This window comes from Trachemys scripta, chromosome 9, assembly GCF_013100865.1.
Source record: "Trachemys scripta elegans isolate TJP31775 chromosome 9, CAS_Tse_1.0, whole genome shotgun sequence".
In the NCBI taxonomy this organism is placed as follows: domain Eukaryota; kingdom Metazoa; phylum Chordata; order Testudines; family Emydidae; genus Trachemys; species Trachemys scripta.
The window spans coordinates 42451622-42521176 of record NC_048306.1 but is presented as its reverse complement, the minus strand read 5'-3'; the positions used below and the strand labels follow the sequence as shown (position 1 = coordinate 42521176).

General features: G+C 50.3%; 3 protein-coding genes across 6 annotated transcripts; all 3 read left to right on the top strand.

Moving 5' to 3' along the window:
• The first annotated feature begins 8877 nt into the window (after positions 1–8877).
• On the top strand, positions 8878–14271 carry RAB33A (RAB33A, member RAS oncogene family). The gene is made up of 2 exons (XM_034782378.1): positions 8878–9218; positions 13698–14271. Exons 1-2 carry the CDS (start codon positions 8913–8915, stop codon positions 14151–14153), a joined length of 762 nt encoding a protein of 253 aa, XP_034638269.1. The 5' UTR covers positions 8878–8912; the 3' UTR covers positions 14154–14271.
• A 9212-nt stretch (positions 14272–23483) lies between these two features.
• On the top strand, positions 23484–35191 carry RBMX2 (RNA binding motif protein X-linked 2). Its single transcript, XM_034781818.1, has 6 exons — positions 23484–23618; positions 24087–24202; positions 26953–27004; positions 28283–28412; positions 30671–30851; positions 33634–35191. The coding sequence occupies exons 1-6, from the start codon at positions 23614–23616 to the stop codon at positions 34095–34097; spliced, it is 948 nt and encodes a 315-aa protein (XP_034637709.1). The 5' UTR covers positions 23484–23613; the 3' UTR covers positions 34098–35191.
• A 4375-nt stretch (positions 35192–39566) lies between these two features.
• On the top strand, positions 39567–53688 carry SLC25A14 (solute carrier family 25 member 14). Of its 4 annotated transcripts, none has more exons than XM_034781450.1 (9): positions 39608–39828; positions 40683–40830; positions 41898–41992; positions 44774–44859; positions 45613–45708; positions 48213–48337; positions 49442–49577; positions 50158–50238; positions 53210–53688. In XM_034781450.1, the coding sequence occupies exons 1-9, from the start codon at positions 39765–39767 to the stop codon at positions 53249–53251; spliced, it is 873 nt and encodes a 290-aa protein (XP_034637341.1). In that variant the 5' UTR covers positions 39608–39764; the 3' UTR covers positions 53252–53688. The 4 variants fall into 4 exon arrangements, with proteins under 4 accessions (XP_034637342.1, XP_034637340.1, XP_034637341.1 ...); XM_034781452.1 differs by lacking the exons at positions 39608–39828; positions 50158–50238; positions 53210–53688 and adding exons at positions 43778–43956; positions 44175–44218; positions 49678–50151 and having other exon boundaries at positions 40812–40830; XM_034781451.1 differs by lacking the exons at positions 50158–50238; positions 53210–53688 and adding an exon at positions 49678–50151 and having other exon boundaries at positions 39567–39793.
• The last annotated feature ends 15867 nt before the right edge of the window (positions 53689–69555 follow it).

The window sequence follows — 69555 nt, the reverse complement described above, 5'->3', positions numbered from 1 at the left end:
TTATGTAGTCGGTGGCTTGGTGCTCCGGTGACAAGATAGGGATATGGGTTCCGTCTATGGCCCCGCCACAGTTTGGGAATCCCATTTCAGCAAAACCATCCACTATTGACTGCACGTTGCCCAGAGTCACTACCCTTGCTATCACCAGGTCTTTCATTGCCCTGGCAAATTGGATCACAGCAGCCCCCACAGTAGATTTGCCCACTCCAAATTGATTCCCGACTGACTGGTAGCTGTCTGGCGTTGCAAGCTTCCACAGGGCTATTGCCACTCGCTTCTCAACTGTGAGGGCTGCTCTCATCTTGGTATCCTGGCGTTTCAGGGCAGGGGAAAGCAAGTCACAAAGTTCCATGAAAGTGCCCTTACGCATGCGAAAGTTTCGCAGCCACTGGGAATCGTCCCATACCTGCAGCACGATGCGGTCCCACCAGTCTGTGCTTGTTTCCCGGGCCCAGAATCGGCGTTCCACGGTATCAACCTGCCCCAGTAACACCATGATTTCCACATTGCTGGGGCCTGTGCCTTGTGAGAGGTCTATGGCCATGTCAATTTCCTCATCACTCTCGTCGCCGCGCTGCAATCGCCTCCTCGCCTGGTCCGGGTTTCGCCTTGGCATGTTCTGGCTCTGCATGTACTCCAGGACAATGCGCGTGGTGTTCATAGTGCTCATAATTGCCGCGGTGATCTGAGCGGGCTCCATGATCCCAGTGCTAGCTATGGCGCCTGGTCAGAAAAAAGGCGCGAAAGTAGTATCTGATGGACCAGGAGAAGGAGGGCGGGAGGGAGGGAGGGCCGAGTGACGACATGGCGTACAGGTACAGGAACAGGGAGAAACACAAACAACTGTCACACAGAATGGTCCCCCCAAATATTAAACTGGAAACCCTGGGCTTAGCAGGCCGTTGATTTCACGGAGGAAGGGGAAGCAAATGAACACAGAACAAATCTATTTTTTACATCTTAAGGTGGCAGCCGACGCTGCAGCATGAGTGACAGCCATACCAGTATGACGATGACGGGTACCAATCATAATATGCCATCATCTGCCAAAAGGCAAGGGGCTGCTGCTGTGTAGCAATGCAGCCCCACGTCTGCCAGCCCCACGTCCGCCAGCACCCAGCATCGCCCTCGGCCTCTTCTGGGTGCTTAGCAGACAATATTGGGCAATTGGCAGAAAATAGTATATTATGACTGGTAACCGTCATCATCGAAACAGTAGCATGTCTGCCCAGGTGGCCATGATTGACAGCCATACCAGTACGACGACGACGGGTACCAGTCATAATATACCATCGCCTGCAAGGGGCTGGTGCAATGCAGCACTACGGCTGCCAGCCCCACGGCTATCACTCATGCTACACCGTCTACCGCCAAAAGGCAGTTAGCAGCTGCTGCTGTGTAGCAATGCAGTCCCACGTCTGCCGGCACCCAGAGGACATATGGTGACGGTGAGCTCAGCTGAGCTGAGCGGGCTCCATGCTTGCCGTGGTATGTTGTCTGCACAGGTAACCCAGGTAAAAAGGCGCGAATCTATTGTCTGCCGTTGCTGTGACGAGGGGGGAGGGGCCTGACGACATGTACCCAGAACCGCCCGCGACACTGTTTTGCATCATCCGGGCATTGGGATCTCAACCCAGAATTCAAAGAAAAGGCGCGAACCGCTTCTCGGCTCGAGCTGTGGCGCAAACGTAGTATCTGACGGCCTAGGGGAAGGAGGGAGGGGGGCCGAGTGACGACATGGCGTACAGGCACAGGGAATTAAAATAAAGAACGGTGGCTGTGCATCAGGGAGAGACACAAACAACTGTCACAGACTGGTCCCCCCCAAAGATTAAACTGAAAACCCTGTTGACGGAGGGAGGGGGAAGCAAATGAATACAGAGAAAATCTATTTTTTACATCTTAAGACGACGGTGCAGCGTGACTGATAGCCCTCGGCATCTTTCTGGGTGCTTGGCAGCAAATACTGGGCGGTGTATGACGATGGTCTTCAGGCCTATTGTACGAGCTGCTGCTCAGGGAAGACTCTGCTAACGTGCGATGACCCGACTTGTAATAGGCCGGCTAACAGTCATAATACACCATTTACTGCCAAAAGGCAAGCCCCACGGCTGCCAGCACCCAGATCGCCGATGAAGGCTACCAGTCTACTGCACCGTCTACCGCCAAAAGGCAGTTAGCAGCTGCTGCTGTGTAGCAATGCAGTCCCACGTCTGCCGGCACCCAGAGGACATATGGTGATGGTGAGCTCAGCTGTGCTGAGCGGGCTCCATGTTGTCTGCACAGGTAACCCAGGTAACCCAGATAAAAAGGCGCGAATCTATTGTCTGCCGTTGCTGTGACGGGGGAGGGAGGGGCCTGACGACATGTACCCAGAACCGCCCGCGACACTGTTTTGCATCATCCGGGCATTGGGATCTCAACCCAGAATTCCAAGGGGCGGCAGAGACTGCGGGAACTGTGGGATAGCTGTGGGATAGCTACCCATAGTGCAATGCTCCGGAAGTCGACGCTAGCCTCGTACTGTGGACGCGGTCTGCCGACTAGAGCACCTAGAGCATTTTATTGTGTGGACATACACAATCGGCTGTATACAACCGATTTCAATAAAACCGGCTTCTATAAATTCGAACTAATTTCGTAGTGTAGACATACCCTTAGAGCCATTCACAAAGCCACAGGGTTGAGGGGGAAGGGCTGCAGCACTATCTGGCTAGCACAGTTTGCAGTGCAGCCTGCGTGCACTGCTCCAGGAAGTCATGCTAGGCCCCTACGGGCAGCAGTCACTACTTAGCTTCACCAGTGCTAATAGAGAGCAGCTGCTGTGTCCCCCAGAGACGCTGTGGAGGGAAAGGCAGGCAAAGAGAAAGGAACAGGAGATTGAGGAGTGAAGGAGCACTGCAGAGACTCCTGGGCACTAAGGAAGACCCCAGTATAAAAGAGTGGGCAATGGAGGATGAAATCAAAAGTCTTATCTGCGCTCAGCTTTGTCTCGGTGCCAGCCAGTGGTGCAGGCAGCAAGGCCCCTAGGAATCAGCTTCACCGTGTCTGCAATGGCAGTTTGCACTGGTGAAGATACGCTGGCACTGGCTGTAAGTGAAGTAGATCCCCAGCGTAGGCAAAGCCAAGGAAGGAAGAGAGGGAAGAAAGAATAAATTAATCATGTGAAACAGTGAGGGGGAGAGCAGCCAATAGGCTGTGCAGCTGGGGGGAAAGCAGCTGTCCTGCCAAGGGAGGGGGCACAGGTGACGTGAAATGTTCCAATACAAAGAGAGCTGGGGCCAAGGTGTCCAATGTGAGATGCCTCTCCAGGTATCAATCATGCTAGACTGAGCATCCAGCTGAAGGCAGAAGAGTGACCCTACCCAGGGCACAAACCCAGAGGAGCTGGGCAGAGGTGGAGGGACTCTTCCTCACATACCAAGGAGCAGGAGACAGGTTCCCCCAAACTATCTGAAAGGATCCAAGAACAATGATGGAAATTTGAGCCTACAGTGGGAAAGGAGAGAGGGCAGAGACAGCATTGTCCAGGGGAGCCACCTGCCAGAGGCAGGATCAGACTTGGGGCTTGTCTACACTCGAAGTACTGTGCCACTGTATCGTGTCTGGTGATGACACTACGCTGATGGGAGAGAGCTCTCCTGTCAGCCTATAACTCTACCTCAGTGAGAGATGGTAGCTATATCAGCGGGAGAAGCTCTCCCATGGACAGTGATGTCCACACCGGCGCTTAGGTCGGTATAACTTATGTCGCTCAGGGGTGTGTATAAGCCACCTCCAGGAGCGACATAAATTACACCAACATATGTGGTAGTGGGTACAAGCCCTCAGATGCCCTATGTGATGAAATGGGAATTTTCTGTAATATTTTTTTAATTCCTACGTGACTCAGTTTCCCTATGTACTTGCATTGCTACCCAGTAGGTGCAAAAGGGGAAAAAGCTGCTCTTGGGACAGAACGGGATACATGAGATGTAGTGTCATGTAACTGGGATGGAATTAATGGGTCATTAAAGGACTGGCTGAAATTTACCCGTATCAATGAAGGGTCCACAAAAAGGGACTTATCCATGGGACTCTCTGGCAGGCGATCTCGGTATGGTTCTGCAGGAGCTGGACGATGGACTGAAAGGTATCGGGTGGCTGGTATAAGATAGTGTTAGGGAGAGAGGTGGGAGCTCTCACCTGGGACTGAGGAGAAAGGGAGAGTGACAGAGAGCCAAGATGGCTTCAACGGCAGCATGGCTCAAGGGAGCCCTGGCCTGACTGTGGCCAGGCTGAACTCTATCTTAACCTTTTCCTCTCTCTGCTAACTGCAGGATTGTCAGATTCTGTAGCCAAGTGACTAATAACTCATTGCCTTTGTTTGAAAAGGCTGCCTGGTGTGGCTGCCAATACTCACAGAGAGCATTGAACCCTGAAGTGGCACAGTACAAGCCTTCCGCAAGAGTCTGGCTTGGCTGGAGTCATGGAGAGAGACAGGGATTGCTGGTGCTTGAAGGCCTAGTTTCTAAGTCTTGGAGGCCATAGGCTTGCCCCTGTGGAAATGTGGGTCCTTGAGGCCCAGCAAATTGAAGGGGTCACTCTCAAAGGACTGGTTACAGGCTGGGGCATAGACTAGACCAGGGGTGGGCAAACTTTTTGGCCCGAGGGCCACATCGGGATTGCGCAACTGTATGGAGGGCCGGGTAGGGAAGGCTGTGCCTCCCCAAACAGCCTGGCCCCTGCTTCCTACCTGCCCCCTCCCACTTCCCACCTCCTGACTGCCCCCCTCAGAATCCCCAACCCATCCAACTCCCCCCTGCTCCTTGGCCCCTGACTGCCTCCTCCCAGAACCCCTGCCCCTAACCACCCTCCTGGAACCCCACTCCCATCCAAGCCCCCAGCCCCCTGTTCCCTGACTGCCCTGACCCCTATCCACACCCCCGCCCCCTGACAGCCCCCTTGGGACTCCCACCTCCTATCCAACCACCCTCTGCTCCTCGTCCCCTGACCACCCCCTCCCAGGGCCCCCCCCGCCCCTAACTGCCCCCTGGGATCCCACCCCCTTATCCAACGCCCCCTGCTCCCTGTCCCCTGACTGCCTTCCCGACCCCTATCCACATCCCCAACCCCTAACAGGCCCCTGGGACTCCCACTCCCAACCCTCCCTGTTCCCCATCCCCTGACCGCCCCCCCAGAACCTCCACCCCATCCAACCGCCCCCTCCTCCCTGACTGCCCCCCAGGACCTCCTGCTCCCTTACCCAACCCCCCCGCCCCCTTACCAGCAGCAGCAGCAGCTTGCAGCCGGGACACCTGGACAGAGCCAGCTGTGCTCCCCATGCTGCCCAGCAGGAGCAGCGGACCAGAGTGCGGCCCTTGTGGCTGCGGGGGAGGGGGGACAGTGGGGGAGGGGCTAGGGACTAGGTCCTCAGCTGGGAGCTCAGGGGCTGGGCAGGACGCTCCTGTGGGCCATAGTTTGCCCATGTCTGGACTAGACCCTGTGGCTCCATGACACCTATCCCAGGCATGTGCTGATGGTCCCTCTAGCAGAGACCCAGCATGTGTGTCTGTCACAGGTGTTGGCAGTGCCCAGAATGAATTCCTGTATTGGATGCACACAGTCATGTCTGTACTTTGGTCTGCTGTAAATGTCACTTCGCTCTCTGTCCTGCATATAACCCAGGGAGTTGGGGCCCCCTAAGCTTCGTGATCCAGGTCAGCCTTCCTCCAGCCCCAGACCACCTCTTATCTTGCCTACCCTGCTTCTGCTTCACTTGAGCAGGAGAGACTGGGCCTAGAAGAGCAGGTAGGGGTGCCAACTGGTACGTGCTGATGGTGCCAGCCCAGTGCTGGCTAGATGCCATGCTGCTGTGGTCAAGAAGGCTGTGCAAATGTGGCTCTGTTCACCTCGCTCCAGCCTGACTGGTCCCACAGCAGCCTGCAGAGGAGGTGGAGGGGAATACTCAGGGCGCCAAGATTTGGGGGTGCCAAAAAGCGGTGCCCACATTTTTTTTTCCCACTATTGCTTAGGGGCAGGTACCTGTCAGTCTCCAGCGCTCGGCCCATGCCAGCAGCCTCTTCACCTCGGAGTCTCCCTTGCTTGCCCGGGGGTTGTTACTTCTCTCGGTCTCCCAGGCTGCGGCCACCCGGGGGGATGCGGGTGGGGGGCACCACCACGGAGGAAACGCAAGGGGCCGGGCTCGGCTGGGGCCCCGCCCCTGCCGGCCGAGAGCAGCAGGAATTGGGCGCCGCTCAGGGGAAGCCGAGCGGCCCGAGCCCAGGGCAACAGCAGCCTCCACGGCAGCAGGGCCAGGCAGGGAGCATAGCTCACCATGGGGCAGGAGAAGCCGTACTGCTGCTGCTGCTTCCCGACTACAGCCATCCTTTGTGCGGCACTGCAGGGCAGTGAGAATCTTTGTGAGATGTGTGCATGGGTAATTTTGAAAGAATAATGTATTTACCTTAAAAGTCTGCTTTATAGACTTGGAGTAGAAATTAGTCACCAGGGGATAATGGCCCTTTGGGGCAAGGGGGATTTGTCACTCTGCCTAACCTGGCTGGTTGCATCCGAAGAAGTGAGGTTTTTACCCACGAAAGCTTATGCCCAAATAAATCTGTTAGTTTTTAAGGTGCCACCAGACTCCTTGTTGTTTTTGTAGATACAGACTGTCATAACTATAAAGGAAAGGGTGTAACAGCTGTCCTGTGTACAGTACTATAAAATCCCTCCTGGCCAGAGACTCCAAAATCCTTTTCCCTGTAAAGGGTTAAGAAGCTCAGGTAACCTGGCTGGCATCTGACCCAAAGGACCAATAAGGGGACAAGATACTTTCAAATCTTGGGGAGGGGGGAAAGGCTTTTGTTTGTGCTCTTTGTTTGGGAGTTCGTTCGCTCTTGGGACTGAGAGGGACCAGACATCAATCCATGTTCTCCACATCTTTCTAAACAAGTCTCTCCTATTTCAAACTTGTAAGTAAAAAGCCAGGCAAGGCGTCTTAGTTTTACTTTGTTTTCTCAACTTGTAAATATACCTTTTACTAGAGTGTTTATCTTTGTTTGCTGTACTTTGAACCTAAGACTAGAGGGGAGTCCTCTGAGCTCTTTAAGTTTGATTACCCTGTAAAGTTATTTTCCATACTGATTTTACAGAGATGATTTTTACCTTTTTCTTTAATTAAAAGCCTTCTTTTTAAGAACCTGATTGATTTTTCCTTGTTTATAGATCCAAGGGGTTTGGATCTGTATTCCCCAGGGAATTGGTGAAAGGTTTCTCAAGGCTTCCCAGGGAAGGGAATTAGCTTTGAGATGGTGGCAGCGGACCAGAGCTAAGCTGGTAGTTAAGCTTAGAAGTCTTCATGCAGGCCCCCACATTGTACCCTAAAGTTCAAAGTGGGGATACAGCCTTGACACAGACTAACACGGCTACCCCCTGATACCTGGCTGGTGATGCAATGCAAGGCTGACTTGTTTAGCCTTGCACAATAGTAAGACTTTGAATGGGACACCATCAGAGGCAGTGGCAAACAACTGAAACGTCTTAAAGGTAAAAAAGAAACATTACAACAGCCGTTACCCATTCTGACAGGCTGTTTATAATGCAAAGTTTACTAGTTTTCGGAGGTTGGGGGGGCGGGTGGAGCAAGGTGAACGTTTCACCTAGGGTGCAAAATATCCTTGACCAGCTCTGGAATGCTGCCCTTTCCTGCTTCCTGCAGGGCTTTGGAGAGATCTGGAAGGGAAGGTTCTTTGTGTGCCCCATTTGGGCTGCTTGTTTCCCCGCCAGTATAATCAGGCCTGCCTGGGCTTTGCTGGGAGAGTCAGAGCGGGGCCCTGGGTGGGAGCTCTTCTAGCTGGTCAGCAAAAGAGTTTTTCTCCCACCTGGGCCTTTGATTGCAATATGTGTGCACAGGGCCCGGCCCACAGCATCCAAGCGCCCGCGGCGGCCCTTTGCTGGGCTGGGCTCCTGCAGACAGAGGCAGGGCCGGCTCTAGGCACCAGCAAACCAAGCACGTGCTTGGGGCAGCACATTTTCAGGGGCAGCATTTTTTTTTTTTTTTTTGCTTAGGGTGGCCTAGAGCCAACCCTGCCAGCAGCAGCGTGGGGGGGGGGGCACCCTGGGACCGCTGTGGTTCATGTCGGGGAGCAACGCCAGCACCTTGTGGCTGGGTTGAGCGGGCTCCAAGCGTGGGACACTCGGGCTGGGGGCCACCGGGTGGGGGGAGCTGCCTGCAGATGCCGCAAGGCGGCTGCCCCCCAGCGCCGCAGCCGGGGCTGGGCAAAGCGGTCCAAGCTGCCTAGGGACTGCGGCAGGGCGGCCAGGAGCAGCAGCAGCAGCGGGGCCATAGTGGGGACCGGTGCCCGGGGCGCTGCCATGTGGGGCCTGCGTCCCACTCTCCGGGGCTTCGCTCCCTCTGGGGCTACCCTGCCCCAGCTCCTCAGTCCCCTGCCAGGGCGGTCCGCCGGCTCTGCCCTCCTGGATCCCGGCCGCTCCTGGAGGTAGGAGCCCTGGCTGGAAGGACCCCGGGCTGACGCGCGGCCCGGGAGCTCTGCTGCTTACTCCAACCCTGCCAGCGCTGGACTGGCTAGAAGCGAGGGGGGAGCGGGTGGAGTCAGCACTGGTGGGGGGAGCCCAGAGCTGGGGAGGCAGGAGTGTGTGGGGGGGAAGCCAAAATTTTTTTTGCTTGGGGCGGCAAAAAACCTAGAGTCGGCCCTGGATAGAGGCCCCGGCAAGGCACAGGCTGGGGCGTGGCAGTCCTTGCCCGGGGCTGCCGCAGTCCACGCCCGGGGCTGCCCCTTGCTCCGCTGGCGAGTAGCCAGGGCCTGGTGCCCTGGGTGCCAGGCTGCTGGCCCGCAGGCAGGCGCTGCAGGAACACGTGGGTCGGGCGAGCCCAGCGGCCGGCCAGGGGGAGGGTCTCCGCCGCGCTGAATATGCATCAGCCACCTAATCAGCCACGCTCGGTAGCTGCCTCCTGCCTTTGTGTGCGGGCCGCCGCCCGGCTCCGCGCAGCGCCCGGCATGCAGCCCTCCGGGCCGGCCGCCGCCGAGCTGGACGCCTCGCTGGAGCAGTACCTGCGGGTCCGCATCTTCAAAATCATCGTCATCGGCGACTCCAACGTGGGCAAAACCTGCCTGACCTTCCGCTTCTGCGGGGGCGCCTTCCCCGCCAGCACCGAGGCCACCATCGGCGTGGACTTCAGGGAGAAGACGGTGGAGATCGAGGGAGAGAAAATCAAGGTCGCGGGAGAAGCGGGGAGGAATGGGGAGGGGGAAGCAGGGGCAGTAAAGGAGGAGGGAATTGGGGGAACAGAGCAGTGGGGGAGGCGGGGAATGGGGAGCAGGGGCAGTGAGGAAGGAGGGAATGAGGGAACGGGGGATGGCGGCGGATGGGAGTTGGGGAATGGGGGAGCAGGGCGTAGTCGTAGATGGGGAGTGGGGAAATGGGAGAAGCAGGGGGCAGTGAGGGAGGATGGAACTGTGGTGGTGGTGTGGTGGTAAGAGATGGAGTCAGATGGGATGGGGGAGCAGAGGGCATTGGGGGGAATGGAGGAGGAGGGGATGGGGGCAGTGAGGGATGGAGAGTGGGGAAATGAGGGAGCAGGGGGTGGTGGCAAATGGGGAGTGGGGGAATGGAGAAGCAGGGGCAGCGAAGGAGGAGGGAATTGGGGGTTAGGGTAGTGGGGGATGGGGAGTAGAGCATAGTGGCAATGGGAGCAGGGGGAAATGGGGAAGCGGGGGGTAGTGGCAGATGGGGATTGGGGGGAATGGAGGAGCAGGGGCAGCGAAGGAGGAGGGGATGGGGGTCGGTGAGGGATGGGGAGTGAGGGGATTGGTAAGGATGTGGGGGAACAGGTAGAGAACAAGCAGGAGGTTGGTGACACAGGAAGGCATGGGGCAGAGAGAGGGGGATGCTGGAGAACAGGTGGGGTTGGTGAGGTACAAGGAAATGGGGGCACAGCACTGGCAGCAGAGGGAGAGAAGGGGAACAAAGAGAGTGATAGGGGGGCACTACAGGTGTGAGACATCCAGTGTGTGCATAGGCCAAAGAGCAGGTGTGGGTATAGGAAGGGGCAGAAGGGTGGAGGTGTGTGGCAAGAGGGCTGGAGGTTGGCTGGGGTGTGTGTGAGAGAAATGGAGCGGGGAGCTAGGTCGTCAGAGAGGTATGGGGGTAGTGGAGGTTGATGAGGTATGTGGGGGTGTCAAGCTATGAAAGTGTCACAGGGATGAGGGCATCTGCTAGGGGGGCAGTGAGATAGGAGGTCATGAGTGGAGAGGGGGACAGAGGTGGAGAGTTAGAGCAGGGGCAGTAAGGTGCAAAGGCATTGGGGTGGCAAGGGCATGTGGGAGAGCAGCAAGTGGAGCAGCAAGTTATAGGGGTGGGGGCTACAAGGGCACTGGAGGGCAGGAGGGGTCGGGGGCACTGGTGGGCAGGGGAGTGGAGATTGGTACGAGGGCACTGAAGGGCAGGAGGGGGCCGGGAGGTATGAGAGCACTGGGGGGAGGTATGAGGGCACTGGAGGGCAGGAGGGGGGTATGAGGGCACTGGAGGGGGGATCTGAGGGCAGGAGGGGCACGGGGAGGTACGAGGGCACTGGTGGATGGGGGGGGGGGGTGGGGGGGGGAAAGGGGGGGGTATAAGGGGATGGGAGCATGAGGGAAGGGGCAGGGAGGTACAAGTGGATGAGAGCGGCTGAGGGAGAGGGAACTATGAAGACATGGGGGGGCTGGGGAGGGGAGAGGTACAGGAGGGCAGGAGATGTATGAGGGTTTGGTAGGGAGGGAGCATGCTGGTAGGTGGGGAGGGGCAGAGAGTACTGGAGGTGCTGAGGTATGAGGGCATTGGGAAAGTGGGGGCCATGTACCAGCCCCCTGGGAGGTTCCAAGGTCTGTGGAGAAGGAGGAGGTGAGAATGCTGTGGAAAGGTCCAGTATGCCCAGATTTGGATCAAGGGAGCTGCGTGGGGGAGTGATAGTGAGTACTTGTAGGAAGGAGCTGGTAGATGCTCCAGACCCTGCCACTGAGGAAGGTGGGGCTTTGTGGAGCTGGGGTGTAGGCCCAGGAAAGGGCAGTTTGCAGAGCAGAGCTGTGGACCCAGCCACTTGCTGTGACTGTGGCTCGAGGCCTACGGCAGGGTTAGTTGCTGTAGCTTGTGCATGGGACTGGCAGCCCAGTAGGATGCTCCTTGCTGTGTCTGTCTTTAATGGCTACGCTGGGAACAGGCCTCGAGCAGCTGGCTCTGTGTGGGTGCCAATCCCCTTTTCTTGCAGCTTGCACCAAACCTTCTCCACAGGAGATGACCATTTCACTATCACAACCCCAAATATTCCAAAATCACATGCCAGGCCCCCAAATCATGAGAATTTAAAATCTTGAATGCTTTTTTTTGTTTGTTTTTGTTTTTTTGACTCCTGGTTTCTGAGCCTTTAGGCTGCACTCAGGTGTTTTCAGAATTTCCTTTGCAAATGTGTGGGCTAGAAACTACCTTTTTAAATGAAAGCTGAGATTCTGCAAAATGTTAACTCGTCTCGAGTCCACATCCATACGGTATGTGGACTGGATCTGGCTGCCTGCCCAGGGGGTTGACACTGGTAATCCAAGCTCTATGGTTAAGGCTGGTAAACTTTGATTTGATGGGTAAGGTAACAGAGAGCAAGGGAAGATTGGTAGGCTTGGCATGCTGCAGCGGGAGTGACCCCTGGAGGCTGAACAGTCTGAGGGCTTCTGAAGGGGGAACAGCAGTGCAGCCAACTCTGAAAGGCTCAGAAACCAGGCGAGAGTCATAACCACTGAGCTGTTGTGTCCCTCTCTCTGGCCTGAGTATTTAATTAGTTATACAAAGTGAAACACTCCAACAGGAGACACTCTATAGCCCAGTGGTCAGGATGCCCACCTGAGATGTGGGAGACCCAGGTCTCTGCTTCTAATTGGGCAGAGCAGACATTTGAACCTGGGCCTCCCATCTCCCTGGGGGAGTGCTCTGCCCACCGGACTGTGGGCTGTTCCTGGCTGCTCTGCATCTCAGTTTGACTGGTCCATCCTGACCCAGGGAACCATTTCAGTGGTGATAAAACGGCATCTTTCGACAGGAAAAAGCTTGGTCAAAATGTTTGCAGTCAGCTTTGTTCCTGAGCCCTGTGTTCTTGCTAGTGCAACTTACACCCCATGTTGGCCTGAAGCCAGTGTTGCTGCTCCAGGCCTGGGAAGTGTCCAGCCTGCTGTTCTCCCCTAGCTGCTTACACTTGAGCAGTGAGGGGAGATGGGTTAGTAGCCCAGGCTAACCTCCTGTCAGAGGGGAAAAGAGGGGGTGTGAGAGGGTGGGGACAGAAGGGTCTGAAGGACAATGAGCCCAGAGCAGCCCCTCCTTTTCATGCTGTCCCCGTGATTCGAGTGCAAGGGGGAACTGAATGGCAGAGAAATGAGGAACAAATATGCTTGCTTTCTGCCAGCGTGTGCCCAGCTTGAGACTCCCCTGCTGCAGATATTGGCACTGGGCTGACAAGGCAGCCAGATGGTTTCAGCATCAGTCTGGAGCTATTGCAGCTTTAAAAAATAATCAAATCCCAGGCTTCAGGGTGCACCTGCAGGGGTTGGGAAGGAATTCTACTATTTCTTCCCCCTCCAGATTCATCACTGTACAATTGTCTGGGTGCATTACAGGGTTCTTCACTTCTGCAATAGGATGCTGGCGGCAGGGCTGTCCCTAGGGGGGTGTGGGGCCTGGGACAAATCAGCCTCCCTGCTAGTCTCCTCGCTGTGGGCCCGCCCCCTCAAACACACATCCCGCCTGTCGCTCTTGTCCTTGCTGTCTCCTCGCCATCTGTCCAGGGTGCACCCCCATCCATCGCTCTCCTCCTCCCCCCCCACCTCCTCGCCCACCACTTGCATCCCCGCTAGTCTCCTCGCAGTCCATCTGCTGCATGGCTCCCCCCCCATCCGCCGCTCTCCTCCTTATCCGCCCTTTGCCTCCCCGTTCACGTTCTTACCCCACTCGCTTCACCTGAATATCGGGACAAATGGCATAAATCTGTCGGGACGTGGGACAAAGGGCTAAATATTGGGACAGTCCCGATTTTATTGAAGCATGGGGCCCCTCAAAGCATGGGGCTTGGGGTGGTTGCCCCAATTCGCCCTACCCAAGGGATGGCTCTGGCTGGTGGAGGTGGAGTAATGCCTGGTCTGGTGTTGAAATGCCTCTGAAGTGCCAGGTGTTTTATGCACATTATTGCTGTGGTGAAGATGGCAATGAAATATGGTTAGAAGAGGAAACTCTCTCTTAAAAAGCAGCTCACAGGACCTACCAGATAGGTGCTAAGCAAGAGTGATTGAATCCCAGACAACCACTTTGCCTGGAGCAAACCATGCTCAGTACAAGGACAAAGGAATCCAAGGCTTCTGGGCCAGAGTACAGGGACCATTTGCAGGTAAAGCAAAGGGCTGCCCAGGGAGGGACTTCTCTCAAAATGTGCTGGACTCAGCAGTGTCAGTTGAGGTGAAGGGGAATTAGCTATGTGGAGCTCTGCAGTTGTCTAGCCTCACTAATCAAGCTGAACAAGGGTTATGTACATATTGAGAATGATATAGACTAGGAGGAAATGCCCTAAGTCTCTGTGCCCCCAGCTTCTCCAAACAAGAAACTGCCTGTTCTCGGGACCCAAGGCCTGCGTGGGGGTGGGCTACATCTTGGCTGCCTCAGGCACACTGTGCTTTGTTTTCTAGGTGCAGGTCTGGGACACAGCTGGCCAGGAGCGGTTCCGGAAGAGCATGGTAGAACACTATTACCGCAATGTGCATGCCGTCATCTTTGTCTATGATGTCACTAAGATGGCTTCCTTCACCAATCTTAAGATGTGGATTGAGGAATGCAATGGGCATGCTGTGCCCCCTTTCGTCCCCAAGGTGCTTGTTGGGAACAAGTGTGACTTACGAGAACAAATTCAGGTGCCATCCAGCGTGGCCCTGAAATTCGCTGATGCTCACAACATGCTTTTGTTTGAAACGTCAGCCAAGGACCCCAAAGAGAGTCAGAATGTGGAGTCGATTTTCATGTGCCTGGCTTGCAGGTTGAAGGCCCAGAAGTCCCTGCTCTATCGGGATATGGAGAGGCAGCAGGGAAAAGTGCAGAAACTGGAGTTCACACAAGACGCTAACAATAAAAATTCCTGCCCCTGCTGAACGGAGGCTGTGCATTCTAGGTTAATATTGTGGGGGGAGGGTTTTGTGCCTGTATAAGACTGACACCTGCTTGTTTCACTATAAATTAATGTTAACAAAATAAAATTTGTATCACTGATGTCTGCTTTGAGTCTTTCTTTGCTTATCAACAGGGGATTCAGAGTAATTATATGCTTGTAGAAATGGGGTCTTGGCTCTCAGCAAAGCCTCAGGCTGGCTGGCTGATCATCTCACTGTGTAAAAGATTAACCGTAGGTAAAGTTTAAAGGGCATGTTGCTGTCATGCCCTGAGACTTGATTCCTTGATGCTGTGGTGAGAGGGATCCTTGTCAGCTGTTGTAGAACAGCCAAATGCCCTCTCTGTGCAGGACAGGCTGACTTGCACGTATTGCTCTCCCTAGGATTCCTGTCAGGATAAAATCTTCAGCTTCTTTCTGGTTCTGCATGACATTTTGATTAAAAAAAAACCAAAACCTAGAATGATAGTGACATTAAGAACAGCCCTAGGGCAGAGGGAAAGTGGCATTCTGCTCTTTAGCAGTCAGTTTCAGTTGGCCTGACCAGCCCAGTGTACCCCAACTCACTATTGTTACTACAGGACACCTTTTAGATACAGATTGTCATGGGATAGCTCATAACTCACTGGTTAATACTGTGTAATGTAGGTGCAAGCAACTAATGCAAAATTATGGACATAAACTGAAATTATAGTTCTTCAAATGTGTTGGCTAATCAAAGAGGAGTTACCCTAAACAAAAGAATGTGGTTTCTCCATTGGATATTTATTTCCAAAACACTTTGAAGATAATGAGAACATAGTTACATATCACATAAACAGTCATCAAGCTAACAAGGGGTAGAGGCAAACCTCACACATAACAAGCAGGGGAGAAGAGAACCTGGCATCTACACCCATCAGAGGAGAGAAGCTTGGTCTGGGTTTTACTTTTCAAAGACTACATTGCAAAGGCTTACTGGTCTATGAAGACAGGAGGGCTGAACCTCAAGTGATAAGCAACTGATTGTATACAATATTACTATATTATAAATGTGTATAGAGTGAAGTATTTTCTGAAAGCTGACACACCAGTGATTAATATTGTAAACTGTACATATTAACACTATAAGGAATTATGGATACTCATTTATATTAGGCTGTACAGTTTGCCCAAACAGAGGGAATGTCACAACTATTTACCAGTATTCTATGTAAATCAAGCATAGCGGAAGCCCTATTTACATAAAGGGGCATAGGAAGCCTACAGAAAGGAAAGAACAGCATGAGGTCATCCTGCCTCCTCAAACATCACTGAAAAATATAAGCAACTCAGAAGCCACCTTTGGCAATCATCACTAGACAGACATATGGAAACAGAACTCTTGTGAGATGAGAAAGATGGGTCCTTTAACTAAGTGGAGAGGGTGAAATCTCTGGGAATTGAATAAAGGTGAGAAACCGACTTAGGCAAAGATTGTACCTTGCTAGATTGTTTTGGACTTTCAGAATTAGATTTTGTTTTACCTGTAACTATCTTAATTCCTTGTATATGAACTCACTTAATCCCATGTATTTCATTCTTACCATAAACCAACTCAGCCCTGTGTTTAAAGGGAAGGGTGTATTTACTCCCAGTTAAGATAGTAAGCTGTGATGTGGTTCTCTCTCTTTACAGGAGCAATGAACCTCATTATTTCTCTGAGCTGTCCAGGAGAGGGCTGGACACTTCAGTGCACACAGTTTTTGAGAAATTCAGGACTGGGAGTGTGTTGGGGTCATCTTGCTAGTTGTAAACAAAGCTGGTAGAACTCAGAGTGTGATTGATTGATGTGTTGCTGCTGGACCAAGGCTATAGCTACACACAGACACTCAGGGTGTGATCTGCATGGTTGTAGGCTGGGTGGGGGCATCCCAGGTTGGGAGCTGCAGCAGCAAAGCAATGAGGAACCCAGTGTTACAAGACAGGTGGTGACACAGCTCCTCACTGGTATGGATTATTCCCCTCACTGACCAGACCATCACAGATATAAAAATAACGTGGCAGGTTTCAAAATGGAAACTGGAAATAGGAAATCATCCAGTGGGTATGTTTCTAAAGGGGTCCTGCAGGAATCTGTTCTTGGCCCTATCCTATTTGATATAATCAGTGACCTAGAACAAAACATAAAATCATCACTGATAAAGTTTGAAGATGACATAAAAATTAGGGAAGTGGTAAATAATGAAGAGGACAGGTTACTGATCTAGATTGCTGGGTAAATGGGCACAAGCAAACAATTTTCATTTTAATACAGCTAAATGTAAACTTATACATGTAGGAACAAAAAATGTAGGCTATATTTACAGAATGGGGGACTCTATCCTGGAAAGCAGTGTCTCTGAAAAAGGATTTTTGGGGGAGTAGATAATCATCTGAACATGAGCTCCCAGTGTGATGCTGTGATCAAAAGGGCTAATGCAATTCTTGGATGCATAAACAGGATAATCTTGAGTAGGGGTAGAGAAGTTATTTTACCTCTGTCTTCGGGACTGGTGTTACAGCTGCTGGAATACTGTGTCCATTTCTGGCATCCACAATTCAAGAAGGATGTTGATAAATTGCAGAGGGTTCAGAGAAGAGCTACAAGAATGATTAAAGGATTAGAAAACATGCCTTATAGTGATAAATTAAATAGATTGAGCTCTTTGAAACTAACAAAGAGACAGTTAAAGGGTGACTGGATTACTGTCTATTAATACCTACATGGGGAACAAATCTTTAATAATGGGCTCTTCAGTCTAGCAGAAAAAGGTATAACATGATCCAATGGCTGGAAGTTAAAACTATACATTCAGACTGGAAATAAGGCATAACTTTTTAACAGTGGTGTTAAGGCTGATTCCTCACTCTGGCACTTCAAGTGCAGAAGGTGGGAGCCCACAAGGATTCTAAAAATTAATACTGGCCACTCCAGGCTTGTATTAAACTCCCAAGATTACAGCTTTTCTCTGACCTTGGATGGGTAGATGCTGCCGCCACGCAAGTGCAAAAACCTTTTGAGGACCCAGGAAGGCGCACTTGGAAATTCCTTCCTGTGGAGTACCCTCAAGCCCTTTCACACACCTCCACCCCCCAGGGAAGAGCTGAGAAAGAAAAAACAAAGAAAATCAGCTGTTGCCACCAGATGATAAAAAAAAACCCACATGCACAAACCTTTTAAGATACAGAACTCCAATCCTGTTCCTGAAAAAGGTACGTTTTATTAAAAAGAAAGAAAATACATCTGAAAACTCAGGCTATTGGTAGATTTAAAAAGAGCAAATACAAGACTTAAGCATTAAAAATAGCTCTCGAGGTCCAGCTTAAAAGTTACAAGCAAAACAAAAGCACCTAGGGTTAGCACAGAGGAATACACAAGCCATAAAAAATAAAAGGGATAAACCTAATCGATCTTTTTAGACATTTCCTAATCTATTTACATATCTGGGGTTTTAGATGCATAGTTTCTAGGTATGATACTGATGATTTTTCCTACCTGGCCCAAAGCTTCTTACAGAATTGCTGCTCCCTGTCTGCTTCTCCCCAAGAACAACAACAGACAGACAAAAGGGGAGTCTTGTTTTAATTTTAAAAAGTTCCAGCCTTCCCACTGGCTCTTTTGGCCAGGTGCCCACTCACTTCCTTTTACCTATGCATCACAGTGATGCTTTTAACCCTTTACAGGTAAAGCAAGTAGAGAACAGTTACTAAGAGGGATTTTATAGCTAACTGGCTGACTGGGTCCATAAAAGGAAGCTACCCCTCCCCCTTCATTTATCACAAGTGGTAATTAACCATTGGAACAATTTAACAATGGCCATGGCGGATTTTCCATCACCGACAATTTAAAGTCCAGATTGGACTTTTCTAAAAGATCTGCTCTAGGAATTATTGTGGGGGAAGTTCTCTGGCCTGCATTGGTGGTCAGACTAGATAATCACAATGATCCCTTCTGGCCTTGGAATCTATGAATTTAACTAATGTTCCCTTTCAGTTTTAGATAAATACAAGGTTCTTCTTTACTTCCTATCCTGTACTGTTGCTGCTACACAGCTGCCCATGTTCCAGGTGTCCCATTTGTTGCTGTGGAGGGTGATTTATTCTTTTCTCTAAAGCATATGGGGGACATCCTTTCCAATTGAACATTGCTATAATAATCTGAATTAAGATATTTCCCGCTTCTCTAGAAAAGTGTTGTAGCCATGTCAGTCCCAGGATATTAGAGAGACAAGGGGGGTTAGGTAATCTCTTTTATTGTAACAACTTCTGTTGGAGAGAGAGACAAACTTTTGAATTACACAGAGCTCTTCCTCTGGACCTGAGGAAGAGCTCTGTGTAGTTCAAAAGCTTATCTCTCTCATCAATAGAAGTTGGTCCAATAAAAGATATTACCTTACCCACCTTGTCCCCCTGGAAAAGGGCAGTCTAGTGACCAAAAATGCCTAAGCCCCTAGCCCTGCACACTCTAGAAAGGAAGTTGCTGCTTTCAGGTTGAGCCTGGAGCTAGCCCCTGCTGCTAAATCAGCTGTGCTGTGGAGGAGCGTTCTGGGGAGGTCAAGCAAACAAGCAGACTGAGCAATCCCAGTAGCATCAGAACCTCAGTGTCTAGGGCTAGGAGACAAGCACAGGGGCCCTGCTGCAGCTCCCTGGTCTGGTGTCAGTCACATTACTCACAGCTTGGTGACTCAAACACAGCAATGGTGAGATCATCACCTGCTAAAAATAATGAATCTGAGGAATAAATCTCTAGCCTCAAAATCTGTTGGGCTTTTTTCAGTCTGATTTTCAGTGCAGCTGCTGTCATCTACATCCATTATCTAAACGCATCACCATCACCCCATCTTACAACCTCTCCTGGCATGTCAGCAATGAAAAATCCAGTGCTCAATATTAATTGGGGGACCTTAGATATTCAAGGTGATTTTCAAAGCTGCCCGAATCCCATTACATCTAATGAGAACTGGGTGTCCAAATCCTGATATGCTACACCAACCAGACAAATGCACCAATAGGGCCTACATGGGTTCACAGGGAGGGCTTCACTAAACAGCCACTGCCATGTTTTTGTAGTGCTGCTAATCAACAAGCCAAGGAAACTAGAGCAAAGTAGCTGTGTGGTGAGAGGTTATCTGGGGTGATGGGGCCTGGAATGTTGATGCTCTGGTTGGCTATTCGGAGAGAGAGGATGCCTGTGGAGCAAGGGGGCCAAGGAGCCCCCTGTGTGGGTACACAGAAAGAGATCAGTACCTGTTGCTATGTCCATTCATCACAGGAAGGTCTCTCCAGCAAGCAAACACAGTATTATGCACAGAAACCAGGTCTTTGCCTGGCCTGGGGCAGCGTTCCCAATTTAGCGAATTTGTGACTAAATCTAGCAACTTTTTAGTTCTCATGAAGATTTTTCAATCTTTACTATGACAAATTGCTAAACTGCAACTTTTCAATAAATCTGTCAATATTCTGGAGACTTTTGCTTTTGTCACAGCTTCAGTTCCTGACAGCCAGCCTTGCTTGGAGTTAGGGGGCACTGGGTTTAAAGGGAGGGAGAGGATGGTTGGTGCGGTCACTCATACAGCTGTAGGCAGCAGCGTCAGACACAGCCACAGCCTAGCCTATTACTTTTGATGCTCGGGAAGCAGCAGAGCAGATGTTGGAGCCTTCAGCTGCAATGGTCACACTGGGCTCGGCAAGTATGGGATAGGGCAACTTGGCAGAAGAACCCGGGGTCCCAGCCTTCCCTGGCCCTCTGACAGAGAGGGGAGGGCAGGGCCTGGTTGGTCCCAGTTTCTTTGGTGGGATGAGGAGGGGAAGGAGAAGCTGGTTTGGGTCTCACCAGTGGGAGGTGTGATAACTGGGCCTACAAATTTACGCTAATTGTGAGTCCAAATGTAAGAAGTAAGTTCATAAAATGTCACAATATATCAACAACTGTTGATAGGAAAACATGCAAAGGACAGACAGCAAGACTGAACTAATCCAAACAAAAAAGCCTGTTGTTATAACTCAGACTGTGTTAAGATCATGCCTAGTAAACAAGAACAGCAACTTGCAAGAGACCAAAAATCAATGCACTAAAACTGTTGCACAAGAGATTAGACCTACTTGATGGACAAAACAATGAAAGGACGGGCTATTCCATCAATCACTCCCTTCTGGAGTCCTTAAAGAGACTTTGGGGGAGAAAAATTGGCTACTGGAGTGAACTTCACCAGCCCAGCTGAGATGCTAGAACTTTATACCAATCCTGAAAGCTGTCCTGATCAGACCAGGCCAGCAGGACCCAGATAACATCACCACATCCACTGGCTCTGGCTGGGTTGTAAGACTTCGTTTTTCTGCCCCACAACGTGTCCTTTTCCTTCACTACCTTATTTCTTTTCTTTCCTATCCCTCTTTTTTTCCTTCTGTCTAATGAGAGTCTGGCCAAGCCAAGACTGTATAAGTTACAACACTACTGTGAGCCAGTGACCAGAAAGAGGAAGCTAAAAGCAGTGCCCTAAACAGTCCAATGCTGTTACAAGTTTGCCAGGTCTTGGAGTAGCTGATCAAACCATGTGCTGGGCCTCTGATTTTCAAGCAATGAGGTTATAAGTGAGAGTCAACACCAGAGGCAGAAGCTGCATTGTCTATCTTTGCTGTTCTTTTCTCTCCTCCTTTGTATGTTTGTCATGTTTTTTCTTCTAGGAAATGGGATCAAACTTTAACAACATCAACAACCCCAGCCCATCTCTACCTAACTTCTTTTTTTCCCCAAAAAAGGAGAGTAATTGTCATCTTCAAAACCCCTAAGAGACTGTCAAACAAGGGGGGCAGGGGATTCCAGCTAAAAACTCTCTCCAGCTATAGGGGAAAGGGTTGGGGCCAAGGTATGCTGTTAAAATGAAAGGCTTACTTGATACTTTACATTTCAAATGCTTTAACTGTTTTTCCTTTTCTGGATATTTAATAAAAGTTTACAAGGCTGTTTAATGGCATGTTTGCCCAGACACTAAGCAGGCTGATGTCTCTGTATATCACATGCCAAACCATGTTTAACACTGCTTAATGTTGGACAATGACAGATCATGTCAACACCTCTGACTCTCCGGGCCTATATATTCCATCTAAGGGGTTCTCAACCTTTCCTGCTTACTGTACCCCTTTCAGGAGTCTGAAACCCAAGCCTTGCTGCCCAGGGCTTGAAGCATGTAATTGAGCTTTGCGTGGAGCCTGGGACAACTGCCCTACTTGCCACCCCCTAACGCCAGTCCTCCACTTGCATCATCCCTAAACCCATCCTGCGACCCGCCTGGGAGTCACAACCCCCAGGCTGAGAACCACTGATCTAGATGAGTTGATGTACCCCCTAGAAAACCCTGTATATCCCCAGGGGAATGCATATCCCTGGTTGAGAACCACTGATCTAAGTTAATACAAGGGGGACGGGGAGAGAGTTCCTGGCTGGTCCAGGTCTTTATGATTGGAGGGGAGAGATCTCAGCTAGTTTGGGTCTCTGGTGGGAGGAAAGGGGATGGGGGAAGAGGTCTCACTATGCTGGTTTCTCTGGTGGGAGGGAAGGAGAGGAGAGGGAAGGGGGAAGGTTGGTCATGGCAATGCAAAGGGGGGAACCCATGCCTCTCAAGCCCCCCCCTTTAGGAAAATTCTAGTTGTGCCCCTGTGGCTGGGCACCCAGTACTCACAGGGGTGTGTAGGAGTGATAGTGAACCAGGGGTACTACTGCCTCCCCACTTCCCACAGGCACCCAGCACCCACCTCCAGCACAATCTCCTCTGCCTCCCCCAGGAACCCCCCCCATCCTGAGCCGCCTGCCTCTCAGCCAGACACCCACCATCCCCCCACATCCTCTCGATACCCAGCCCCCGCAATCCGTTCGCACCCCTCCAGGGGGTTTGCGGATGATACGAAGGTGGGAGGCGTTGTAAATTCAGAGGAGGATAGGGATATTCTGCAGGGAGACTTGAATGAGCTTGTGAATTGGAGTATCAGAAATAGGATGAAATTTAATAGTGAAAAGTGTAAGGTGATGCATTTGGGGATGACTAATAACAATTTTAGTTACAAGATGGGGACGCATTGGTTAGAAGTAACGGAAGAGGAGAAGGACCTAGGGGTCCTTGTAGACCGCAGGATGACTATGAGTCGACAATGTGACGTGGCGGTGAAAAAAGCCAATGCTGTCTTGGGATGCATTAGGCGAGGTATATCTAGTAAGGATAAGGAGGTCCTGCTTCCGTTGTACAAGGCACTGGTGAGACCTCATTTGGAGTACTGTGTGCAGTTCTGGTCTCCAATGTTTAAAAAAGATGAACTCAAACTGGAACGGGTGCAGAGAAGGGCGACTAAGATGATCAGAGGAATGGAAAACCTGTCGTATGAAAAGAGATTAGAGGAGCTTGGGTTGTTTAGTCTGACAAAGCGAAGGCTGAGGGGGGATATGATTGCTATCTTCAAATATATCAGAGGGGTTAATACAAGGGAGGGAGAGGAATTATTCCAGCTTAGTACTAATGTGGACACGAGAACGAATGGATATAAACTGGCCGGGGGGAAGTTCAGGCTTGAAATTAGACGAAGGTTTCTGACCGTCAGAGGGGTGAAATATTGGAACGGCCTTCCGAGGGAAACGGTGGGGGCGACGGACCTGTCTGGTTTTAAGATTAAGTTGGATAAGTTTATGGAGGGAATGGTTTAATGGTAAAACATAGTAGCCGAGGAAAACCAAGCAATGGTACATGAATAGCATAATGGCCAACAAGGGTCAGGCTAGAGACTCTTGCCTATATGCTCGGGGTCTTACTGATCGCCATATTTGGGGTCGGGAAGGAATTTTCCTCCAGGGTAGATTGGCTGAGCCTCTGGAGGTTTTTCGCCTTCCTCCGCAGCATGGGGCAGGGATCACTAGCAGGAGGGTCTCTGCCGACTGAAGTCACTAAAAACAGGATTGGGGACTTCAACAGCAGAGTCCAGGGAAGGGGTAGGAACGGTTTTATGGCCTGCAGCATGCAGGGGGTCAGACCAGATGATCATAATGGTCCCTTCTGACCTTAAAGTCTATGAGTCTATGAGTTTCGGACAGCCATGGGACATGGCCCAGCGGGACGCGCTGCCCACAGGCGCTGCGGCGCTCAGCCCTTGTCGGCGCCATGATCTCTGGTCGGCGATGACTGGCCCTGGGCGACCCCTGGGAACGCAGCGCTCCAACGCGCTGAGGAGCCTGGCCGGGCCCTCGGCCCAGGGAGAAGCCGGTGGAAAGCCGCTCGGGGTCAACCGCCCCCTTTTCGCTCCCCTCCTCCACCCAGCAAGCGGCGACAAACAAGGGAGCGCGCAGCTCGGCCCAGGGGCGGAGCTTACTGCGGGGACTTGGGTGCGCGCTGTCTCACTTCCCGAGCGGGCTCCCCGAGAAGTGCGCGTGCGCAAGAGTTCGGGGCCTTGTAGTTGACACGATGAAGTAGGTTTGGGGGGCCCGTTCTCCCCGTGGGGCGCTTGTGGGGGCTACATGGGGGTAGGGAGCTGCGTAGGGGGTACACGGGAGCTGTTTGTGGGCGCTGCATGGGGGTGGGAGGCTGCGTAGGGGTACAGGGGCTGTTTGTGGGGGCTGCATGGGGATATGTGGGTGCAGGGAGCTGCATAGGGAATACGGGGGCTGTTTGTGGGGGACGGGAGGCTGCATAGGGCGTATGGGGCCTGTTTGGGGATGGCTGCATGGGGATATGAGGGGGCAGGGAGCTGCACAGGGGATTACGGGGCTGTTCGGGGGGGGGGGCTGCATGGGGAGATGGGGGCAGGGAGTTGCATAGGGGATACAGGGAGTGTTTGTGGGTGGGCTGTATGAGGGGGTGGAGGGGCTGTGTTTGGAGGGAGGCATTGGACAGGGAGATGTCCATACCTTGGTAACTGTTTGGCCTTTGCCCTGCAGCCCCCTGACGAAGGTGAAACTGATCAATGAGCTGAATCAACGGGAGGCTGAGCTGGGCATACAGGAGAAGGTGTCATGGCATGCAGAGTACAGTGATAGCGCCTGGATCTTCGTGGGTACGTGCTTGGTACAGCAATCTTGGTACTAGTTCCCCCAGGTCCTGTATCATGACCCCTGTGAGTCAGCTCTGGAGGCTGAGCGCGGAGTGAAGTCTATTTCACTGTTGCTGTGTGTTGTAACAATGTCAGTCTCTGTTGAGAGGCACTGAGAGAACATGTTGTGGGTGCAAGGACTCCCAGGGTCTTCCTCTCTGGTAAGTTGCTCAGGGGATGGATCATGCAGTCTTGATATGCTTTAGGCCCAAAGAGGCTCAGGAATAAGGAGCTCTAGGATTTCTTTCTTTCCTAAGACTTCAAGACTCTTTCCTAGCTCTCCCAGGTTCAGATTATGGACTTCAAATTTGCTGTTGTGATGGACTTGTTCCCCTGCTGCTGTAAAAGTGTAATCTCTTCTGTCCTGTGTCTGTAAGAGTACCGGTCACAGTGGGGTCCTGGTCTATGACTGGGATCCTTACACACTGCTATAATACAAATATTATTATTATTAATAATGAAAATAACACTTTAAATGGAAAATATTTGTTTGTACTGTGACCAGTGTGGGAATGTTGGTAATATTTTTATGATTCTAATATGCATCTTAGTTTACCTCTTCTCTCAGGCCTTGTCTACACTGCCACTTTACAGTGCTGAAACTTTCTCCCCCTGAGCGATGCAAGTTTCAGTGCTGTAAAGTGGCAGCATAGACAGTGCACCAGCACTGCTGGGAGCCACGCTCTCCTCGTGGTGGTGGTTTTTTTACAGCACTGGGAGAGCTCTCTCCCAGCGCTGGTGCCACAACTGCACATCCACATTAAAGCGCTGCCGCAGCAGCGCTTTAACATTGGTAGTGAAGACGTACCTTCAGTGATGCATGCCCTGAATGGAAAGAGCAGGAGACTTGAGGTGTTTTGTCATGTAACTGTCTGGGGTATCATGAATGGGTTGTTCAGGACTGGCTGGGACCAACTCATATCAATTAACTGAGACAATGGAAACCCCAGTGACTGAACAGTTGACAGCTATCAATGGGAGGCTCCCAGCTTAACTAGGAAGACAATGTGGGGAAGTGACAGTAGGTGGTAAGAAGTACTGGGCTCAGAAAGAGACAGCGGGCTTTCCTGGACCTAAGACAAAGGGACAGACAGAGAAAGGAAACCAAGATGACTTCTAGCAGCGTGGCTTAAGGGAAACATGGCATTGGCCAGTATGGACTATGTCATAACCTTTGCTTCTCTTTGCTAACCTACAGACTTCCTGATGCTGTGTTCCAATTGACTAATAAACCCTACTCTGTTTTGAAAGGTAGCCTAGTGTCACTGCAAATACTTGCTGAGATGCATTGATCCCTGAAGAGGGGAAAAGTCTCTTGAACGGGAGTCTAGTTCAGTTGGATTTGCTGGGCAACACTCATGAGGGGAGCGGGGGTGGAGAGGGGGGAGGGAAACAGGACTGCTGGAGCCCAGAGGTTTGAGTCTGGGAGGTGTTGAGACCATGTGGCCTATCCTTGAGGAAGAGTGGGACCCCTTGGGAGTCTAGCACACTGAAGGGATACCTCCCAAAACATGTTTAAAAGTGAAGGCGTAGCACAGATCCACTATTATGTTTTGTTCTCTACTCTTTCCCTTTGTATCCTTGTCTTCTCAGGGCGCTTAAATACACAGTGCAGTGTCTTTTTCCTACACTAGAACAATGGCATTGCTCATATGCATGCTCTGCCCCACACACTGCTATAACAGCAGCAATAAAGCTACAGGCAGGGGTGTGCAGAGAGAGGAACGGTTGCAGGAAGGCAGAAGGAAAGGTCCATAAAATCCTCCTAAACATGATGAGGAAAGCAGAAACACGTAGCCACTTCTAAAGTCCTCGGTGTACTATTAAAGGGGGCTCACTCAGAAAATTGAAGTATTTTAAATTAGTTTCAAAGCAATTCAGGCTGTCAGTGTCCCTTTTCAAAAGGAACATTAGGCTCTCTTGGCCTTCAGGTAACTCAAATGTCTGAAGTTCACACACTGTGTGGATAAATTCCCAGTGAGGAATAGTTTTACTGGGGGCTTGTGAGGATGAAATGTCACATTACTCTCTAAATAATTTGCCTAACTGCTTAGGGTGCTATTGAAGAAACAAAAGCTTGTGAGGATAGTGCTGTAACTATGTATCTAGAGTGGTGAAGATTAATGTCTAAAGAAATCTGCAGAATACAATTCTTCTATTCCTTAGTGTTACAATAAGGGGATTTCCTTTTTACTAACTGTTTTCTAAAAAAACAAACTAAATGCAAAACTTGCATCATCAGAAACATTGAGGATACAAAATCAAACACACCCATCAGGAAATGCAAAGTTAAATCTGTCAAATCAATCTTAACTTGTCCATGTTGCATATACTGGACCAGATTCTCAAGTGCTCAGATTTTCAAAAGAATTAAAAGTGTTGGGTGTTGAGTACTTCTAAAAACCTGATTCTCTGTATAATGAGGTTAATCCAAATTTCTCCATGTGTCTAGTGTTAATTTCTAGACTGGTGTCTAAATTAAAATTGTTTTATGCATTTAAGAAAGTTCTGTAGAACTTTTTCAGCATTATGAAATTGTTCTGACTAAATCAAATGACTTAAATATTTGAAGAATTGTTGCCTAGAGTATGGGAACCAGAGGAGAGGCATATTGGGTTGAGGGGATCGGCATGGTAATCCGCAAGGCCAGGAGGAAAGGCTGTACTGCAGTCCTATTCAGTTGAGCAGCATAACCTCTGCTTCCATCTCCTCAGGAGGTCTCCCCTATGAGTTGACAGAAGGTGATATCATCTGCGTGTTTTCACAGTAAGTGGAATTTCATTTTTCATTCTCAGTAGTTTAGGAGGGTTGCAGCATGAGGCCAAATGGTTGGTGTTATGCCTTGGTACAGTAACTCCTCCCTTAAAGTCGTCCCAGTTAACGTTGTTTCGTTGTTACATTGCTGATCAATTAGGGAACATGCTCGTTTAAAGTTGCGCAATGCTCCCTTATATCGTTGTTTGGCAGCTGCCTGCTTTGTCCATTGCTTGCAGGAAGAGCAGCCTGTTGCAGCTAGCTGGTGGGAGCTTGGAATCAGCCCCCCATCAGCTCCCCCAAGTTCCCTGTGCAGCAGCCGCCCAGCAGGGTACCAATTGCCGGCAGTTCAGCTGTCCCTCCCCCCCACTGCCATGTGCTGCTCCTGTCCTTTGCCTTGGAGCTGCTCCTGGGAGCCTCCTGGTTGCTGTGCAGGGGAGGGAGTAAGAGGGGGGCTAATGTCAGGGTGTCCCTCTCTCCCCTACTCCTGCCCCCCACTTACCCCTTCTCCATATAGAGCAGGGTGGGGACATGACAGGGCTCAGGATGGAGAGAGCTTGCTAACCATAGCTGCTATCTCCAACTTCTTGATCTTTTTAAAGGCAGTGTACTTAGAGTGGTGTCAGCGTACTTAAAGGGGCAATGCGCATCTCTCTCCCACACACAGGGTGTGTCTCTCTGTCTCTGTCTCCCATGCTGTCTCCCCTCCCTGCATTTGTACTGCCATGTAGCATGTGAGGCTACATTAACAACGTGTTAATCCTTAAGGGCTCAGCTGAATGCTACTTCATCATTTAGCAGTAAGGCATTCCCGGGAAATATTCCACCTTCTTCCACCCTCTAACTTCACCACCTCAACCAAGCTTCATAATCATCATTGCTGTGAACAGTAAAATTTGTTTGTTTAAAACTTATACTGTGTGTGTGTGTGTGTGTGTATGTATGTGTATGTATGTATATATAATATAGTTTTTTGTGTGGTGAAAAAAATTTCCCTGGAACCTAACCCCCCCCCCCCCCCCATTTACATTAATTCTTATGGGGAAATTGGATTTGCTTAACATCATTTCACATAGTCACATTTTTCAGGAACATAACTACAACGTTAAGCGAGGAGTTACTGTACTGCATGACACGTGGTCTCTCAGAGACCACCCCCCCACCTATATAATTGCAGGATGAATCTTGAGGGCTGGTGACTTTTCCTATTAGGTTTTCCGTGGAATTGTCATTTCCCTCGCCTTTGGTGCTAAGACTGAGCATTTGTGACTACACTTTTTTTCTTTCTAGATATGGAGAAATTGTGAACATTAATCTGGTGCGAGATAAAAAGACTGGAAAATCGAAAGGTTTCTGTTTTATTTGCTACGAAGATCAGAGAAGCACCATACTTGCTGTTGACAACTTTAATGGGATCAAGGTTGGTATATCAAAGAAAAGAGACCTGCCTTTAAATAAAGTCCTGTCTGTGCCCAGATTGGCTGCTAGTATAGGGCTGTTATTTGCCATGACATTAGGGCACCCAGAGCTCCAATTCACCATTCTTTCCATGTCCAGGGGTGCACAGTTAGAAGCATTTGTGGCTCCCCTAGTGTCTGCAGAGGGAATTACAGCAGTATATTAGTGCCACAAGAGCAGAGATGTCCAATATGGCACATGGGCTGGATCTAACCTTCAGAGCCCTTTCCTCTAGTGTGCAGCATCCTCTATAACTCGCAAAAGGATCTGGTCTCCAGCTACCCACCTAGGGCAGCTCAGGTATGGAGCAGGAGATGGAGTGAGTAGAATTGTGAAGGGAGCCCGTGTCTGATTCCAGGCATTTATGCCTCTCCCCACCTTAGCATCAGCCCTTTGTACAGCTGGCTCACAACACCCCACAATGTGACATTGAAGGAGGATCCTGTCCAGTCTCTCTGCTCCTGCTGTGGAAGCAGGCTCCTTCCTCCTCCTTACCACATTGAAGCCTCCCCAGTACTGGGGTCAGAGGTGGCTTCTTTTCAGCCCATCCCCCCGCTCCCTCACCGCGGCTGTTGGGACCCACAAGAGAGGTGGCAGCTTCTAAGTTACAGGGAGCAGATCTGGAGGTTGGGAGAGAAATGCCCCAAAGAGGGGGTGAGGGGAGTGCTCAATAGTGTATATAACTGGAGGAGAATTGTTCACAAAAAGGTGTGTATGTGGGTCACGGCAAAGTGGTCATGAGAAATGCCAGGAGTGGAGGAGTCAGTTTGTCTCTCAATGCCACATTGATGTTCACTGACTAAAGAGGCTCATTTTGCAGGCAGACAATACTGCAAAACGGCCCTGTGCCCTTAGCTCTTGAACCTTTCACTTGCCACACAATGTGTTTTGATACCCTTGTGCTAGAGTTCTGGCAGAGAAGGCACTTCCATATTTAACCCCTGTTTTTAGGCTTGAACTCTTCAGCAAAAGATCTTTTTGCTTCCCAAGGAGAATGCTGTTCACACCTGATAAGATCTTTCTGAACATCTTACCAACATGCGGAATAAAGTGTGCCTCCAAAAAATCACTGTGAAGCAGGAGCTTCCCCAGTCCACAGTTCCAAGCAGCTGGTTCCATCAGCAGAAGTACAGTGCTCAGTGCTCTGACCACACTAATGTTGCTGTTCCCCAATCACTGCGACTGTCCTTAAGCAGAGCAGCTCTCAATCTCCTTGATAAACTTCCTCCTTGTGCCCTTTCTGTCTGCTAGTGTTTCTGAAGCTTTTGTGAGCCAGCTGCAGCCGTCATCCCCCCTATCAATGGGCACATTGGACTCCTGTTGGCACCCATTGCCTCATACAACTTTGTTGGCCTTGGTCCCAGTGAGAGTCATGGGGTTTCTTTCTTTCTGGTCATGGAGCTACTCATTCTCCAATCCCAGGACCATACCTGCTCCGAGTGTCATTGCAACCCTGCTTCACAAAAACTGCTATATCCTGGGCCTTGGAACTGACGTCTGGTTCTGTCAGTCTTACAGACTCTCTTTGAGGCTAGGAACATGCAGATCCTCCCTCTCTGCTTCTTGTTTCTCCCTATCGTATATATTGGTTCTCACCCAACTCCAGGGATTAGGACTCACCTCCCCATTTTACACTTCTTGGTAGCATCTTATTTCTTTGTACAAGGAAACCCTTCTGACGAGACTGTCCCAGGAGTGTTCCCCTGGCTTTTGGGCTGTGGCTGGGTACTCATCTTCACAAAGCCCTCTTACTCACAGTGCTGAGGGGTCACTCATTATTTTTCCAATGTATTAGTGATAACGTTTTTGGTATGTATGAGTATTTTACGCAGTGTGGAAGGCCATGGAAGGTGGCATGTCTCCCACAGTCATCTGATGCTGTGGTAGAGAGGAGTGCAGGGACAGGGAGAGGTCATGGCTGCCACTGCTTGGATAGGGGATGTTTCAAACTATAGCTGGATTGATCTGGCCTTCTGGTGTCTGAATGGCTCTACTTTGAGTCCTGGGGCAGGGCATGTTCTCTGTGACCGGGGTTTGTAACAGAACCTCTTCTAATGTAATCACAAAGAGGGAGCCTGGTCATGCACTGTGAAAGCAGGAGGTCTTGAGCCCAGGCTTGGAGCCCAAGTCCTGTGGCTTTCGCCTGTGTGCTGTGTACTTTCTGTAGCCTTGTGGGCTTATTGGCAGCTTTACTAATGATCTAGCCTTTCCTTTGTATAGATAAAAGGAAGGACAATTCGGGTGGACCATGTCGCTAACTATCGCCCTCCAAAGGACTCTGAGGATATAGATGATGTAACAAAAGTCCTACGTGAGAGAGGCTGTGGGGCTAAAACTCCTCCACCTACTTCATCTGACTCTTCCTTAGAAGACAGTGAGGTACCAGTGAAAAAGCTTAAAGGTGAAGCATGTTCCTACCAGAATCCTAATCCTGGAAACACCACGCTAGAACTCCTCAATCCCACAAGGCATCGAGCTGCACAAACAAGCAGTTGCCAATGGGAACAGTATGGGGAGACATAGGCTAGGTTTACACTACGAGGGGGGGTCGACCTAAGATACGCAACTTCAGCTACGTGAATAGCGTGGCTGAAGTTGCGTATTTTAGGTCAACTTACCTGGCTGTGAGGACGGCGGCGAGTCGACGGCGGCTGCGCCGCCGTCGACTCCGCTTCCGCCTCTTGCCATGGTGGATTTCCGGAGTCGACGGCAGAGCGATCAGGGATCGATTTTATCGCGTCTAGTGAAGACGCGATAAGTCGATCCCCAATAGATCGATTGCTACCCACCGATCCGGCGGGTAGTGAAGATGTGCCCATACTCTTGGTGTCTAGGTTGTCCTTTGCCATCCTGCTAGGGGAATCCATTGTCCTGCATTCTGCTGGCTGTGGATCTCTTCTCCCTCTTCCCCCTCCCCCTCCCGCCCCCTTCCAAGACCTGCACGCTCTGCTTTACCAGATGGATCCTTTATGCACAGAGTTCTCTCAGCTGAAGCTCCTGGCTGGCTGCAGGGCTACACCTGAGAGCGGTGGGGTTACCCTTAGTTTGGAGGGAAGGGGGTTGGATTCCTGATTTTAAAGCTTAGATGTACTTGCCTGTCTCATTTCAACATATCATGCGTGCCTTACACGTGTTGCCTGGCACAATCAGATTGTGCAGAATCTAAACTTCTTTAAGTTAGAAGAACACACAACAATATCCAATGGTAGGAAGCTATCATTTTTTCTCTGTTTTTGATGAGATTATATATTTGGTTGATAAAGGTAATAGTGTTCATGTAATATGCATAGACTTCTGTAAGGCATTTGACTTGGTACCATGACATTTTGATTTAAAAAAAAAATAGATATAAAATGAACATGGTACGCATTAAATGGATTAAAAGCTGGCTAACTGATAGGTCTCCAAACGTAATTGGAGATGAGGAATAATCATTGAGCAGGTGTGTTTCTAAGAAGCCCGGTAAGGATCAGTTCTTGGCCCTATGGTATTTAACATTTTTTATCAATGACCTGGAAGAAAATATCAAATCATCACTGATAATGTTTGCAGATGATACAAATTGGGGGAGTGGTAAATTAATGAAGAGGACAGGTCACTGATTCAGAGTGATATGGATCGATTAGTAAACTCGGCACAAGCAAACAATATGTGTTTTAATATAGCTAAATGTATGTATCTAGGAACAAAGAAGGTAGGCCATATTTACATGATAGGGGCCTCTATCCTGTGAAGCAGTGACTCCAGAGTGATTTGGGGAGCATGATGGATAATCAGTTGAACTTGACCTCTCAGTGTGATGCTGTGGCCTAAAAAGCTAATGTGATCATAAAATGTATAAACAGGATACTCAAATAGGAATAGATTGTGATGGATTCTGTATCACTGGAAACTTTTAAATCAAGACTGGATTTTTTTTTTTTTTTTTTTTTTTAATGCTCTGATTCAAACAGGAATCCTTTCAGAGAAGTTCCATGGCCTGTGTTAGACAGGAAGTCAGATGGCATGATCACAATAGTTACTTCTGGTCTTGTAATCTATGAAAGCCTTTAAATTGAGACCAGATGCTTTTCTAAAAAAGGTGCTCTTGTTCAAACAAGTAATGGGCTTAAAACAGTTTACTGGGTGAGGCTCTCTGGCCTGTGTTATACAGCAGGTCAGACTAGATGATCACAGTAGTCCCTTCTGTCCTTAAAATCTATGATATTGAAAAAGGCAGGCAAGGGTGTTTTTTTTTTTTTTTTTTTTTTTAAAGCCCTCATGGCTTCAGGGAACTTTAAAAATGTTTACTGAGTTAGCTGATATACTGCCCAAGTGTGCACAGAGCCTGAAACAATGGCTTAGATGTGAGCTCTTTGGCTCTCCATTAATCTCTTTTGAAATGTCAACTTTAAAGCCCAGTGCTAATGCTTCAGTGTGAACATTAACTATTTAACTGCTAATCGTTTTAGAGGATGGAACAGGGAGGTCTGTGAGAAGGAAATCCAGAGAGAACACAGAAAAGAGTCAGGAAAAGGATGGCAAAGGAAGAGAACTGCAGGGCGGGCACAGCATTGGATGTAATGGGAAGCAGATTTTCCTACTGAGTGGTGCTGAATGTCGCAATAAAACTGAATACATAAAGTACAGTTGCTACCTAAAGGATTTAGTCTCTCTCTCTCTCTATGTCCACTGACATCAGGGAGATTGGCTATGGATGCACGGTGGGGAGGCTGTATAGTACATGGAATCTAGCCCTCTCCTTGGAGTCAAGCATCTCTGTCTTAAACACACCCACTGGATGGATATCTTAATTCTTATTAAAGAAAACCAGTACAAATGTGTTAAGGATGGACTGCGGTAATCCCTCACTCAGATACTTGGTACAGTAGATACCAAGTCAAATCAAAATGTGCCTGCACAGCTTAGCTGGGAAGCTTGTGTGTGTGGTGGGGTGGGCACTGTGAAATCAGGGAATGGGGGGAGAGCTTCCTGATATGGGGTGCTGACAGCATGGAGTGGTGGGAAGAGTGGGTGAGGGCAGCATGGGAGGCTAGGAGCCTTCTGTGGTCAGCAGCTGGAAATGTTGGAAGGAAAACATTCTAGGGTGAATGGAACATGGGGAGCTGCTGTAGCATGCGGGGTTGAGGCTGAGGCAGTGCTTGCAGGAGTCTCTCTCTCAAAGGGATCAATCTGTATTTCAGATAAAGAGAAGAGCAAAAGAGAGCAGAAGGAGAAGAGGAGGGGCCTGCAAGGTGTGAAGAGGGCCCTCCCTGCAGGACAGCCACTTCCCACAGCCTGGATTAAAAAGGAAAAGGAAGACTCTGCCTATGACCAATATGCTAACCCAAGGCAGCAGTCCCGGAATGGGTCTAGGCGAAAGCATGCAAGCAGGAGTTATCTGGAAGAGGAACCTGAGCAAGAGCAGTGCCGCAAGAGAGCTGTGGAGAGACGAGGGGACAAGGGGCACCAGGAGCAAAAGGGTCTGAGCAGTGCCTGGAAGGAGGAAAAGGCAGAAGACAAGAACAGAAAGGGGGAAGGCCGAAGCAGCAGACAAGAGGAATGTCTAGGGAGCACTAGATCAAGAGAGCGATGGGAGAAAAGCACCAGGGACCAGCATGCCAGGGAAAGAGAGCTGTCCAGCTCTCGGGACTCCAGCCGCTATTGACCTGCCTGTCCTGTGGCTGCAGACTGAGCAGTACTCCAGGCCACTGGTGCTCCCTGTGGAGAAAAACTGTGGATAGCTAGTAATTGGAAGGGGGAGGAAAACCCCACCTGTTGAATCCATTTCTAAGCTTGCCTCGAAGCCTCCCTCCTACTAAACTCCAGGCATTTATGCCTCTGTGAGTGCAGTGAAATAGCACCGTATTTTCCTCCATCAGCTTTATATCTCTGCTCCTTGTTCCTGCAGTCCTTCCTCAAGGACCAGAGAGCCAGGCACCCTCCTGCTATTGTCTTAGCTGGTGGAAATGGCTGAGGTCTAGGGCGGACGCTCAAGTTGCAATCTACAGTAAATGCCCTGTGTTGTTAATAACAGTGAGATGCCTCCCAGGTAATGAGCTTTGTCTGGCCACTTCATTGCTGGCCCCTGTAGTTCTCGGAAATAACCTGTGTCATCAGTTCTCTTGGTGAGGGTTCCTTGCCTAGACTGACACAAGTGGTGAATGTGTCTTCAGTAGTCCATATAACCTGGATTTATGTCAACTGAGGAATTCTAATGTGGCTGTTTGCTACTGCCATGAATTCCCAAGTGTTGCATTGTGGAGTCAGGATAGCTTATTGTTTTAAATGTCATTTAATGCTTACCTCCTCCCTCCAGATCTATGGCTGTTTTACTATTCTAGGAATAATAAAACTACTTCAAACAAACGGCCTGCTTCAGGTCATCCCTGAGAGAGAGCGTGTGACCAGTCTGGGGCTGCTTATCAACACTTTGTTCTATATGTGTGTCTGATTGCTGTAAGGGGATTTGTTGTATGAATAAAAGGGGTTAATTTAAGAAGAGGCTGACTACCTCCAATCCTGTGCTGAGTCTGTCAGGGGCAGGGCTGCCCCAGTCTGGGGAACTGAGAATAAAGAACTTTGGCTGGTTTTACAAAGACTGTCTCTCAAGGATGGGGGAACAGATGGTAGAGGTCTGAAGTAGGCCTGCCCAGGACTCTAGGTAAGATAGACATGCATGTAGATGTCTTTTTTTAAAAAAAACTATGCTATGCTTTGTTCCTATGGTTAAGATTAAACAATACTTCTGATTTAAAATGAGAATGTTTTGGGTCACTGTATTCTGTGCTGATCACAAGCCTCCCGAAGGGAGGAACTAGAGATGCCAAGTCAGACCTGCTGGGTAAGCCCAGTTGATGCAGAGTGTGGTATACCACACGGCATGGCCTAGGATTGGAAAAACTGTCAGAGTCCACCTCAAGGAAGATAAAAGTCCGTGACTTCAGGAGGGTGCCTTCAGAGATCAGAGAGAGGTCAGAGGTGCAGCTCGCGCCATAACTATGACAGTTTGTACAAAGCGCTGTCCTACTCCTGCTGGAAGATACTATTCTAACTTTGTATGTTTTTATTTTAAGGGTCTGAAAGCAGTCTAAGTGCTACCTTTAAACTCTTGAGGGAAAAGGCCGAATGCAGCTAATATAGCTTGTATTCCTTGGAGAGCAGGGAGAGAAATGTAGTCTGCCTCATGGTAAAACCTGCCATGGTCCCCATAGCCTGTTGCTGAGCAGTGTCCTAATGTCTAGATGCCAGAAGGGACCATTATGGCCATCCATTCTGGCCACCTGTATAACACAGCCCAGAGAATATCACCCAGCTGTTCCTGTATGCTAGGGTCCAAGTAAACGAGTACAGCCACCTTACTTTTCCAAGCTGTGCTAGCACACAATGCCATCTATAGTGGATTGTGCATTCTCTGAGCTCCACTCAGTGGGTCCAAATACACTCATGGACTCTGCTGCCTTTTGTGGGTTTGGTTTCCCCTCACCCAAGCTTGTACCATGCTGAGCTTCTTAAGCTTCACTCCCCCTTTGGAGGCAATAGATACCCCATTGGGGTCTGCTAGTGTCATAAATATAGGTGCAAAGGTAGCAACCTTTATGTATGCAGTAGCATAAAATCCCTCCTTGGCAGCTGTACTGGATTGCTTTACCTGTAAGGGATTAAACAGTTCAAATAACCTAGTTGGCACCTGACCAGAAGGACCAATGAGAAAAGAAGATACTTTAAAATCCGGGGTGTGGGAAGGATTTGTTGTTGTTCTCTTTGTTTGTTCCCTCTCCGGACAAAATATACCTGGAATAATCCATCTAAAACCACAAAAATTGTAAGTAGGGCAAGGAAATGCATTAGGTTAGCTTTTGTTTTAGCTTGTGAATTTTCCTATGCTACAGAAGTAGTTTTATTCCTGGTTTTGTAACTGTGATGCTGAGCCAGAGGGGATTCCTCTGTGTTTTAAATCTTTTATTTACACTGTAAAGTTACCTTCCATCCTGATTTTGCAGGTGTGATTCTATTTTTTTCTTTATAAATAAAGTTCTTCTTTTAATAACCTGATTGATTTTCAGTGTCCTGAAGACAGTGTCTGGTCTGTGCTCACATTGCTAAGGCAATTGGTTGGTATATTATTCTCAAGCCTCCCCAGGAAAGGGGGTGAAGGAGCTTGGGGGGATATTCTGGGGGGATAGGGATTCCAAGTGACCCTTCCCTGAATTTTTGTGTAAATCACTTGGTGGTGGCAGCAATACTGTCCAAGGACAAGGAAAGGAATTTGTGCCTTGGGGAAGTTTTAATCTAAGATGGTAGAATATAAGATTAGGGGTTCTTTCATGCAGGTCCCCACATCTGTACCCCAGAGTTCAGAGTGTGGGGGGGAACACCCTGACAGCTAGGTTCCTGGAATTTGGCTCCTAGAGTAGGGGGAGGGGATGTCACCCAAGCCCAGCACTTGTGGTACTGAAAGAAGCTGTCACAGAAGATTGTGCAGAGCTGCACATTGTGATCATCCCTCTCCTTTCTTACATGCTTTAAGCAGTGAAATAGTTTACACTCTAATGGCAACATTTGTTATCAAGGAGTATCTTAGTCTCCATCAAGATGAGTTCTGTCTCATGTGGCCAGGGCCTGGGCAGTGCACAGTCCGCTGCTGACCCTGTGTGTAATGGCTAAGTTCTATCACTTCAAACCTCGTCAGTTATAATTCTGACCAGTCCCTCTGCATAGTGGTCCAGTTTCCAGTGCTATGGGATCCTGCCAACTTCTGTGAGCTAATGTCACAATGGGCAATGGCCAGCTGTACCCACCAGCATTGTTCACCTGGGCAGTAAGGAAAGGATTAACAGGCCCTTTACGGGTCTTAATGCTGTTACTGAGTTTGAAATGTTTCACAATACTTGACTAGAAATTTTTTAAAATTATCTAGATGTCTTGCTATAGCAAATAGAAACTTTTTTAGCTGCCGCCAACTTCACTCAATTTGAAACAGTGAAAAGAATAAACTTTAGTTTGAATAAGATGTTTTAAACTAAAACATATATTGAGAAAAACATACCAGGGCTATCAATCCATTCAGGTGAATGATGGCCCATAGATGTGGTTGGTTGGTATTTTCATGTTGACCAATACATGCTGGCTAGCATATATATTGTATTATGTATTATCTGCACCATATAGATTAGAATGCATTAAGCACAAATATTTTATAGCAGTTATGTAGTCTAAATTGGTCTATACCTTTACTATAATTCTGTTAAGTATCTCATAATACCTTGCATGAGTTGAAGTAAGCTTGGGTTAAGTAGATACAAAAGTTGTCTGGATCAGGGCCTATGATTATTTTACCATAGCAACAGGTAGGGATTTTCACAGGCCAGTACTGGAGAGTCCCAAAGGACCAGGATGGATATGATTGTTCTACCTTAGTACAAATCTAGGAGGTGCCTTCATGCTCACTGGGACCTGGAATGCATGTGTTCAGAACAAAGAGATGAGGGGTACACCATGGTACCAGAAAGATAAGGTAGAAAGCTGAATAGTTAAATCTAGTTTCAGATGACATATAACGTACCTTTTATCTGTAAACAGGTAGAGTATAAAAAGATGGCTTGAGGGGTGTAACCTTGGGAGCATACCTGCTGCATAAGGTGAATGTAACAATGTTGTACAAGGTGCTTTAATGGAGATAGGTTCACTATGATACCATTTTCCTGTACTAGATTCTTATTGGCTTATAGCAATAAACCTGACATTGGTTGTTTGGTCTCTTTATATATATATATATATATATATTTTTTTTTAATCTTAACCAAAGTGTGGTCAAGCATTTCACTATAACATTTATCAACACTTTATGTTGTTGAGATAATTAAAAAACCTAATTTTTTCAATCTTTCCTCATAAGTCATGTTTTCTAGATCATTAATCATTTTGGTTGCTCTTCTCTGGACTCTCTCCAATTTGTCCACATCTTTCCTGAAACGTGGCACCCGGAACTGAACATGATACTCCACGTTTGAGGCCTAATCAGAGTGGAGGGATTACTTCTCGTGTCTTGCTTACAACACTCCTGCTAATACATCCCAGAATGTTGCAAAAATACCAAACATCAGTGTTATACTCATTTAGCTTGTGATCCATTATGACCCCTACATCCCTTTCTGCCATACTCCTTCCTAGGCAGTCATTTCCCATTTTGTATGTGTGCAACTGATTGTTCCTTCCTAAATGGAGTACTTTGCATGTGTCCTTCTTGAATTTCATCCTATTTACTTCAGACCATTTCTCCTTTGGTCCTAAGCCATATGCAACTTCTGAAGTATTCCACACTCATGGGTGCCACACCATCTAGAATGGCAGCAAGTCCTGCTTCTTTTGTCCCTGTGCCCATTGCAGAATGGGTTCCTACTGTACTCTTGTGCCAATGTACTGCCAGTCTCACATCACTGCAGTAGCAATCTGTCTCCCAGGGACATGTTTATCCCTATGGGGGGTGGCACTTGAATCACATTTGACACCTTTCCTCGGTGGGCGTGGCTTCAGCCAGCCGGGCGCAGAGGTAGGGCCAGACATCAGAGCATTCCCAGAAACGCTGGGCCTGCTGCCTGGGGCGAAGAGGTTCCCTGGCTGCAGCAGCTAGTGCTCTGTAAGTGCGGCAACACAAACCTGGCGAGGCACCTTGCAGAGGCCGGGCCGGTCTGACCCCCCGGCGCTGACTGCGCGGGCGAGGGGCGGGATTTCTCCCCTTTCCCTCACGCGCAAAGGAGGCTTCCCGCAACACTCGCCCTCAGGCTGCGCGCAGTGGGGCCAGGACTCCCCGGATTCGGAGCACCAGCGCAGCCAGCCTGGGGACCACCCGAGCTGTCTGGACAGGAGAAGACGGAGTGGGTCCACGGTGGTCGTGCCGAGCGCGTTGCCAGGACAACCACCCATAACAAACCTGATTGGGCCAAAAAAGTAAAACCCGCCCCAGCACAGCGGGGAGCGGGGTCCGTGCGTCACCACGCTGGGCGAAGGGGCACTGTCCAATCGAAAGAGGCGGCCCCCGCGCGGCCCTGCTGCACCAAGGGACAACAAGCCCGACGCCGCTGATCTCCGGTCAGCGGTCGCCACGTCACTGCTCAGCGCCGTCGCTCGCGCGGCTGTGCGTCCAGAAGGCGCGACCGAAGGACGCCCTAGCCCCGCCCCCAGCCTCTCTCGCGGGAACTCCGCCCCGCGCACGCGCATCCATTGCCGCGTCGAATGTGTTCTCCCTAGCTGGGGTACCGGACCGTTTCAGGCACGCGCTGTCGTGACGTGAAGTCCCGTGTCCGGTCCGTCCCGGGCCCCGCTCCGCCATGCGATGTCCGCGCTGAACTGGAAACCTTTCGTGTACGGCGGGCTGGCCTCCCTGGTGGCCGAGTTCGGTGAGGCGCGGGGTCGCGCCCCTGGGCTGTACCCCGGGAGCCTTTAGCCGGGGGCGGGGAGCTGCGCCCCTCCCGGCAGGCTGGCCCCGGGAAGGGCTCGTGGTAACGGCGGGCAAGGCGCTGAGGGGGAGAGTGTGAGCAGGCCAGGGGAGTGGCGTTGGGTCTGTAGGGTTGCACGCTTCGGAGAGGGTGTTTGCAGAAAGAGCAGAGAGAAGCTACAAGACCGATTTGAGCCTGGTCTGGCAAACCAGACTCTGTAGCTCGCCTGAGACAGTTAAGATACTACACGCACTCGTGTGGGGAGATTTTTGGCAGTAGAGAGCTCTGTGTCATAGCAGATAAAGGCAGAATAAGCTCTAGTGGCTGAAAGCTAGATAAACTCGGACTGGAAACGAGGGGCCGCTTTTTACAGTAAAGACAATTAACCATGGGGCCAACTTCCAAAGATGAATTCCCTACCACAGTCTTTAAGTCAAGGCTGGATCTCTCTTTCTAAATAGATCTGCTCTAGTTTACCCACATATTGTTAGTTTCAATACAGGAATCGCTGGCTGAAATTCTCTGGCCTGTGTTGTGCAAGAAGCCAGTCTGACCATCACAATGATTGGTTCTGGTCTTGTAATATAAAGTACCTGTCCTTGTCCCAGGGGCACAAAGGAGGTGGGATGGGAGGCAGCCTCTCTGTGTGACTTTACTCTGTGCAGTCTGTTTGAGCTCTTTAACACAAGAGATTTGTTTGAGGTGCTGGCCCTCCGGGCGCCAGAGACCTGATGGGTGCTAGTCTGTTTCCTGGGGTGCTGTTCCCCCTCACCTTGCAGGGACTGCAGCCTGACTGGAGCCTTTCTCCATTTTAGGGACCTTTCCTGTGGACCTCACCAAAACGCGCCTCCAAGTGCAAGGTCAAAGCGTTGATGCTCGCTTCCAAGAGATCAAGTACCGGGGCATGTTTCATGCCTTGTTCCGCATCTATAAGGAGGAGGGGATTCTGGCTCTCTATTCCGGGTAAGGTCTGATGCCTCTTTTTCCCAGCAAAAGGCTCTCTGCTTGATATCCTAGGTGTGCAGAGTCCCCTTCCCCACGCACCTTGCCCTGCTGCACCCTTCGGGGAGAGGGCTACAGTCTGACCTGTGGCCATGTGCTCTCCCTTTTCCCATACTGAGCCACCGCCACATCTTTTCTACTGAATGTTGATTAAAAAGCCTGGGAATGCAGCCTGTCACTGCAAGTCTAGGTGAAACTCCTTCTAGTCCTTGGACTCTCCAGCAGCTAGTCTGTTTGGTCAGTGTCCCAAGATGATGTATGGGTCTCAAATATCCAAATAAAGACCCAGGAAGTCCCAGAGGAGATGGGGAGGGAGGCAGGCCGGCCAGCCTCTTTGTTCTTTCTCCAAAAGCCTGCTAGGCTGCTATAGTCTAAACATATTTGGGTCTGGCTCTTTTGGAGATGTGTTGCCAGTCCATCCCCATGCCATGCCAAGTACGTGCAAAGTCGTACTTCTCAGACAGCACTTTGCCTCTCTCACTGGCGTTAGGCATGTGGGTGTGATAGCTGGCCACCTCTTGGGAGCTGCTATCTGTATAACAGTGACATAAAGGTGGGGAAGTAGGGGGTAACTGTCTCCTTGCTGAGTGTCTTGTAAAAGCCCCTTCAAAGCAGTTTTGTGTCAGGCACTAGAATACGGACAGCAAGTCCAGGCTTCTCCTTTTCTTCATGTTCAGAAGGGCTGAGTTTGGCACTCAATAATCTTTGAACTGGTAATTCTGCCATGAGCAACCCGCAGCGCAGACAGGGTCTGTATGAGTCCACCCTGCTGAAGGGCTTATCCCTTACCATGCAGCATCCTCTGCTATTCCAGTCTTGGCCTGTTCTCAAAATCCATGGAGGTATTGTGATGCTGAGCTCCCTTGTCAGTGCACGGGAGCCCACAACAGGTGTGCGTGTTACATGAGCTGTGCATACTGGAGCCTGTATCTGAGGGGGAGTGAGGTATGCTGGAGCCTGCAGGTGCACAGTGGTGCTAGCAGGCCGTGCAGCATGTAACCAGATCTTGTGTTTATTTGCCCTTGCAGGATTGCTCCTGCATTGCTGAGACAGGCATCTTATGGCACCATAAAGATTGGCATTTACCAGAGCCTGAAGCGGCTGTTTGTAGATCGCTTAGAAGGTCAGTGTCAGTGAAGCCTCATGTTGAGATACCTGTGGGACTGTCACAAAGGGCACAATGTGAAATCTTGAGGCCAGGCCCCCACCCATTCAATTTCTTGGTTCTTTCCCTTCTCTACCCAGCCCAGCTGCTGAATCCCAAAGAAGCTGAGTTGTATTCCGTTTCCTGCTGTCCCAACACTGGGGATGATTTTTTTTTTTTATGTAATGATAACGGTCCCAATGTGCTGGTTGCTGCTCAGACTCACATGAGAGGCAGGCCCTGCCCCCAAGTGTTCCCCATCTAAACAGAAAAAAGGGTGGGGAAAGGAAGAATTATCCCCATTTTGCAGTTTCAGAATTGAGGCCTAGATAACACCTCGCTGTGACAGGTTGGATCACAGAAACCCCCTTGGGAGCTGCCACCAGATGTGCAAAGACTACCCCTGCTTCTGTTTTCCCTGCCAGCTCAGGACTCCAGCACCCTGTCTTGCTGAGCCAGCCACTCCTGTCTGGCTCCAACACAGACCCAGGGTCTGAATCACTTGTCCCAAAGCTGCAAGTTTACCTGAAAACAGCTCGCAGTAGTGTGCTTGTCTTTAGCACTCAGATGCCCAACTCCCAATGGGGTCTAAACCCAGATAAATCCGTTTTACCCTGCATAAAGCTTATGCAGGGCAAACTCATAAATTGTTCGCCCTCTATAACACTGATAGAGAGATATGCACAGTTGTTTGCTCCCCCAGGTATTAATACATACTCTGAGTAAATTACTAAATAAAAAGTGATTTTATTAAATACAGACAGTAGTATTTAAGTGGTTCAAAGTAGTAACAGACAGAACAAAGTAAGTCACAAGCAAAATAAAATAAAATGCGCAAATCTATGCCTAATCAAACTGAATACAGATAATCTCACCCTCAGAGATGCTTCAGTAAATTTTTCTCAGACTGGACACCTTCCAGGCCTGGGCACAATTCTTTCCCCTGGTGCAGCTCTTGTTGCAGCTCAGGTGATAGCTAGGGGATTCTTCATGATGGCTTCTCCCTCTCTCTGTTCTCTTCCCCCCTTTATATATCTTTTGCATAAGGCGGGAACTCTTTGTCTCTCTGGTTTTCCCCCCCCCCCCCCCCCACTGGAAAAGCACCAGGTTAAAGATGGATTCCAGTTCAGGTGACATGATCACATGTCACTGCAAGACTTCATTACTCACTTGCCAGCACACACATATACAGGAAGACTCACAGGTAAATACAGCCATCTGCAGACAATGGGAGTCATCAAGATTCCAAACCATCATTAATGGTCCACACTTTACACAATTACAATAGGCCCTCAGAGTTACATTTTATATTTCTAGTTTTAGATACAAGAGTGGTACATTTATACAAATCAGATGATCACACTCAGTAGATTATAAGCTTTGTAATGATACCTTACAAGAGACCTTTTGCATGAGGCATATCCCAGTTACTTACATTCACTTATTACCGTATTTTCTCTAAAACTATCTCAGTTACATTATATTGACTTATTATCAAGTTTTTATAAAACCATATAGACTGCACAACGTCACACTCGCCTTCCTCAAAGTATCTGATTCTTATTTATCATTCCAGTTTCCCAGCTGTTTTCAGGACAAAGCCCCTTCCCACTCCACCCCACCCCCCGGGACTGCCCCTGCACAGTAGCAGTTTAGTTAACCAAGCCTTAACCTTTCCCATCACCCTGCCAGAGGCTTTGAGCCCCAGTGCCATTGCTCAGAGTTTATCGTCCCCTTAGCTCTGTGCCTTCTCCCTTTCTCCAGAGCTGGACGTGTGTGAACAGTCCTGAGATGTGCTTTCCTGGCTGCTCTGGGGCAGGCCACAGGATCTCCACTCTTCTCACCTACACTGAAGCAATAAAAATCCAATGCTGTTTCTCTCAAGGAGCTCTGAGCGTTTGACAAACCCTGATGGATTTGACTTGCAGTCCCCACCTCAAGAGGTGGGCCCCTGAGTTACTGATGAGGAAGGACTTGCCCACAGCCATGCAGCAAGCCTGGGATAGAATGCAGTCCCAGGTGCTGCCCTAACTAACAAGTGATGGTCCTTCCCTGCATCTGACTCCATGGAATGTGAATTGGGTCACAAGTTGTCTGTTTCCATTTGCTGCTGCAGCACTTCCAGCTTGGTAATGAGTCCTAAATGTTTGTTTCTCTGCAGGGCTGGGGCTGCCAGTGGCCTGGTCTCCTCTGGAGAGTGCTGCGGTCAGTACCATTGCCCTTTCCCAGCATAACCACTGCTCTAACTCTTTCTGAACTAATTGCTCCTAACCCACTCTGTCTGGGCTGTCCAGTCTCTGTCCTGTGTGTGTTTCGGATGCAGCCGCTAAGGATTCCAGCTCAAAGCTCTACAGCACTGGATGACCCAAAAATCATTCGCAAATCCAGTGGCCATGAAATCAGCTCACAATGCCATTGGCGAGGTTGAAATTACAGATAATTGCCTCTAGAAATGAGGTGCTTGGCAATCTTCTTCTTTCCTGATCTGCCAGGCTCTGAGTTCAGAGACTGCCTTCTCCTCTGTGGAATACTGCTGAAGCCCCAACATCCCTGCCACTGTCTTCAGGCCCTGGCAGCTAGGGGACAGGTTTGTCAACAGTGTACAGTTAATTGGTTGGTCTCTGCACCCCACAGCTTTGCTCTCTGCATTAGCAGCTGGACTTTTCCATCCTTTCCTTCCCAAAGCTTTTCAGTTTCTCTGGTAGGTCCCTGCATCACCATCTCTGGGCTCTGACCTTCTTTCCCCCTGCTTGATTGCAGATGAGACGCTGCTAATCAACATGATCTGTGGGGTGGTTTCAGGGGTGATCTCGTCCACGCTGGCCAACCCGACAGATGTGCTGAAGGTAAGAGGTGCCTGTTTTGTGGGATCATCCCTGCTGGGCCAGGTCCTGATATGATTAAACTGATTCTTTCCTTTAAAGCAGCATGTCTTCCAGCTGGAGCAGACTGTCCTCCAAGCCACAGCCCAGTGCAGGAAGGAGATGGAAAATGCAGCTGCTGAGCTCTGTGGTGAAAGATCCTCTGGAGCCCAAGCCACTGGGTGAACTGCGCAAAGGGCTAAGAGTGCTGGCCAGTAGCCAGGCATGCCACAAGCCTTCTCCCCTCTTCCCCATGGCCACTACACGCAGCTCTGGTGATGCACCTCCATTCTGATCTGTAGCCCTCTGTTACTCCAGTCCTGCGAGTGACTGCAGAGCCCAGCCTGGCCTGTTCTTTGTCCTGGTGCTAGGTCCAGGGGAGCCTCATCTGCGGGAGTCTCTCTTGGTTGAATTCACATGGGGCTCAGCCTCTGTTTAAAAAAAGAAATGGCCTCCCTGGCTTTGTTCTTTGTCTCACCTCTGAGCATTGAGGTCCATTAGCTAGTCCTATAAGGTCCTGCCCTCTCCAGTCCATTGTCATTTTCATGGTGCTGCGAGCTGCTAGCCACTCCTCCAAATTCACTTTCCTGGCCCCTGAATAACTCTTCCACTGGGCAGTTGGATGTTGCTCTGCTATACGTGGCTATTTTTCCCCTCCTAGATGGGAGCTGAATCTGTATGTTGACATAACTGCTTTGCAGCCACTGCTGCCTGATGGAATCTGTCCCCTCATTTCAGATTCGAATGCAAGCTCAAGGCAGCTTATTCCAGGGGGGCATGATTGGCAGCTTCATCGATATCTACCAGCAGGAAGGCACACGGGGGCTCTGGAGGGTAAGCACCCACTGCTGAGAGTCCTTTCTACTCAAGCAGCAGAAGAGTAAGCTGCTTCCTCAGCTGCCATTTGCTGACTAAAGCCAGGTGGTGAGTTCACCTTCTGATCCCAGTGTGCTGCTATCCCTTGGCGTAAGTGAAGCATCTGGAGAGTGAACGGGCCAAGGACAGGAGCAGCCTTGCTGTTTTGTCTGCTGTCCATGGAGAAACTGTGGCTAAAGTCACTCTGTGTATGTGCTGGATTGGGACACAAGCAGGATGTGAATGGAGCAGGTCCCCTCATGCACAGAGTCCAGTCTTTTCCAAAACCTGCCCCTTTCCCAGAATGTACAGTCGCAGAATAGTTAACATGCAGAGTAGGGTCAGGCAGTTTGCTTCTCCCTGCAGGACTCCTTGTTCCTCCCCCTAGCTCACCTCTTGGAGAGTGACTCAGCCTGGGTATCTCTGAGTGGGTTTTGAGCACTCCCTTGTGACATAGTGGAGAAGAGTCTGCAGAGCTCAGCAGAATAGCTCGTAGTCTCCTCATAGAAGCCTGAGGCTGAGCATGCTGTCAGGAGGAGGAATTCTCAATGTCAGCAAGTGGTTTTCCTTGAATGTCCTCACCAGAACACTTCAGTATAAAGACACATTGTTTGAAGGTGAGAAAATCCACTGTTAATGTTCTGCACCAGCTTCAGCTCTGCCTCGTGTCCAGCCTGAGACCCCCCTATCCCTTGTTGCCTGGAATTTGTCCTGTGTGTATGAATGACAGCAGGATGGCAGCTTCCTGCTGACTGCTGGAAGGGCAGATTGTGAAGACAGGATCTTGAGCTCAAAGGTGTTAAGATTCTTTAGAGCCCACTTGTTACTGTTAGCCACGCTGCTTGGGGTTTGTGGTAAGATACTTTGGCTTGCTTTTACTATAGTGACCTGTAGAAATTCTTCCATGGACTTCAACCAGCAAACCCAAACTGGAGCGAGCTCCAGTACTGGGATTCCCAAGTCAGACGGCTTTCCCAAATGGAGCGTTCCCCTTTATCTCTTCCTTGCATTCAGTACAATCCTTCAGAGGGAAGATACTTGTCCCTAAGTCTCTCACTTGCTCCAGAGCCTCCTGGGCTGGAAGGGAGGGGTGGGGTCTGGGGTCAGTCTCCCCTGCTGGTTTTGGCTCAGTGGTTACTGTTAAGATTATTCCTGCTCTCTAGACAAACGCACACGAGAGGGAAGAGAGGATAGAAATGAAAGGAAAACATCTGTCTCATGGACACGTGCTGCAGGCAGGATACAGTACACAGTCAGGTCAGTCACAAGTGGGTGCGTGCTAGCCCTGGCCCCAGCTCACTCTCCTGGTCTAAGAGCTAGCAAGCCCTGGCCACCTCCTGCCATCTCTCCTTTGTGCTGAGGTGAGCCTGCTTGTGCTGCCTCAGCCTGTCATACTGGTTGTGGCAATGGTAGTGTGGAGGTGAATTAATGCTGTAGCTGGCCAAGTTTGGAAATAGTTACACAGAAGCCAAAGAAGATAGGGAAGAGGATAGACATGAAATAGCTTGTGAGGGATGGGCGATGGGATTCTTAAATCAACCTCCCTCAGGTCATTGCAGATTGGTGTGGTCTGAGGGCCGCAACTCCTCATTGGCCTGTTTGCCAGCTGGATGTATTGAAGAATTCCCCCAGCATACGCAGGCCAAAGGGTTTTCCTTTGGGTGAGATAGTGGCCTCCAGGACATTGATGCCCTTACACTTCACTGCAGTGCCCCGAAGGGGCAGCCATCACTGTCCCATCTACTTTGCCAGTCCATTGCCCATGTTTTTTCTCTGACCCAGGAATTTCTCATCCAGTGTTGTGAAAATGGGTCATCTGTTTGGAGTCCTTGAGGGTTGCTTCGCAGTCAGTTCAGGTGGCTCTTTCCAACTTACTCTTGTTTCCTTCAGCTGTTTTATAACCTGTTCTCAGGCCAGAGCGACCGTCTGCCAGCTCAGCCCCACTTTTGCAAGTCTAGTAAAACATGAAGGATTCCCAGATCATAGGCCTTGGTGCAACAGAGACTGGGGTCTGACAGGAAGGACTTGGCCCCACATGGCCCCTGCATAGCTGCATCTTGTTTCTGGTTAATCTCTGCTGGCATCTAGTTTTGTTAGGTGCTGCCCAGTGGGAGAAGTTGAGTGATTTGAGGGCTTCAGCTGGGGTCTCTGGGAGCAGGTGAGGAGCCTGATCCAGCCAGGCTACAGGCCAGGGGGCAGAGTGGTAGGAGACACAGTTCATGTCGCTAGTGAAGTGATGCCAGGCATAACGCTTTAAAACCGGGAAGGGGAGTCATGCCCAAAGGGAGGAGGGCTCTGGGAGTAAAACCAAGATACAGCGGGCTTCCCTTATCCAAGGGCAAGTGCAGCTGATGAACTAGGAAGGCAGCCAGAAGGTGTGGTCAGTGGGCTGCAGGGCTGACTGCCATGGGAGGGCTTTGCAGAGTGTCTAGGAGGGAGGAGGCCCTGCCTCCAGTGGTAAATTGAGTGCTTGTGTTTGGTAGGGTGTAGTCCCCACGGCGCAGAGAGCTGCCATTGTGGTTGGAGTGGAGCTGCCAGTGTATGACATCACCAAGAAGCACCTGATCCTCTCAGGGTTCATGGGGGATACGATCCTTGCCCACTTCGTGTGAGTACCTGCAATCCCCTCTACTCTCTTTGGATCCAGTGGGGGTAGGCGTTGCCAGTCAGACCTGCTGGAGAAGGGCAGGATGTAACTGTGCAGTGCAGCCTGTGGTGTTAACTCTTGACTTGTTCCTAGTTATGCTGAATGCAATGCCAGCAGTTTGGCTAGATCCTACCCAAGGGGCAAGGACTGCGGCTCTGCAGTGGCATCCACTTGGGGGGGGTCTACAGAGAGCAGTTCCGCAGCAGTTCAGCTGCCTGGCACGTGGGCAGTAGGGGGTGCAGGTCTCCCAGCTAGGATCCCAGTGGAACTTACAGGAGGAGAGGTGAAGGGAGTTGGGGAATAGAAATTCTGCAGAGCATGTGAAATGAGCTGCTGCATTCCTAGCTACTTTATTCCCCATTCCTCCCCTGCTCTGGCTTCTGATTCTATGCTGTTGCTGCAGAGTGGTTCAGTGGGGTGATTCTTTTGTCAGGGTTTCTTAGCTGGTGGTGCTATGGGGCACCCACTGAGTTTGCACCACATGGCTGGAGGGAGGAAGTCACCAGGGTACAGTGAGAGCAAGGACAAGGGAGGGGAGTAGTAACACTGATGCTTTTGCCCTGCTCTACCCTGCTGCCATTCTCAGTGTGGATCTTCTACTCTTGCAGCACTCACTCTGCAGAAGCATCCCCAACACCAGCCATGCACCCAGTCCTTGAATTCAGCCCCTGCAGGTTTCCCAAACCCACCTGCCATGACTGCAGTGCCACAGCCCTTGGCGGATCTCCATGGGTCGTGGCAAGAAACTGCAGCTTGTCCCTGAATCCAAGTTTAGGAGAGGCTTGAAACATCCCCAAGCCCCATGGGGCATTACAACCTCGGGGGCTCGGATTTAGGAGATGGTTGCAATGATAATTGTGCTCCTCCTGCCTGAGTGATGGCATGTGCATCTTGCCTGCACCATGGGTTTCTGGATGGCAACAGACAGCGTGAGAGCAGATTGAGCAAAAAAAAGTTAGCTGCACTATGTTCTTTTGGAGAGCGCTCTCTCTGTGCCCTCAGGTCTGTCTGAGGCATGTCACCAGCCTGGGTCCGGAGTAGCCTCTAATACTCTGATGCATTTAGTTCCAGTTTTACATGTGGGCTGGCCGGAGCCATTGCCTCCAACCCAGTGGACGTGGTGCGAACACGGATGATGAACCAGAGGGCAATAGTGGGGAGTGTGGAGCTCTATAAAGGCACGCTGGATGGTCTAGTAAAGGTAAGAAGCCAGATAGTGTTGGGCAAGTGGGGTCACAGCCATCAGGGCCCAGTTGAGCCTGAACACGTTCTGATGTCACATGTGATTCTGATCCCCGCAGCAAAAGGCACCAACCATGGAGCATTCTTCTCAGGGAATGTCTTGCAGTGCAACAAACATGGACTTGAGGAGCTGCCCCCGGGCCTGCTCCTGTGAAATGGGACTCTGGGAGTTGCGAGAGAGACTGTCAGAGCAGGGACAGCCCAAGATCTTATTCATAGATTCCAAGGCCAGAAGGGACCATTGTGTCCTCTAGTCTGACCCCCTGTATAACACAGGGTAGAGAACTGCCCCGAACTAATTCTTAGAGCAGCGCTTTGAGAAGAACATCTTGCCTTGCACCAGCCCAGTTAAACTGGAGTTGTTCTGTATTGGAGGATGCTACATTGTATGTGGGGAGGGGAGACCACGTCTCCAGGAATGGGCAAGAGCAACTAGGACACTACTGGAGTCGTTGTAGCAGAAAGCACCCTGTTTCATTGTGCACATGATCAGGAGCTTGGGGAGCATCTCATGGTCACTCTGTCTCTCTCTTCTCCAGACATGGAAGAGTGAGGGCTTCTTTGCACTCTATAAAGGGTTCTGGCCCAACTGGCTCCGGCTTGGCCCTTGGAATATCATTGTATCCTTTAAAGAGTGACTGGGTGACAATGTGGGTGCAGCTAGCTGGAGAAAGGCCAGGACATAAAGAACTACACAAGGCAGACATGGTTCTCGCTCTAGACAGGCACCATTGTCCCCATTAACCAAATCAAGTCATGGCTCTGTCTTCCCTGCAATGGCCAACTCAGGTGAACTTCCTGCCCTTCATGGACAGTGCTCCTGCAGGATACAGCACAGCTGCAACCTGCTGTATGGCCAAGAAACCAGCAGGGGGCGCATTGTAACTTCTAATGTAGTCTGCTGAGGGGCTAGTCCTTTGTCCCCCTTGTGTCACAAGAGTAGGGAGTTCTTCTGTGGCTTCATAATTGTAAGGAACCTTCATTAGAGTGAGCACCCTGAACTGCTTTGTTTGAGGTTCCCCATATCTGTTCTGAGCCCTTTGGGCCTGGCAGTCTCTGGGCGGGCTCCTGCTTTTGGGATGAAGTCTGGGGAAAGCCTTGGGATGCATGGGACAGGCGATCGGAACAGGCACTGTTTGCAGATAAATGTTTGCATTTATCCTGTACCTCAAGCCCTGTACAGCCTTGTACTGGACCCTTTTTTACTTTTCTGAAAAATGTCTCCTCCCAGTGTGAGAAGCACATGTACTGGAGAGGCAGAGGCAGCCAGCTGAGCCCTCTATCCTGTCCCAGCTGTTTGGGAGGGTTAGAGACTTCCCTCTGCTGGGCTTCCCTGGGGTTCGACCACTCCCCTTCCCCTTCTAGCCATAGTGCCCCCTCAAGGAAGGCTTCTGGTGGTATTTTCCTCTTGGAAGTGGCAGTGCGGCCTTGCCTTGTGTTGGCATTTAGCTGTATTGCGGTAACCCCTAACACGACTGTAGGAGAAATTCCACCAGACTTTGCCTTGCAGATTTTCTGTCCTTCTGTGAGCATGTGGCAGGGAATGGGGCCAACAGGACTAACCTGTTCCAGCAAGTGTACTCTAGAGTAACTCCTACCTGCTGGGTGCAGTCCTACACCATTCAGACATAGCTGCCAAAATAACAGTCAGCCACAGCAGTTTGCTTTCCAATCATGTGACCAGTAGAGCTGAAAATCTCCATGCACTTTCCTCCCATACAAACCTGTCCTCAGCTGCTTCCGCCGCTGCCTCACTGGTGGGCTTTACAGCATACCTTGTAACCTCAGCCGATTAGGGCTATTGGGGCCTTGTCAGAGTGTGATCACAAGAAAAGAGGCCCTAACAGAGAGTACTCACCCAGCCCAAGAGTCTCTGTTGGTGGCAGAATGGCATGGGCAGAGGCATGTCTCAAGTAGGCAGCTCCCTAGCAGTTCAGAGCCTTATAGGCCAAAACACATGTTAAACTCAATAGGCAGCCAGTGCAGATCATGGAGGGTGGTATCATGAGCTGCCACTAGTGGCACTGCTTAGCTAATGGGCCTGCATTGTGCACCAGCATTAGGTTTTCAGGTAGATGAAGTTGCAGCCTCATGGTAAATTGAACTGCAGCAATTCAAGTTTAAGGAGACAAAGGCCTCAATCACAATAGCAAGATCTGTATTTGAGAGAAATCCCATCTCCTGGCCGGCTGTAGATGGGTAAAAGCTACCCCAGTCACTGCTGCATTGGGACTTTCCAACCGCAGATGAGCATCCACCACAGCCCCCATTCCATAGACAAGTAATAAGTCTTCAGCAATCATCCTCGATCACAGGGGAGTTACTGGCCTTGGCATAACTGCGGGTTGCTTCCTCCCAGCAACACCTGTCTGGATTGAACCCCAGCCAGCCAACTAGCTTTCATCCATACCCCAGTCTCCTCCAGATGCTGGCCCAGGTATTCAAGCAGCAGTGACTGGGTTGGGTGGAATGGACAGGTGAAGGTGGGTGTAATCAGCATGCTAAAAGCACTGCAGTTTATGGCTCCTTGTTAACACCTATTGTGGCTATTAGGAATGTCTGCACAGCCCACCCCACCCCCAGACTTCAGAGCCCGAGCTCCAGCCCAAGCCACAACTTCCAAGCGCTGTCTGTGCAGCTCCTTTTAGAGCTAGCATGAGCTCCACAAGTGCAAGTCTGTCCACCCATGCTGGGAGCATCACTGCCATGGGCTATGTAGATGCAGCCATAGACACCTGGCTGGAAACCTGTGGAACTCCTTCACCACCCTGCAAGTGGTTAATGTTAGAACTCGGAGGAGGAATGGGGCATCCTAGCTTGGGTGCCTCTGCAGGATTTAATACCAGTAGCACTGTTTCTTACTCACTGTACTTGTGCAGTGGGAAGGGGTAGCTGTGCCATTGGCAGAGAGGCACCACTGGCCCTGTGAATCTGCCCCACGAGACAGCATCTAGCCAAACCCTGTGCCCTGGACAGCTAGGGGTAAGGGGTGATGTGCGGCAGCTCTCTGCAGTTAAGTAGCCCAGTGAGAAGGTTACCTGCAGGCTTCTCACATCCTGCTCTAACTGCCCAAGCACCTATAGCTTCGTACAGAACGTGGCTCCGTGTATGTTGAGGAAAAGCTTGTTGTGTCTGGGGAGGAATGTGTGACCACTCTGCAATGGGGCTCCTTTCCACAAGGGGAGTGCGTGCCCGTAGAGTTCTGTAAAGGGACTGGTGGTGTGGGAGGTGGGCACCCTAACAGACATTACAGATTAACCCTAGAAATACCAGTGCAGGGCTTCCAATGAGCCAAACCCTTCAGTGGCTCTCAGAATGCCCCAGCAAGCCCTGGTTCCAGGGAGTTGTCTGCAGCTCCCACCTATGGGATATCTCTGAGACAGCTGGCTGTGTGTGGAGTGCAGGGGAGCTCCATGGAGTGACTGACACTGGAACTCAGTGCTGATTTCCATGTTGGTTGTGAGGGTGGAGCTGCTCTGGCTTTCCTGCTGCATGTAGACTTTGGTCAGCAGCGACTGGAGTGCTCAGGAGCCTGTGTGGGGCAGGGGGCTGCATGAGCACATTGGCCCTGTTCCTTGACATGCCCCCCAGTTTTTTATCACATATGAGCAGTTGAAGCGACTCCCGTTCTAGGGCTTCCTCCAATCCATGAGCACAGCCTCCAAGACGTGCAGTTGGGAATGAGCAGCCTGAAGTTGCCGCCCCTTTTTTTTCCCCACTCATTTCATCTTCCTGTGTCTTGATGTCTTGGCATGCGTGGATTGGGACCCGCAGTCCACTGAACATCTGGTCCTTGGAGCACGTCCTGTCTGCAGTGGAGCGGAGGCCAGAGGAAGAGGTTGTGTGTTCTAGGGGAATTATTAATTGTGACAGTGTCTGGGCCTGAAGCCGTTTCTTCTGTGAAGACTAGTGCGGTGCTGTGGCCTTGCAGTACAGGTCTGGTATGTGCTGGTTGGGCGGGTGTGCATTGCTGCGCCCTGCCTGACGGGCGGGACAGAAGATGGAGCTGGAGTGAGGGTGGCCATGTTTTCCTGCAGACCTGTAACCTCATTAAACTATTTATTGATAGAGCTGTCTGGATTTGTTCGTTGCTTTTGTGTGGGTATGATTCCCACAGCAGATGGCCTGTCTCTGCCCTTGGAGAGGAAAAGGAGCAACCATTTAGTGTAGCTGCAATGTCTGATTTTCTTAGAATATACACTGCACTTTTTATAGCACCTTCCAACCCCCCTTTATCTTGGGAAACAGGCCCAGAATGCCTGGAGTTTTGCCCAGACATATACTGTATGATTCTAGGAAAGTCAGACATGGAACCTGAGACTCCTGACTCCCTGTCTGCTCCTTTGCCTACTAGATAAGTGGTACCCAAACTGTGGGGTGTACCCCCCTAAGGGGGCATGGAGAAATGTCTGGGGTGTATGGGGCAGGGAGGGAGCACCACTCAGTCTTGCTCTGTCCCCCAAACCAGCTCTTATCCCAGCTGCAGCTCCACTTCGCCCCCAGCCAGGTCCGCCCCCATTCTTGTCCGCCCCCATACCTGCTCCCCTTCTAGTCCCAGCTCCTCCCTATCCCCAGTTTGGCCCCCAGCTCTGCTATCTGCCCAAGTTTCTGCTGAGCCAACTGCAGTAATGGGGAGGAAGGGTTTGTGTGTGGGGGGCAGATTCCATTACTGGTAAGGGGGGGTGAGGAGATGACTGGAAAAGTTTGGACATCACTGTGCTAGATTGTGCTGCCTCTAACAGAGTCATTCTGAAATATTGGCAAGAAAGCACTTGAGACAAAGTGGAGCAGAATAACGTAGAAGATCTCCATGCTCAAAACATCCAGGCTGGGGCAGATCAGGAATATTGAAAGGACATGAAAGGAAGAACCACTCCCTGTGGTTCAGTAAACCTGGATAAATCTAGGAGAGTTGTACATATTTTTGTAGCAAATTTGATCATTGCTTCCTGGTTCTGGTAGCTGCAAAGTGTGGTTCATCACTGAAAATGGCTCTCCCTTCTTAAGCAGATAACGTGTGTGTATCGGTGGATCTGCTCATTGTGGTGTCAAAAGTAAGATGTTACTGTTCTGATTCCTCGAAGGCTGTCAGAGCCTGGTTCATTAAGTCTTGGTCAGTTGCACCTTGGCATACCCCTCAAGGACAACAGGTCTGCACAGGCATCAGTGAGGGTAGGAGTTGGCTGTGGAACCTTTGTGCTGCATGGGAGGAAAACCAAGCTTGCAGCACTCCCACATGAAAGCTCTGTCTCTTATTTACATACGGGGGCCACTTGCACAGGATTTACTGTGGGTATGTCTTGGGTTCCAGGAAGGGGGCGGGCGGCCCACTGCTAAAGGATCCCCCACAGCCTAAGGGGAGGGTTCACAGGACCTGAAAACCAACTGATTTCGGGAGACAACTAATGAAATAACAGGGACAGGAGTGTGGTCAAAGGGTCAAAAGAAGGGAACCTGACGGGGACACCGAGCAGAGAACCCGGACAATGTTGTATGGGTACCTTCCGGGTGTCAATGGCGTCAAGGGAGCCAGTGGACGCCGCCCAAAGGAACTCTGCCTGGATACGTGAACGGACAGAGGATCGGAAACATACCCCACAGTCACAGTAGCGGGGTAGTCACCTGCTCCTGCCCTGAGAGGCCTGAGACTGTGAGAGGGCTGCTGCTAGGAAAGCAGCAAGCCTAGGCTGAGTGGGGAAAGCAGCCTCAGCTGGGGGCCATGCCCCAATCAGGCCAAAGCTAGCTTAATAAGGGCCCAGCTGGCCCTTATAAGAGGGCAGTGGGCCAGGAGCAGACCGTTTCCCTCTAGCCGAGGAGAGAAGCTAGACCTAGCTGCCTGAGTGCTAAAGGGTACTGGAGTGAAGCAAGGCTGGGGAAAGGCCAGAGGAGCTGGGGAGCTCTGGGCTAGCAACTCCCCAGGCTGCAGGGCCTTGTACAAGGCCCTTGGAGGTACTGGGTTACAGGGAAAGGCAGCAGGTCAAAACTTCTCCTGCCTATGATGACTGGCTTATACAGATTGCAGTCGGCCCCAGTGAAAGGGGGCTAGATGGTGACTGGCAGTAGCCCATAGACTGAGGCAAGGTGGGGATAGAGTGTTGGGGGTTCCCATGGGTGGGGAGACCCTGAGACTGTGGGGGTATTGCCGGGGGCAGCACCCCAAAGACATGGGGCACTGGGTCCTGGGAGGGACATGGGGGACAGCGGCAGCGGGACACCGGCCTGCAGAGGATGCTCTGCGCTGGAAAGAGCTAATTCCCTGAGACGACCATCAGGAGGCGCCGCAGGGGTGAGTCCTGCACCGCTACAGTCTATACAGCAATTAAATGCCTGGGTCAGCTGACTCAAGCTTGTGGGGATGTAAAATTGCTGTGTAGACATTCGGGCTTGGGTTGAAGACAAACCTCTGGGATCTCTTGCCGGGTCTCAGAGCTCGGTTTCTAGCCTGAGCCCTAACATCTACGCAGCAATTTTTAGCCCTGCCCCATGAGCCTGAGTCAGCTGACCTAGGTCAGCTGCAGCCGTGCTGTGATCTCTGATTTCAGTGTAGACCTATCCTGAGACCCCCAAGCCTGTGATGTGCACTGGCTCGTTCAGGTTTAAACTGAATTGTAAAGATGATTCTCAACGGGGAAAAAGTTGGGCCTACATCACTTTTTTGCTTCTCTTTCATAGCTGCATAGAGTTAGACCACATGGGCCCATAAATCGCTGTGCCCTCCTAACTGTATAATTAGGGTTACCATACGTCCGGATTTTCCCGGACCTGTCCGGCTTTTTGGGCTTCAAATCCCCGTCCGGGGGGAAATCCCAAAAAGCCGGACATGTCCGGGAAAATCGGGACATGCGGGGCTGGGCCGGGCCGGCGGGGTGGGGCCGGGGGCCAGGACCGGGCCGGCGGTGCTCGGCCGGGGGCTGGCCCGGGGCCAGCACCCCAGGGCCCAAGCTGACCCAGGCTGGAGAAGCCGGGGGGGCCAGACTGGGCCGCACCTCCTCCCCCCACTCTCCCCCCCCCCCTTACCTGCTTCAGGCTTCCCACGAATCAAATGTTCGCGGGAAGCAGGGGAGGGAGCGGAGTTGGGGCGGGGACTTTGGGGGAAGGGGCGGGGCGTGGGCGGGGCTGGGGGCGGGGACGGAGCCCCGTGGAGTGTCCTCTTTTTGGACACTCAAAATACGGTAACCCTAGTATAATGTACCCACTCCTGCATAGATACGATAGATGCTGCACCCGGAAGGTACCCATACAACAATTCCCCTTGTCACACACCTCAGAAGGTGAAAAACAGATCTCATCTCATAATCACAGCTCAGCCACAACCTCAGAGTAATCCACACATGTTCTCAAATCCCAAACAAACCTTTACCAAGCAACTCCAACCACCATATAGTATAGGTCCACCTGACACTCTGACTGCCCATGCAGTGTATCCAAATAATTTCCACTGGCTACTACCATCTCCTGGGGAAAAGAGGGAAGGTGGTGTGGACAACCTTGCCCCCTTTCTCCCCCCCCCCCCATCTTTTAATAGTGTTAGATGGAATCCTGTGCATGAGAGTGACTGGGTTGGGAAAGAAGGTGAAGAGCTTGTACATTTCAGCTGCTGTGGGGTTTGCAGAATAACGGTGTGTGTGTTGACTCTCTTTCAGCAATGCTGCAGCATGTCTATTAAGGTTGCATGAGCAACCTAAACTGCACTTCTGGTTTCAGAAGTTTGAGTTTTGTTCTACTTAACATTGTGCAAGGGGATGACTACCACCAAAGCAGCCATAACTTTGAATTAATGGAGCAATTTGCCATTGAATTGCCTAGTTTTTTTTTTTTAAGCAGGAAAAGATATGTTGGTGGTAGGAGTTAGTCATTTAGGCATTTGTATATCAGATATCCTGCAATTTGCATACCCAGCTAGCCAACTCCCCCGTATCAGCTGGGACCGCACCAGCCCATGCCTCCCTACCCCCAGTTCACCAACATTTCTATTGCCATTACTGCCACATCCCAGCTCAATACTCCAACTCATCTGCGAAGGACAGCTGCATTACAGTAAGACATGGTGTTACTGGTTGAGTTTCACAAGGGTTTGAGGGTGAAGTTTGTGGCAGTGCCAGTGAGAGAAATCACCTGAGTCACGGAACACACAGTCCTCTGGCTCCTCGTCGCTCCCTGTACCAAACGTTAGACCAGCTGCTGCTGATTCTGCAGTGCTCACAGCAAACCTCCCCATGAAATTAAAATATTAAACACAACTCCTAGTGTGAGTTATTGTATCTTTACTGCACACATGGACAAAGGCTCTGACTAGAAGCAGCAGCAGTGGTGGGGTGTTCTCTGGGGTGTTGACATCAGCACATTCCCTTACTAAACAGGCTGCATAAGAAACCCTGTTATGTTTTTTTTCTTTATTGCTGCATATGCACTGTAATCCTTCCAGACTCCAAGTTAAATGCCATTCATGGTTTGGGTCCCTCAAAGCCTTAGGAGGTGCCAGGCACCACCTGGGGTAAAAATTGAGCCCCTTTTGACTTTCATCGCAGCAGTAGATTAATCTCTCATTCCGCGTGCACAAAAATCAAAACACCTAGCAAGATTTTGAAAAATGGCTGTTTTTTCAGGGCTTATATCTTAGGAACCCGTGGCTCAAATGACCCCAAATTTGAGTCACTAACTGTACTCTGCATAGCATAGCGAGATTCAAGAAAATCTGTAGAAGCAGGAGGCGTTTCAAGCACTTGCAAGCATTCTTTAAACTGAGATAGAGGGACAATGGACGGAAACACTTCCATCTGCACCATCGGAGGCTCTGAGGGGTGGGAAGTGGCCCATCCATCTCAATGTGAGGGTCTCAGCTGAATGAGAACACCCCTTGGAGATGAATGCAGTCTGAAACAATAGCCCTGAGATGAGTGAACTGCTCCATTTATCTCAGTGGGTTACCCTTTGTGACGGAGCAGGGCAGATTTGACCTGGGAATGTTGCAGGGGGGTTGCAGTGGGGATGTGGGACTTCCCTTGAAGGAAGCTACCTGAGCTGTAACCTGAGCCAGGAATGGGGGTGGGGAGAATTAACACCTTCTGCCCGGGAGACTGAACAAAGGAGAAGAGGAGCTGGGGGGAGGGGGAAGAGAGGAGCAGCAGGAGGAGTTTTGGTTTAGTTTCAGTTTGGGCTGGGTGGTGCAATGCAGGGAACCCCAAGCTGGGGTCTAAGCTCCCTGAACCTCCCAGAGGGACCTAATTGAGGGGGTCTGGTCGTACCTACACGCTCTGCTTGAGACTGTGTTCCTGTCCTTAAATAAACCTTCTGCTTTACTGGCTGGTTGAGAGTCGCAGTGAATCTCAGGAAGAGGGGTGCAGGGCCCTGACTCCCCCACACTCCGCAACAACTGGTGGCAGCGACGGGATCTACTGCACCCCGTGTACGGCGCTTCCTGCAGTAAGTGACTGGGGAGCAGTAAAACGAAGGGGGATTGACGGGGACCAGGCGTGCTGAAGAGTGAGAGAGACACGGTTATTACCCCTGGGAGTGTGTGACCAGCGAGAAGGACTTTTGCAGTAACAGGGTCCCCCGGGGGGATCGCAGCGAGTGGTCCCAGGGGCGGAGGAGTCTGCAGCTCGACCCTGGCAGAGAGGTGGTGACCTCGAGAAGGGCTGGCACACTAGGGATCTCCCTGGGAACTGTGGGGAGCTGTGAGCACACAGGCCGGTGAGTGGCCAGCAGGAAGATGTATGCCAAGTGGCTTAAGAGCGACCTGGTGGAGCTGTGCAAGCAGAGGGGGCTGCGCAGTGGGAGGCTCACCAAAGAACAGCTTATTGCCCGGCTGGAGGCGGAAGATCGCGCGAATGAACTGATCCCTGTGTCTCAGGGAAGCAGCCTGGCAAATGCAGCGCAGGCACCAGTGTCTGTCCCAGCTGGGAGTGGTCAGCCGGCTGCTGAGGGCTTCCCGAGACCCCTCCTTCCTATGCCTAGGGGAAGGGTGGGGAGGAGCCCAGCAAATACCGAGGGCGCCGTGACCCCCCCGGCCAGCAGGGGATCCTCCCGGCGACGTTCGGCATCCGNGAACCCCAAGCTGGGGTCTAAGCTCCCTGAACCTCCCAGAGGGACCTAATTGAGGGGGTACCTACACGCTCTGCTTGAGACTGTGTTCCTGTCCTTAAATAAACCTTCTGCTTTACTGGCTGGTTGAGAGTCGCAGTGAATCTCAGGAAGAGGGGTGCAGGGCCCTGACTCCCCCACACTCCGCAACACCCTTCCAGCTCCAGAGTGCTTTACAACCTACTGATTGATATGCATGAAGTTTGTCTGTTCTCAGCTCCCCACCCAAAGGGGCAGGACTTCCCCAGATCCTGGCTCACATGGGGGCAGGGAGGGGGCCTCAGACCCTCACAAAAGGGCCAGGCTCCCCCCCCCCGAATCAGCCTTACATCAGAGAGGGGTCCAACCCCTGTAGATTGGTGTGGACCCCCAGATCCTGGCAAACATGAGGACAGCAAAAGATGCTCAGACACCCCAGAGGATCAAGGTCTGTATATCCCAGCTCATATGAGGGGCAAGGGAGGGAGGCTTAGACCCCTCTATGAGGGCAAGATCCCTCCCCCCAGCTCTGGGCACACATCTGGGAAGAGAGAATTTGAGGCTGACAGGTGCTTCTGCCCCATTCTCTCCCAGTCCCCCTGCTACTCACCCACACATCCACCTTCCCAGTGTTCTACCCCTGCATTCCCCCTAATGGCCATGCCTCCCTTATCTGAGCCCTCAGTCTCTCATCTACCACCCATCCCCATTTATCCCCCCTCCCCATAACCCCCTCTCCTCGCTGCAGCCCCAAAGCCCCTCCCCCAATTCCCCAACTCCCTAATGTCCCTCTTCTCCCAGGAAGCTGTCACGTGACTATTTCCCCCCACAAATACTTTCCATTACACCCCCCCCCCAATAAAATTCTCATCCATGGCTCTCAAACTGTAGGAATCTCCAGCTGCTCCTGCCTCATCTCTATTGAAAAGCTAGGTCAACCCAGCTACCTCGCTCCCCAGTGTGAAAAATCCACACCCCTGAGCAGCATTGTTAAGTCAACCTAGCCCCAAGTGTAGCTAGCAGGGGCAGTCAGCTCTCACTTCTCTAGCTCTGCTGGACCCAGACCCAGCAATCTGAGGCGCACTTGTAAGCCAGCACAGGCATTGATCCACTCCAGGCCAAAGCTCACCCCTTCCCCGGAGCACTGCAGGCTCCACTAACGCACATGGCATTATATGTACTGGTGTCCAAACGCACATTCCTGTCAGCCAAATGCACATTCCACCTCCACCCTGCATCTACCCTGTGCATTTATCTTCTGCCAGATGTGCTCACATCAAGGTGGGCTCCGGGCCACAGGGTAGTGGAGAAGGGTGGGGCTCCCAAAATCACATTGGCCACAGACACCTCATTGATATCCATATTGTTGGGTGGGAATAAAGTCCACCTTGTCCCACTTTGAGAATGCTGGATCTCCAGAATGCTCTGGCATGATGGACCCTGCTGGTGCCTCACACTTTGGTGTCAGTGACCCTCCCTCAGCCAAGGCCTGCATTATGAATGTGTACTGTCCTTTCTGGTGCCTGTGTCCATGTGCACTTTGGGGTTGGGATTGGGGGTAGAGGGGACATCTACTCTGGGGACATCTGCATCTGAAAAAGTGTTTTTTTACCTACAAAAGCTTATGCCCAAATAAATCTGTTAGTCTTTAAGGTGCCACCAGACTCGTTTTTGTGGATACAGACTAACACGGCTACCCCCTGATATCTGGGGACATCAGCAACCTGCACCATCTGTGGGTGAACCGTAGCAATAATTGCCATATAAACCTCCCCACCACAGCACTGGCTGCTTACTTGTCAGCATCAGACTGATTAGTCACTGACCTGCAGCAGTCGGGTTGCCAGCCTCCAGATGGCAATAGCAACCTGCCTCTGGACTGGTAGGGTGTCTGTCTCTCATTGCATATCCTGGCTGTGAAGGAACCAAGGCAAGCTCCAGGAAGGTGATCTTTCTCACGCAGCAGTTCTGGAGCCACTGCTGGCCATCCCAGGGCTGCGTGACAGTGTAGTCTCACAGCGCTGTGCTTTTGGCCCTGTTCCAGACCCACCGCTCAGCATAGGGCAATTCCACAGCTATTAAACATGCATCAATTGTCTCCATTGTGCCATGTCTGCATGCAGTCTGCATGAGTGCCTTTGCAAGGCATGCTGCTGCCTTCTCAGGGCAACAACCCTCCACCGTGTCTCATACCTTGTATCTGTCTCCTGACTTCAAAGTGAGAGTTGCATTCATGCCATTGGCTTGAACAGGTCATTATCCTGAGCTGGATCCAGGCCTTGCCACCAGTTGGAATGGAGGCTGCAAACAGAAATCTAGAGTGTGCCACGCCAAAAATGGTTTATCTACTGAATTCATAGGCTAAGAGCACCCCAGGAAGGACAGACACATTCTCCCACAATACACTGCAGAAGAATAAATAGAGCAGCACAGTTTAATGCAATGCTAAGAACCAGGGAATGGGCCCCCAGCCCCTCACACAAGTGTGGGCAGCACCACTGTGGACACAGTAACTCAAGTACAGCCTCATAATGTGGACACTCACACCTGGAATTGGCCAATCCAGGAGCCCAGACCCAGGCGCTGATCACCTGGGTTAACTCGGCAGTGTAAACATACCCTGAAGGTTGCCCAACACTGCAACATATGCTTCTAGAATGTTGAGTGCACCAAGACTTAAACATCTGGAAAGCAGGAAATCCAGAGCTAACCTTAACTCTGCCCCTTGGAGCTGGCAAGAGCCAGTTGTCAGTATGCTTCAGGTAGGACTCCATCATAATACGCATAATAAGGAGTGACTAAGTAAATGTGCCATTTTTGTGGTGTGATGTGGCCCACAGAATTCTATGTCATCTGCATGCATTCAACCACTCTGTGCTGTGTTGGGGTAGCTGCATAGACTGGGGAAAGGGTAACTTTCTACAGGTTGTCACAGATCACACTGCACTGCCGGGGTCTCTGCACCCAGCGGGATCACAAACCCCTGGTTTCTGTTCTGAGTTATGTGGGTTGTGCAAGTACAAAGGTTTGTTCTTGCTGTAGGGATTTGTAACCATCTGGTAAGGCACATGACTGCGCACTCCAGGGCAGAGGTAAGTGTGGGCGATGTTCCATAGAACAAAGGTGAAGAGGCGGGAACACTGGCGTCTCGGGTGGGGTGTGCAGCTGGCGTTCACAGAGCCTGCCCTAAATGTGACTTTTGCCTTGGTGAGGGCACAACCGGACAGTTTCTCCTCCTGTTTCCACAGTGCTCCAAGGTAGAGAGCTAAGATGTCTGTCAGGGGTGGGTTCGGGCTATCACCTTATATCATGGAGACTAAACTGGCCCATAGCTTAGAGGAAGTCTAGTGGCAAAAGCATGAAAAGAGTCAGGATAGCTGCGTTCTCAGTTTTGTCAAGAACAGTAATAGTGGGACCCCAGGGAAGTCAGTGCCAGTCTCTGCACATGGGTTTTGTTATCTGTAAACCAGGGATAATAAAAGAAACCAAAAAGGCTTAGCAGCAATATCTCCTCTGTGCCGGGGCTAGGCCAGAGCCAGCTCAAAAGAAGGGGAAGTGGAGACAAAGGAGGGGCCACCAAGAGCAGGAAATAGATTATAGGCCCATCCTGCTATTAAAGAGCAGTTCCCATATTGCTATGGTAATCAGACTCCCTCACTGAGATAATGGCCAGTGTACCTGTAGGTGTGTATTAATAGCTTCCTGTGCTGGTATATCTTAGAGGAGAACAACCTCAGCCAGGCTCAGTGGAAATGCCCCTGAAGTATGATGACTCCTCCCTGCAGGAGCCTCTCTGGGTTGCTTGAATAAGTGATTAAGTGCCTGTGACGCATGAAAGTTATGGGCACATATCTGCTTGCTGTGGGGGCTGGATACTTACCTGGGTGTGAAGCTCTAGTCCCTCCTTAGCTGCTGCAGTAATGCACAACAGAGGGTACCAATACAGTGACATACAGGCCAGCGGCAGTCACACTGACCCTGGGGGCTGTTCTGTGCAATGGGATGTGTAATTAGTGTCATACATACAAGTGGTAAATGCACTCAGAGACCAGGCAAAGGACCATCAGCACCACAGGGCCTGGGTTTATGAGACACTGTAACTGTCTCACAGGACGACACCAGCCTTTTAAGAGAGAGCAGAACTAGTGCACCTGTGCCACATTAGCTGACCCAGGTTGGGTTTAAAAGAGGGCACCGGGAGCTGGGGGAAGACTCAGTGAGAGAGATCTGGGCAATCAGAACTAGGAAGTGGGGCCATGGTCTGAGCAGTGGCTGAGTCCAGAGGTGATGGGTCATTATTGGTGCCACCTTCAGTTCTATCTACTGGCATGAAAAGGAGACAGGTGGGGTACAACACTGCAGGAGAAAGGTGAGTTATTGACCCATGGGGGGGCGGACCTCAGGCTTCAGCCCTGGGGTAGTTGGGCAGCAGCCTCCAGCGGTGGAACTTCAGGAGCCTGGCCATGGGGCTTTGGATGGCGATCCCTGGAACTTGCAGCGGGTGCTGACTACTGGCTCCGGCTATGTGGCCCCGACCTCTGGCTGCAGGACTTTAGGCTCTGGCCCCCAGCTACGGCCATACGGTGGTGGGTGCTGGCCCACATCTCTGGTCCCAGGCTCCAGCTGCATGGTGATGGGAGCCAGCCCTGCATGCTGATCCTTGGCTCCAGCCGCACAGCAGCAGGCTCTGAACCTTGGTTCCAGCCCCAGCTCTGACCACACAGTGGTGGGTGCTGACCCCCTATTCTGGCCAAGTGGCCCTGGCGCTGACCCACAGCCCCAGCTGTGTGGCAGCGGGTGCTGACCCTTGGCAGCAAGAAGAGCTGGCCCTGGGTGCAGACCCTTGGCCCTAGCTGCGCAGCAGCGAGCGCTGGCTCTGGCCATGCAGTGGCGGATGCTGACTTCCGGCTCTGGCTGCAGACACTGACCCCCATCTCTGGTCACATGCTCTGGTTCCTAGTCACACTACAGGGGATGCCAACCCCTGGCTCCAGCTGTGTGGTGGTGGGACTCACCACCGCCACCCATTGCCCTGGGCTATTGCTGCCTCCCTTGGACCCCTCATCCACCCCCCATCACTCCTCACCCTTGCTGCCTCCCTCTCTGGCCCCCCCATCCAGAGCTTAATTTGTCGTGGGAATTGCTGAGAAAAGTGATATTAATGTTGCCAGCACAGAGTGCCCGAGGCAAAGCAACAGCGGGGTTTGTTGCCCGGTGTGCTTCGCGCCAATAAACACACCAGGGGGAGAAGCAAACAAAGTTTATTTGGGATCCCAAAGTGGTGCTAGGAGACAGGCACGTCTCAGATCAAGCACACTAACAGGAACAGTTTTTCTTCTTCTATACATTTTGCAGTTAAGCCTCACCCCCACCTCTTTCCCCTCTAGCCCTCTCTTTCTCCCCCCCCCCATTCCTCCCTCTACCCCTCCCGTCCCTGGTAATAGTTACTAAGCAAATAACGATTACATTTAAGCAGTTAAATCATTCTTGGCAGCTATAAGCCTAGCTTGTTAGTAACTTCTTTAAACCGTTATCTTGTCCTTTTTCCCTTCAGCCAGAAACATGCGGGCCTCATTATTACTGCTTGAGCAGGGGGTTGCAACAGATAACTGGTTGCTTACATATTCCAATTTCACCTGGCTTGTGAGGTTGATTAGAGTTTAAACATGGAAGGATAGAGTTTGGTTCACTTAGGCCTAGTGCAGGAAGGCTTCATTGACACTTAGTGGCCTTCCACCCTCCCAAGTTACCTAGGGTGAGGCCTAGTGACGTCAACAACTCCCTCCTTTGAGAATACTCAACAAGCCTTTGGCATTGTATTTGGCATGAGTATTCTGTGGACAAGATATGATTAAGTGCTATGAAGCTGGGGTTTTCAATGAGAGGGTATGCCGGGATTTTTGAGGAGCGGGGGGGGGCACAAAGCTTATGGAGGAGCATTTTAAAACAAGCAATTAGGAGGAGGGTGACCAGGCAAATGAGAGGAGACATAGCCGGGGAGATGAGATTGGACATAGGAAGGACAGGGGGGACGGACGCAAGGAGGCCCGCAACTTATAGTGCTACTAATGGGAGACAGGCTAAACGACATACATTAGGGTGTTTATACACCAATGCCAGAAGCCTAGGTAATAAAATGGAGGAATTGGAGCTCTTGGTCCAAGAGCTGAAACCAGATATCGTAGGAATAACAGAAACGTGGTGGAATGGCAGTCACGACTGGAACACAGGTATGGAGGGGTATGCGCTGTTTAGGAAAGACCGGAACAAAGGTAAAGGTGGGGGGGTGGCATTGTATGTCAATAGTGAAATAAGCTGTAAAGAAATAATAGTTGATGGATTAGATAACACAGAGTCCGTCTGGGCAATACTCACACTGGGTAATAGGACTACTAGAGCCTCTCCGGGGATAGTGCTTGGAGTGTGCTATAGACCGCCGGGATCGACCCAGGATATGGATAAGGAACTATTTAATGTGTTTAGAGAAGTAATTACTAATAGAAACTGTGTAATTATGGGGGACTTTAACTTCCCAGATATAGATTGGGGCACAAACGCTAGTAGTAATAATAGGGCTCAGATGTTCCTAGATGTGCTTGCTGATCAATTCCTTCATCAAGTGGTAGCTGAACCGACGAGGGGGGAGGCCATTTTAGATTTGATTCTGGTAAGTAGTGAGGACCTCGTTGAGGAAGTGGTAGTGGGGGACAATTTGGGCTCCAGTGATCATGAGCTAATTCGGTTTAAAATACATGGGAGGAGTAACAGAATTAAGTCAAAGACTAGGGTTTATAATTTTAAAAAGGCCAATTTTAACAAATTAAGGGGACTGGTAAGGGAAGTGGATTGGGCAAACGTATTAATGGATCTAAAGGCAGAAGAAGCCTGGGATTACTTCAAGTTAAAGATGCATGAGCTGTCGGAGGCCTGCATTCCAAAAAAGGGAAAAAGATTACAAAGCAGGAGATTTAGACCGAGCTGGATGAGCGACCGACTCAAAGGGGCGATTAGGAAAAAACAGAAAGCGTACAAAGAGTGGAAGAGGGGAGGGATTAGTAAAGAAACTTACCTTAGCGAAGTCAGAGAATGTAGAGATAGAGTGAGAAAGGCCAAAGGCCGTGTAGAGTTGGACCTAGCGAGGGGAATTAAAAGCAATAGTAAGAGGTTTTACAGCCATATAAATAGGAAGAAAGCAAAGAAAGAAGAAGTGGGACCGCTGAAGACTATTGCCGGAGAGGAGATTAAAGACAATCTAGGCATGGCGCAATATCTCAATGAATATTTTGCATCGGTGTTTAATGAGGCCAATGAAGGTATTAGGGATACTAGCACCACTACAGAGGGGCATTCAGGATGGGGGATTACCGTATCCGAGGTAGAAACAAAACTTGAATGCCTTAATGGGGCTAAGTCGGGAGGACCGGACGATCTTCATCCGAGAATATTGAAGGAATTGGCGCGGGAAATAGCAGGCCCATTAGCGATAATATTTAATGAATCTGTAAACTCGGGGGTGGTCCCGTTAGACTGGAGAATAGCTAATGTGGTTCCTATTTTCAAGAAAGGGAAAAAAAGTGATCCGGGTAACTACAGGCCTGTTAGTTTAACATCTGTAGTGTGCAAGGTGTTAGAGAAAATTCTGAAAGAGAAACTAGTTGAGGACCTGGAGGTTAGTGGCAATTGCGATAAATTACAACATGGTTTTACGAAGGGCAGATCGTGCCAAACGAATCTGATCTCCTTCTTTGAGAAAGTAACGGATTTATTAGATAAGGGAAATGCGGTGGACCTAATATACCTGGATTTCAGTAAAGCGTTTGATACTGTACCCCATGAGGAATTATTGGTTAAACTGAAAAACATGGGGATCGATATGAAAATCCAGAGGTGGATAAGGAATTGGTTAATGGGGAGAATGCAGCGGGTCGTATTAAAGGGTGAACTGTCGGGTTGGAGGGAGGTTACTAGTGGAGTGCCTCAAGGTTCGGTTTTGGGACCCATTTTATTTAATCTATTTATAACTGACCTCGGGACCGATTGCAGGAGTGGGCTGATAAAGTTTGCGGATGATACGAAGGTGGGAGGCGTTGTAAATTCGGAGGAGGATAGGGATATCCTGCAGGGAGACTTGAATGAGCTTGTGAATTGGAGTATCAGGAATAGGATGAAATTTAATAGTAAAAAGTGTAAGGTGATGCATTTGGGGATGACTAATAACAATTTTAGTTACAAGATGGGGACGCATTGGTTAGAAGTAACGGAAGAGGAGAAGGACCTAGGGGTCCTCGTAGACCGCAGGATGACTATGAGTCGACAATGCGACGTGGCGGTGAAAAAAGCCAATGCTGTCTTGGGATGCATTAGGCGAGGTATATCTAGTAGGGATAAGGAGGTCCTGCTTCCGTTGTACAAGGCGCTGGTGAGACCTCATTTGGAGTACTGTGTGCAGTTCTGGTCTCCCATGTTTAAAAAAGATGAACTTAAACTGGAACGGGTGCAGAGAAGGGCCACTAGGATGATCAGAGGAATGGAAAACCTGTCGTATGAAAAGAGACTAGAGGAGCTTGGGTTGTTTAGTCTGACAAAGCGAAGGCTGAGGGGGGATATGATTGCTATCTTTAAATATATTAGAGGGATTAATACGAGGGAGGGAGAAGAATTATTCCAGCTTAGTACTAATGTGGATACGAGAACGAATGGATATAAACTGGCCGTGGGGAGGTTCAGGCTTGAAATTAGACGACGGTTTCTGACCGTCAGAGGGGTGAAATATTGGAACGGCCTTCCGAGGGAAACGGTGGGGGCGACGGACCTGTCTGGTTTTAAGATTAAGTTAGATAAATTTATGGAGGGAATGGTTTAATGGTAAAACATAGTAGTCAAGGAAAACCAAGAAATGGTAGGTAAATTGTATAATGGCTGACAGGGGTCAGGCTGGAGACTCTTGCCTATATGCTCGGGGTCTTACTGATCGCCATATTTGGGGTCGGGAAGGAATTTTCCTCCAGGGCAGATTGGCTGAGCCTCTGGAGGTTTTTCGCCTTCCTCCGCAGCATGGGGCAGGGATCTCTAGCAGGAGGGTTTCTGCCGATTGAAGTCACCTAAAACAGGATTGGGGACTTCAACAGCAGAGTCCAGGGAAGGGGTAGGGACGGTTTTATGGCCTGCAGCATGCAGGGGGTCAGACCAGATGATCATAATGGTCCCTTCTGACCTTAAAGTCTATGAGTCTATGAGTCTATGAGGCACAGTACCACACCTGTGAGGAGGAGACGCACAAGGCCACCCCCAAGTCCTCCTAGGTCAGGCAACCAACTTCAAAGGGAATCAAAAACCGTGGGTTTCCTTTCCTGGGCCTTCCACTGCTTGAAAGCCTGTTTGGCCGACAGGATGTGCTTGTTAATGTCCTGTGAGTTTTCCGGGACATAAGTACAACATTCATTCCCAATAAGGGCACACACTCCGCCCTGGGAGGCTAAAACATAATTTAAGGCCTGTCTGTTTTTCAGGGACAGCAACCGGAGCTGATATAGCTCTGAGTTAAGGCTTTTCTTTATGGCCAAGGTTTCATTGGCGAACTTGGTGAGAAACACAGAGAGCCTATGATAAAATTGGGTTAGCCGTTCCACCCCATAGGATGGGAGGATCATCATACCCAACCTGTCTCCTTCCTTAATGGGCTCTGAGGTGGCATACAAAGATTTACGCTGCCTGGGGTGGCCAAGGGTTGTCCCTTAATGCATACTGGGATTCAATGGTACAGTTTTGTGATAAGGGGGTACCCGAGGTATTTCTTCCCCTACTGAACCATCCCCAACAGATATCTGACCAATTTTGGGGGACCACCCTCCAGGGTAACCCTGCTGCGTGGTGCG

Coding starts and splice junctions, on each gene's coding strand:
- RAB33A (XM_034782378.1), top strand. CDS start 8,913: ATGCATCAGCCACCTAATCAGCCACGCTCGGTAGCTGCCTCCTGCCTT. Junction 9,219..13,697: donor TCGAGGGAGAGAAAATCAAG/GTCGCGGGAGAA, acceptor TTTGTTTTCTAG/GTGCAGGTCTGGGACACAGC.
- RBMX2 (XM_034781818.1), top strand. Junction 24,203..26,952: donor TAGCGCCTGGATCTTCGTGG/GTACGTGCTTGG, acceptor CCATCTCCTCAG/GAGGTCTCCCCTATGAGTTG. Junction 28,413..30,670: donor ACAACTTTAATGGGATCAAG/GTTGGTATATCA, acceptor TCCTTTGTATAG/ATAAAAGGAAGGACAATTCG.
- SLC25A14 (XM_034781449.1), top strand. CDS start 39,765: ATGTCCGCGCTGAACTGGAAACCTTTCGTGTACGGCGGGCTGGCCTCC. Junction 40,831..41,897: donor ATTCTGGCTCTCTATTCCGG/GTAAGGTCTGAT, acceptor TTGCCCTTGCAG/GATTGCTCCTGCATTGCTGA. Junction 45,709..48,212: donor GCACACGGGGGCTCTGGAGG/GTAAGCACCCAC, acceptor TGTGTTTGGTAG/GGTGTAGTCCCCACGGCGCA.